Genomic DNA, 59,769 nt, shown 5'->3' on the forward strand with positions numbered 1-59,769 from the left:
ATTTTCTTTGTCATATTTATGCCTTATTAAAGAGGAGTTTTAAAAAATGATTTAACAACATCCATTACATGTAACATTATAAATATCTATTTAAATCACTGGATCAAAAATTGAAAATATGTTAATAAAATACTTCTGATGACTTGTTTCATACCATTTGTTATATCTTTGATTTGATACCGAATTTCGACTTCGCAAAGTTCTGTCTATCTTTTGAATACACAAGGTTAAGGGTGGTTGTTACCGGTCAACAGGGAATGCTTACTCCTTCTAAGCACCTGTTCCCATCTGTTATTACGAGGTGTCCGTTTATTACTAGTATGTCCTCTTTATATATTTGTATTATTCATAAATGAGATCGATCACTGCTGGTTACCTCCACTTTTTATATAAACATCAGTACTTGGTCACAGCTGTTATCTTAGTTGCAAAACATAAATAGATTTTCTTTATATCTGACTTCCTGGATGGATAACCAAACTTAAAACTACCGCACGGCTGAAAAAGGAGCTCGTCATATAACGAAACTAATATTTTGGTCCCAGATTTTATCGATGGGTTACATGTTTTAGGTTTTTCAGCTAATTTTTCAAGTTGCAAATATAGTAAAAAAAATCATTGCATTGATAGATTTATAGGTATATGAAATTATCAAAAAAGATAATAACTTAAACATACATTTAAATAAATCATTAAAAAGTTTAATTATTTATAATTGAATTGTACGATGTTGCCTTTTAAGGACAGGTAATCCAGGTGTGAAAAATGACCAACTAAGTGCCGATTATGAGTTATCGTTTATAGGAATGAATAGGCTACTTCAGCATTGGTATTGTTATGTACACAAAAGGGTTCCTTACATTGTGTTGTACACAAAAGTGTTGACCAAAAGAAGGCGAATGTCTTAACTCTACCTGAAATAACAGGGTCAAATGAAAGAGGGAACAAACTATATTCAATATTTTTAACTCTCTTTGTAGATTGTTACGAGGAAGAAAATATAATGACATGTTTATTGTGCACACTATGCGCTTCGTATATAAATATATCTATTTTTACAAGTAAATGCAACAATTAATAATCTTATTTGTGTTACCTAACACGAAGAAGAACGACCGAGTGTAAACATTTAATCAGGTTAGAACTAAGAATATAGGATGGTAGATTTCACTTTTCATTTTAATTTGAAATTTTACTTAAATCTAATTAAACGGTGTCTGCAACTATATAGTAAATAAGTGTAACATTAGTGCTAAATTTTAAAACCACTGCATTTTATTGAAAGCAAAGAAACACTTGGAAAATGCTAAAAACTGACTTGCGTATAAACAGTTATATACCTTTTGCCTACTCTAAGAAGGATATGGAGATAACGAACAGTATTCAATCTCAAAGTTCATAAAATAAGACAAATAAGAGCAGAGCAACCACGTACCTCCAAAACATCAGAGGTGGGATCAGATGCCATGGAGGAGTGAGCATTCACTGCCGACCGGTCACACCCCCCGTGTGCTCCTTGTCATGATAAGTTTCAGCAACGAGTTATCGTTCATAACAGCGAACCCTAGCGACAGTTTAAAGGCCTCATGTTTGTTGTAATGACTTGATATTTTCTTTTTCGGGTTAACGTTTCGTAACATGTAGTTTTCATTTGTAAAGCCCAGCTCTTAAACAAGAATAAGTAAATTTAAGTATAAGCTCTCTTTTAGATTTATAGATGTCTCTTGTTCTTTTCTAGACATCGTCGTTTAGAAATGCTAAACATTTAGAGATAACTTTTATTTATTGGGTAAAACAGGTCCAGCACAATACCCTGATAAAGGTATAAAGCTTGATAAAGCTATATAGGTTTATCAAGCTATTACAAATACCTTGATCAAGATATTTTATGTAATGAAAATTATAAAAATCATAAGAAATTAAATACTTAAAGTCGAGTTTTGATTTTTTGTCAGTGTATCTACTCTTGCATGAAAAGCATCCTGCTAATAAAAAGTTTTATTATTTTACAACCCCTTTAGCCACCCTTTTCTGTTGAAAATCATGAAAGTCTTTCAGAAAGATCTGGAAAGGATTTTTCACAGGACATGTTTCAAAAGAAACACACAATAACATTTTCCCGATTTACTGCGAAATTTATTTATAAAACCGGTTCTACCCTATTATCATTCAATGGGTCAATCCAAACCACGTGTCTTGAATTTAAATCACAAAACAATTTAAGGTTTATTTGGAAGCTGCGAAACACCTACGTAAGTGATCACAGGTTTGAAATTCTAAACCTGCTATCCATATGTTTATCTTTTCCCTGTTTTCATATTACATGACATATTTGTGAGAAAAAACTGGATTTTTACAAAATAAATCTGTACTCTAATTTAAAAAGTAAAAAAAATTGTTTATATTGAGTGAAACATGTTTATAAAATGCCAAACATTTACTACATGACTTTAGTTGTACTTGTCTTAAATGAAGCATTCTTTACTCCGCATGCGCAATGTCATGTAAGGAAAAATATTTTTTCCAATTGATATAATCTTTTTGAGATGATATCGCCGAGCTCCGAGAGGTTAAAATGGTTTTAGTTAGTTTTACTAATAGTATCTTCTTCTTCAAATTATCGCCCGCGTGGCTTTGTGGTTAGAGCGTTTGCTATAAATTCGCAATGTAAGGAGTCGATACTTACGTTGCGAGTTTGAATCCGTCTGTGGGACATGGAGACCGGTCTTTCAGATGAGACTATAGAAACCGATGTCCCGTGTCGCAGTGGGTGCTGGCACGAAAAAGACCCCTCACTGCTCCACAGCCCTGAGTGCAAAGTTTACGACAAAATTTGTAGCTCTCCATATCTAGACATAACATATACATAGGTTTATCTTTATTTATAAGAGCTAATGCTTTTAAAAAGTATAGGTACTATGAGCAATGAGTTAAATAATTATAAATTAATGGGTTTCAGTAGGGTCTTTGCTTAATCTGCTCAAGTTTAATTTTTTTCAGCATAAAATATTGCACAATATACAGAATGATCAGTTCATTTATAAATTCTACAATTTATAAATATATATACTAGCTAAAATTTGCAATTTTGAATATTTTCACTTTACCAGACAAGGGTTTGTCAATGTATGATGAATACTTTATTGTCCCATTTCAGGTTTAAAGCATCTTATTTTTACTTAAAAAAAAACTTCATGTTACGAAAATGAAATAATTTCTTTTTCTTGCAAGCTTGATGTCCCTCGAAATGCAATATAGAAATACTCTTTTGAAAAAAAAAATGCAATCGTCTGTTGACTATATTCACTGAACAATGGTAAGCAGTTTTTTCTCCAGAATATCATTTTCATAGACACAAAGATTAAGCCTACTTATCAACTAATATTGGCAAATGTGCTAAATACATTTCAAAAGATTTTCACTTAATGCATATCCCGAGTTTTAGAGTATTTTTCAAAAGTATTTGCAAATAGAATTTTCAATCTTTAATATAATGAACACATCCGAATAACTGTGAAATGCGATTTAACTATGCACCTTTCCTTGCAAACTTATCAAATTAGATCAAAAATATTGGAGAGGGGATCATTATTAGTAATTGTGTTGACGTTTGCTCGCACTTATACAGAATTCATTGATTTAATTGCTTGTTTTGGAGTTACTTTAAGATTTTCTATGTAAACTTTAATCAAATAATATTTTACACACAAACTACATAAATTACAAATAATTGCATATTAGATAGAAAACAAAAACACGTCATTTTATAATATAGCTATAAGTGTAAATACAATCAACAACTGGTCTATGACACTGAAGACATATAATTGAGATCTTGAAAATTTTCATTTCCTTAGTAAATTTGACAGCCGTTCACATTATATTGGTAAGCTCAGACCTAGTTAAAATAAATCATCATGTCTCAGTAAACCAAGATTCAATGTATGTAATTTTTGTTATAATTCGATTTTGCTTCAATCAAAGAATATAAAAAGGTTCTTTCATAGCAAATATGAACAACAGAAGTTTATAAATGTTCTATTTTTCTGTCATTTATATAGTTAATTATAAATTTGCAACATTTTTTCCCGATGTCAAACATGCAGCTCATATTGCTTTCAGTGTGCTCCATATGGAAAATATTGCATTTACTTCTTCCTCCCTATTGTTCGCGTGCGCAGAAAAGTTTAGATAAGTAACCAAAGTTACCATGGTCTCATGAATGTAAGTAAACCAAAAATTTAGCTGCAATCTTTTTAAAAAGTTGTAAGAACATATTTCACACCTTTGCAAGCTCCAGTTGAATGTTGATTACAAGTTTGAGTTAACAATAAGTGGCTTGACATTGACATACACTAAAACAACGAAACGGTGGATGCAATCTTTGTTTTACCGACACTTTAAAGTGCAGTTTAATTATCATATCTTTGCTATATACGCACATATACTCATATACATGTATACATGTATATCAATGACAGAAAAATTATGTTAGAACTGCGCAGCTACAGCATTTAAGAGATGATAAATGCATTGAAAATGGTGTTAGTTTGATTCACTGATAATATGGCTACCACAATTTGTTTCGCTTTTTTCTTGTCATTATCCATAATTCTTGAAAATTTGATTTTTCATATGGGTGTCTTCCTGAGGCCATATGTTTATTTCGTCCGCCATTCCTCTGTCATACAGAGTTTGAATAACATTTATATTAGAATAAATGCGACCATAATAGCATCAAGACAAGAAATTACTTAGTAATAATCATAAGAATATATTAATTACTACTTTTATTTGTTGCATCGCATCGTCTGATTAATGAAAAAACGCGATTTTAAACCCACTCCAGCAAATCGGGAAAAACTATTCTGTTTACAGCTCGAGTTTCCTCGTTAATATTATTCCGCTGAGCACGTGGTTGGCATGTGCATATATCTGCTGTCGATAGATCCGTTTATTACTATGATTATATAATAATTTTTCATGGAACAAGTCTTGATAATTTGTTGGTTTCTTTAAAACTCAAGAAAAAATGATAAAAATGTCCTAAACATATGTGTTTACGGCGGGTTTTTTTTCTGTGGCGATAGAAGTTATTTTCAAATGGGGCACTGCAAGGAGGATGCTTAGCATTTAATTTGAAAATGTTAAACAATATGCGGTGCATAAAAAACAAATTGTAATTACATGTCTTACATTCGACAAGTTGGTTCGTATGTCTTTTTTGTTTAGAAGTTAGATAGAAAAAATAGCCAGTTATAGGATTTTCTTCAGGCACCTTACATAAATAGCTAGATTGTTTGCAATGACCCACACATTGTATGGAGTAATGTTTGGACATAAAAACACATCATGTCTCATTATGTTGGCAACGTTGTAAGCTCTCGCTCATTGAACATACAAAGCTTAATAGAATATATTGAGTTGTTTTTTTAGAAATTTAGAAGCGAGCACAATGTTTACAAAGAAGGTCCATTGCATAGGCTATGTCTATCATCGCAAAAAAAGTGAGAGAGGCTCCCCCCACCCCCCCCCCCCCCACCCCGAAAATCCTGTTTGTTTTTTCAAAATAGTGCAAAAGATTTAAAAAAAATGCATTACTAAGTATGTGATGGAACATGTACTAGCCTTGTAAGACCACTTGTTATAAAAATATTTGGTTGCCCTCTCTCCCGATGTACTGCTAATAAATGGCCCAATACACAATATTTTTTTCTTTTTCTTCCGTCAACAATTACATGTGCATGTATGTTTATATTTTAAGGCTTTTTTTTCTCACCTATAAATACGGACTTGATAATTTTTCCTTGAGTTGGGAGGACACCAAACGTCATTTTAAAGATAGTATAAAATATCTAATTATGTTGATTTTTTTCTTTACTTTGTAAAATTGTAATTTTGACAAAATGGGCAAATAGAAAAAAAAAGTTTTTTTATTCATAAATCTCCTAACCCAATCTGAATGTTTTCATTCCTTTTCAAATGTTGCTCCGCTGTAATGAAAATTGTAAATACATGTTTATTTCACACAGTATACGGGGGTGATCAAAAGGTAAACGATATCTTAGTCAATTGATAGTTATATTATTGTTGAAATATTCAATTATTTTTCAAAGTGTAAATTGGAGGTCTTTGATAGCATATTGCTGAATTAAAAACACATCCCTTTTAAAACTTGCTTTCACCGGGCAACATTACAAGTATCATATTTAACCATCTGCCTTCCTTCACTAAAACAATCTATCCAATCATTGATTGAAATTATAGGAAGTCATTTGTCTTAATAAACTGTGAACAAATTCTTATACGCTACTTCAAAGGCATTCCCAAGATAAACCATAAATATTATAGTCGTTTGTTAAACGTCTAATTTCTTTGTGTTTAATTGGTGATAATTAAAATTTTGATTGATGATATAAGTTATCTGTGGATAACTTACAAACTCTAAATTTTTAACTTTGATGGTGCTCATTTTTCCTTACCTGGAATCAAAGAGTTTAAGATTATTTTATATCAATACGTACACTATTTAACAACTGTTCAATAATAATACTTAATAAATTTCTTCAAGGCACACTATAACACCTTTCCTCGGTACCTTGTTTTGAACTTGAAAGTATCATTTAAAAGTGCAAAATTTAGACATTTTCTCAACAAATGGTTGTAGAGAGAACATTAATGCACAGTTTGCATATTTTTTTGAATTTTTTAAGGCTCTGCTGAATTCTGTAGCTGCGCAGTTCTAAGGAGCATATCAAAAGCATTTTTCTGCAAAAGTATGGATTATATATTCACAACATGCATTCCGTTATGCATATTTATTGTATCTTTATCATAAGGATTTAAAATGTGATCAAAATATAATGTTTTTAGCCATTTGAAGAAATGTTGACATTTTGTTCTCACTGCACTAAAGGCGGCCGGACATCCCCCTTAAGGTATGTCACTCGTGAAAGTTGTTAAATCAAGGATTTTTTGAGAAGTTTATTTTTGAAAAGTACTCATACAGTGTATCTCAAAAGCGCAGAGAAAATAGGGGATCAGTGTGGATCTTTCTGATCTACGGTACAATTATGCTGACCTTTTTTTTGCACTTAAATTTTGACTTTTTGGATAATTACTTTAACCCTTATTATATTTATCAGATGTAACCATGTCAATAAATATAATCTTATTTTACGTAAAATGGTTTAAATAATATTTATCATTTAAAAAATCTTGCGAAATAATGTGTGTAAATTTTTGTGTGACCTTTTTGCACTAAAAAGTAACATGTTTAGGGGTATTAAAAACCAAATAAGCAATAAAATATTTTCTTATATCAAACTTTTTCTGACTTAAGTGCTGATCAGTCACAAGTATTGAGTGAGTAGTTTAAAATAATAAAAAGAAGATGAGGTCAGTGGTGTTAATTTTGAAATATTGGTCAAAATATGTGATTTTCAGGCAAAAAATTGTGTAAGTTTTACCATGACTTTTTTTCACATATCTTCATATTTTGGCAAAAATTGTTGAGGGAAGGTGTAAAACTTGTTCTAAAAATATAAATTAAGACCTATATTAAATATTCCTAGCAATATCTTCAAGAAAAATAGTCACCGAGTAAAAATATGGGAGGCTAAAGTTCCACGATGTTAAATTTATTAAATGTGCAGATTTGCTGAGTTTTCTGCTAAATATCCTTCCACCACAATAAATGGTCTGTCATAAATCTGGCTCCGGGGCCATAAAACTTAGCCAGCTCACTTTCGAGCTCAAAATGTGAGACGGTCTAGGTTTTTGGTCTCAGTCTCACTTTAGGTGTGCCATAAAAATTTGCCTTCTCGGTCTCAGTCTCACTTTCTTGGTTTGGTCTCACTTTTGAGCTAAAAAAGTTAGACCACATAAAAGGTGTCTAATTTCATAATTTTTGGTCTCACTTCCAATATGGCGTCTTCGGCAGCGAGATTGAATATTTTCAACATCATTCAAAGGCAGAGAAAAGCTCCCCGTTCGCGTGATTTCAGGGATAGAAGTAATCCATTGGAGGATTTGGAGCCGAATGAGATCTATGTTAAATACCGTTTTCGGCCTGCTACTATCATTTTCATTGTGGAATTACTGTACAATGATCTTGTAAGACCAACGAAACGAAACTCCACCCTGTCCCCTATTTTACAAGTGCTGATAGCCCTACGGTTCCTAGCCACTGGATCATTTTATATCCTTGTCGGTGAACCACTGCATTGGAATCACCAAGTCTTCGACTGGAAGAGCCGCTCGCTGTGTGTGTTCCCTTCTTGCGAATTTTACGGTTCTTCTCTTAGTGGTACCTTATCTAAATGAGTATGATAAAATCTTCATCACATTATAGAATAAACATTTATGAGATTTGCATTCATACATTATCTCTTTATGAAAATATGCATGAAATGTCATATAGGGGCAAAATGAAGAGTACCCTGCCTGGTGCTCCAGAGTCAAAGCGAGCTGTCTCTCTTTTACTTTATATAAATAGCACGGTGAATGATATAGATGTCATGATGATATAATTTATGTAGCTTGAATATTTTAATAACTTTTTTAAAGATTTATTCTCTCATATGTAAATGAAGTTGAATTTTATTTCAACATGCAATACTAGCTTTTAGTGGAAACAAAATTAACAAATATGACCTACTATGACCTAAAGAAGACGTCTTTTGATTTTGAGGTCAAAAGGTTTAATAAATGCTAAAATTGTCACTGTGTTTTGTTGAATTCCTCGCAAATTCAAGTTTTCCGATGGTTCTCGCTTAGGATGGGAGAAGCCCCATATGCAGTTTCAAATCACGCACACTGGATTTTTTTCTCTCCATTTTCCCCTAATTACTGAATGATAGTATTTAGCATATGAAATGAATTTATGACGTACATATACAAACTTCATCATTGAATCATTATTTCATTGTGATAAATATTTTTAAAATGAGTAAGTATGTCCTCTAAAAATGATTATAATAATTTCATTTATCTTTAACTTATATATCTTTTCTCAGTATTCATGTTTTCAAAAATGTATTAAAATGTTGGGGGGGGGGGGGGTTAAGAAGAATAGGTTAGAGATAAACACCTACATGTATCCGAATTTATAAAAATAAAAACAAGCAACAATGGAGAATACACATGTTATGCATTTACAGTACATTTAAAACATTTTTAACCCACCCCAAAAGTTACAACGTACACTATACATATATAATAACAGGTTAAAATAAAAAATCACAGGCCTGAACTTTTTTCATGAATAGTTCATATTTTTTTCTGTGTTCTACCCTCCCTCCCTCCCTTTTCTTCAATTCTCGTTTCGCTTACATTGATCAAGTAAATAGAATATCCCTAATTTTTAAAGATTTGCTGATTGCATATGTTACGGTTTTCCAATGGAATAAACTACTATGGTGGTAACAGATGAATTTATTTATCTCACAAACACACAACAACAGGCTCTGAAATACACACAAACATAAAATAAACATACATGCACATTAAAACACAAAACACACTTCAAAGGGAAATAACTCAATTTCAAAATTGAACACAAATGATAGTCAATTAGCTTGAAATGAAATAAATATGAATTTAAATAGAATAAAACTGAATCATTTTAGCTTTTCCCAATTATAATTTAAAATCATTATCTCAGAAAAGTGTAACTCAAACAAATGGTAACTTGAAATTAATTTTATTAAAGTGTGGCGATATTATGGGCACGGCTGTTATTTAGTTTCAAATGCAAAACAAACAATATCATATGGGCAATGGGCAGCCAAGACAAGAGCATGCCCCAATCAAATGCACAAACAACATTCAACATCAAAGCAAATCATATATCAAGGTCATTACCAAAGGTCAAAGTTCATATAGTGGTAAGTCAAAGTTCATACAACATCAAAAGTTCAAAGTTCACAACATCAAAGTTCAAAGTTCACCATATATATATATATAGAAAGCATTGACCCTGGGAGGTGCAGAGGTCAAAGCTTACAATATAATTACCAAAATGCCGCTTATACGCCAGAGGTGATATTTACGATATATTTATTACGAATTACATCCCGCTTATGTGCCTTCTTTACTTGTCGTTTATATATCAGTCACTGTTTAGGAAACATTGGCCCTGGGAGGAGCAGTGGCCAAGGTTTGCGAAAAGTTCATCTAAGTTGGTCTCCAGGTAGACTTTTTCTTGTAACAGCCGTACCATTTGATATTAAGTGATCCTTTTGTAGGACAGCTGCAATAGAAAGAAAAACACAGCGCAAAAATCCATTCGAATAAGGGTTGGGTGAGGAGGGTATTTTTCTAAATATCTAAATTTGCAAAAAATTATCCCTTAAAATTGCACCAACCTCATTCATATAGTCTGTGAATGAAAAAGGATTAACGGAAGTTGACTCAGGGGGAATAACTCTAATTGATTATAGGGATTATAGGCGGATCTATGGATTTTGTAATATGGGAAATTAACACTTTCTTCGATAAAAGCCTCCAATTCGAATAGAATTGGATGTGATATTATCTCAGAAAAGTGTAACTCAAACAAATGGTAACTTGAAATTAATTTTATTAAAGTGTGGCGATATTATGGGCACGGCTGTTATTTAGTTTCAAATGCAAAACAAACAATATCATATGGGCAATGGGCAGCCAAGACAAGAGCATGCCCCAATCAAATGCACAAACAACATTCAACATCAAAGCAAATCATATATCAAGGTCATTACCAAAGGTCAAAGTTCATATAGTGGTAAGTCAAAGTTCATACAACATCAAAAGTTCAAAGTTCACAACATCAAAGTTCAAAGTTCACCATATATATATATAGAAAGCATTGACCCTGGGAGGTGCAGAGGTCAAAGCTTACAATATAATTACCAAAATGCCGCTTATACGCCACAAGTTCCCTGAGATGAGGATCAGAATGAAACTCATCCAGGGAACTCCGCCACCATGGTGGGGGTAGAGCGGCATATACGAACAGCCGTACCCAGGACCCTTGTTAATTGGGAAAGCAGGATTGACCATGCGCAACGATAGCCTCAAGTCCCCCCTGGAGAGAGTTTAGAAAAATGTTATTCCCCAACGAGGATAAGTGTACCCCATCCTGTAAAAATAAAGCTGGATCAGGTTTAATGTCTGAATGGCGAATTATTGCGCCCCCAGATTGCAAGACAATTGCAGCTATACCAGAATTAACCCGTTTGCGTGCATTTTCCATAGCTTTTAAATTTGCTGAATAGCGCCATTGGAGACGCGGAAGTATAAATGACCATATAATCCTACTGTTTCGAAAGTGATTCCTTAGAAATAAAACCAACTGCTTTGCAACCACCCTTATTTTTCTGATCGATACATTGCCCAAGTCATTCCCCCCACAATGTATAAGGATGAAATTAGGTACAGGGCCCACCTTTCCAAGAGTTCTAATCTTTTGTTTAGTTTTACTTAACAGGAGGCCACTATAACCCTGCCACCACAGTGAGATGTGTTTTCTTTCTAATGTCAAATTTGTACCACCTGGTCTTAATACAGCTTTCAAAAAGGCGTGCTTGATTATTGATGAACCCACCAACCATATTGTCTGTATCTCTAAAATTAAATTAAAACTTTGGTATGCGAATGTAGGATTTGTAAGAATCAGATTTCCAACGACCAGATCTCTGAATGTCATGAGTTGAAAATCCTTTTAACGCGAGATCAGTACTCGCGCCGATACGAAAAGAGTGAGATTTGTATCCTGAGATACCAGGCAAATTTAGGTGCTTAACTGCCTTACAAAGTACCCCCGTAAATTGATATCGTGTGAGTGGGGATAAATCGAAGTGTCGAAATAATGGACCTGAACCCTCTGGACGGATGCTGACGTATTTAGTAATGAGCTGATATGGACATGCTACACCACCCTGCTTATCTATTTGAAGTACTGTGCCTTTACCTAACTGGTCCGTTTTCGAATACCGGATAGTCAGTAAGAGAGATTGCGTTTCGTGATTAATGGACAAATTGTCGAATTGAATTGTGTTTTGTTGATCACCTTCTCTTGTATTAACTGTTAATTCGCCAACTCTTAAAAATCCATGAAATGCCAGGGAAAATGCAGCCGAGAAAAGAGCTGTTTCAAAAGCATTGGTACATATTATGGGCAGAACTTGAATAATATTTAGCAAAATTGTTTTCGTTATTGGCAGTCTAGTATCTACTTTATGTCTCAAACGTTTCATGCCCTGCAATAACTTTGTAACCAAGAACTCTGGGGTTGGATCGTGAACACTCTGCAATTTACAATAAAATGAAATGGCAGACAAGTATGACCTCACGGTACCATATGCGAGGCCGGATGATGATGAATGCAAAACGAATTGCACGACTGAGTTTAATGTAGGGGGCCATGGCGTGCAATCAATGAGTCTACATACTTTGTAATAAGCTGCCATTCCAGCCCGATGAGATTTATGTGTGTTTTCAGATACTGAGGCGTCTAAAAGTTTAGCAAACTCAGGCTGGAGATGATGTTGCGGAAAGATAGGGGCACTGGGCAAGGGTGTTCCCTGGCATGTGGAGCTGCTTGTCGGAATCTGGCCCACTGCTTACGAGAAATTGAATCAGCAACTACATTGTCTTTACTTGGTATGTAAACTGCACGAAACAGAATATTATAATTCATAGAAGCAAGGACAAATGGTCTAAGTAGTTTCATGACCCGCTCTGATTTAGAAGTGAGTTTATTTATTATAGCGACTACAGCTTGATTGTCTATATGGAGAATGATCTTTTTATTAGCGAGTTTGTTACCCCATAAATAGACGGCCAGGACCACCGGAACTAACTCTAAAAAGGTCATGTCTTTAAGTAGGTCATTGGACGCCCAGGTCTCTGGCCAAGGGTAAAAACACCATTCCCCTTTGAAATAAGCACCACATCCCAAGTAAGACGAACCGGAACTATCTGTGTAAAAATTAATGTTGTTGTCTGACGTCCACTCAATATCTAAAAAATACACAGTCCCATTAAATGATTCAAGAAAATTAATCCACATGTACAAGTCCTGTCGCATTGATTGAGTTATCCTTATGTGATAATGTAATTCTGAAACTCCTATTGTAGCATTATAAAGCCGACGCAGAAATGCCCTACCTGGTCTTATGGCTCTTGTAAAGAAATTCAGTTTACCTAAAACAGATTGTAATTGTTGGAGTGTCATCTTGCGTTGAACAACGAGATGGTTTAAAATACCCTGTAGCTCTAAGCATTTTGAATTGGGGATCTTAACTAGCATATGATAAGTATCTATCTCAAAACCTAAAAATGTCATAACCATAGTAGGGCCTTCAGATTTGTCCTCGGCAATAGGAACACCTATATCATCGCAGACGTCTTGAAAATTCGACATAAGATCTTGACAGGAATGGGCATCCCTCCCAGCAAATATAAAATCATCTAGATAATGATCCATTGTTGATGTTTTAGAGCGCTGTATCGTAGCCCACTGCAAAATTGTAGAAAAATCCTCGAAAACCTTACACGAAATGGAGCACCCCATAGGTAAACATTTGTCTATGAAATAATTACCCTGAAATTTAAAACCCAGGAGATCAAAATCGCCGGGAAATATTGGAAGAAGTCGAAATGCGGATTTTATATCTCGCTTACCTATGAAAGCCCCCTTCCCTAATTTAGCAATCATCTGAATCACTGAATCAAAGGATGAATATTGTACAGCAGTTTCACAAGGATCTATGTATGAATTTACACTACTAAACTTCGGGAAAGAGAGGTGCGTTATTAGACGCCAGCCCAAATTATCCCCCTTCGGCACTAACCCAATTGGAGATAACCTAAGATTAGAAATTGGTATTTTCGTGAAAGGACCCTGTATCCTCCCCATTTCAATTTCTTTATCGATTTTCTCTTTAAGTTCATTAGGATGATCGTCCGCGGATTTCAAATTATTACATTGAATTGGTAATCTAGGCCCATGATAATGAAGTTTAAACCCTTGAGAGAACCCTTGGATTAGGCGATTTGCTATGATTCTGTTAGGATAGTGGACGAGACATTTTTTAAGGGCGTGTACATTAATAGGCGTTGAACCTAGACGCCATAGATTGCGGGGTGCGGAATCTTGGTCTTGAGTAGGTGGGGCGCTGGGTGTTGCTGCTGGAATACCCCCTATAATTGGTATTTGCATTGGTTGAATACCCCTTATAGTTGGTATTTGCATTGGTGGTTTGTGGACGAAAACTTGACTGTCCATAGAATTGACCACTTGAATTTTGTTGGCGAAATATTTGTGCGGACCCAGTGTTTGAGGCTTGTGTAAGGCAATGTATCTGTGGATGGTTACTACCACATCGAATACAACTGTGTTTATACATGCATGGGAATTTGTCACAAGATCCCTTGTAATTGAAATTGAAGCATTTATCATTATTGGTTTTGGGTGCATTTGTTACGTTATAAGCGGGCCCAGAATGCATATACATCAACCATAATTCCGAGTCAATTTCACCCCAAGAAGACACAGGATTTTGCTCTTTGCGCAGCCTAAACTGCGTATCATATTCTTTCCAAGATATAGCCCCCCTGCTAACACCCATTCTTACGGTCTGTATGTACTTAAGTAGGTCAAGAGTCTTGGCGGGATGTGCACTCAAGTACACACTTGCAAATATGAGCATAAGGTCAGTCCATTTCTCAATATTTTCTACCTTTTTTGGGTTGGCATCTTTATAAATTATCTCACCCATACTATTCATAACTAATTTCTTTTCATCAGACCCTGATTTTGGTGTTACCAATGTGGCCAAATCAATATACTGCCCACTAATAATACGTTGTTTGACTGTGCTAGAAACATTCATACCAATCATATGTATTGATGGGACAGGAGCAGGGGTGGTACCAACATCTGTTGGAGTTGAGATTGTTGCTCCAGAGGTGGTCGGTGCAAAGGATGGCCCTGCACTTGTCGTCAACATGGGTTGCGCTTCCGCCACAACGGAAGTTGATGGAGCCTGGGTCGGTGGTATTGGTACATGTACTGGACATCCTGCCGACGCCGTCGACGAGTACGTCTGGGAATTCACAGACACCGTAGCCTGACTACCACTTGGCTGCTGTGTGGCAGTCGCTGCTGGTTGTGCCATTCTACGCTTCTTAGCTCTCGGTGGCATCGTGTTCAGAAAAGAAAAGAAAATTCTTTATTTATATATATATATTATTTTTTATATTTGTAAGAAGAAATCTAAATTAATTATCTCCTCATTCTCACATCCTTTATTATTTCTTTTTATAAAGTTAGCCTAATTTTTTATTTATTTATTTATTATTATTATTATTATTATTTTTTTATTTTTTTTTTATCTCCCCTTGGTATGGAAATCTGAAACGTGTCGGATCAATTTATAAAACAAAGAAAATTTAATTAAGCCAAAGCAATATGATATACATGTAAATCCTAACGATCAAGATAAATGACTTAATAATCATTATATCTTATCACATACTTACATCATATAATCTGTTTTAATGAAAACTTATATAGATACAACGTGGTCGGCTAATACAAAATGGCCACAACAGACGCTAGAAAAAATTATCATTATAAAATCAAGGATCATCGGGAAATCATGAATAAATACTCCTAAATTGATTGCAGCAAACAACTACCAAATAGATAACAAAAACATCCATATGTATTATACCCATTAACTATTTTTCTAAATATCTAAATTTGCAAAAAATTATCCCTTAAAATTGCACCAACCTCATTCATATAGTCTGTGAATGAAAAAGGATTAACGGAAGTTGACTCAGGGGGAATAACTCTAATTGATTATAGGGATTATAGGCGGATCTATGGATTTTGTAATATGGGAAATTAACACTTTCTTCGATAAAAGCCTCCAATTCGAATAGAATTGGATGTGATAATATTGTATCAAATTAAACAAATAACTCAATATTTCTCAACGTCATCAGTGCAAAACAATTTGTTCACACAGAAAACACAATCAAACACCACAAACAAATTCAACGCATAAAACATTGATCTTACCAGATATATGGTATCAGAACCATTGTTCTTTATATATATATGTGACTACAGTTATGGCTAAGGAACTCCCTAAAAACCAATTATTGTTATTGTATTATATATTGATTTCATCAAAAATGTAAAATATTAAATAAATTCTATTTTTATAATTATCACACAATCAACATTCTCTCAGGTTAATAAAGATTAATAAATAATGTCTTACTTTCTGTCTAGGTCAGTCAAGTCCAAAACCTCTACCAACACATACAATGTATAGAACAGGAATTCAGGAATGAAAATCAAATACCCCAATATCACTATACCCTCTAAGACTTTTACCTTTGACACTAAAATCAACCAACCAGGAATGAAAACCAATGAACCATAAATAACATACTACACTTACCTATGGAAACCCATGAATGACTTAAACCCATAAATAACTTAGAATATGGAAACCTGTTTATGTAATCTCAATAATTTATTTTATTTAAACAAACCAATAAAATAAATATAAATCTATACTATTACACATATATAATATTAAGTAAGATTTTGTTTATTCCTAATAAAAGTTTTTATACTTTAGCATTGACAATTGCAGTTATATCTTCCCAAGCGCAATTTTTCTCTGCTTTGATCCCGTGAGGATCCGGGTTAGAATAGGTCCTCAGTACCCCCTTATGCTTGGCGTAAAAGGCGACTAAATGGGGCGGTCCTTCGGATGAGACCGTTTAAACCGAGGCCCCGTGTCACAGCAGGTGTGGCACGATAAAGATCCCTCCCTGCTCAATGGCCCTGAGTGCCGAGCATAGGCCCAAATTTGCAGCCCTTCACCGGCAATGGTGACGTCTCCATATCAGTGAAATATTCTGGAGAGGGACGTTAAACAGTATACAATCAATCAATCTCTGCTTTGCCGCACTGGGCACCTTTAAACTTTGAGTCTAAAACATCAACACGCCGACTTGCTTCCTCGTATAATATTTCTTTTTCTAGCTTACTTCAGTATGGTTCGTTAACGTTTTCTTCCTCATTATTTTTTGTTAAAAGAAATTCGATATCTTTATCTTCCATGTTTCTTTACCTGCGTCTTTGATGAACGTTGATGACGTCAGTGACGTCAATTATTAAAAATGACGTAACATTTAACATATAGTAAGCATAAAGAACAAAAACAGTCTTTATTTTGAATTTTATTTTAATACGTTTTACTATTGAGCAATACCTAGAAGGTGGGCATGTCATGTGTAAACAATATCCCACAATGCACTTGATATCCTGCTAAGTTTTGGTCTCACTTTCTGTCTCAAGCTAGAAAATTTAAAATGAGCTCAATCTCCCTTTATCGCACACAAAAAGTGAGACGGTCTAAGTTTAGCCTTGAATCCGAGATTTTAAGATTGATCTAAAAAGTGAGCTGGCTAAGTTTTATGGCCCCGGAGCCTGGCCTCTCTGTAGATTTTTGAGCAGTTTTTTCGTTGAATGTTGAAAACATTACATTGTTGAAGTTTAATATGTCATAAAAATTGATTTTTAATAAATAGTTTTGAAGTAAGCGGTTCTGCGTGAACTTTTCTAAAAAGTTGACGAGTTATTTACCTTAAAAGAAGCAGATGAATTTGACTCATTGTGTTAATTCAACATTGACTATTACTTTTCAAAAGAATGTCTATTAATTGGGACAAGACATTTTCTATTTTGATCTTTTGACCTTGACTTTCAAGTTCGACTTATTTTTATGAATTTTAACTAAGCAATATCTCATGAAAAGTAAGAACTTTCAGTCGACTTAACCCAAAATGAATTTACCTTGAATTATACGTCTTTCAATCTCGAGAGACATGTTGAAATTTAAGATACTGGAAAAAGATCACCTGTTTAAAATTCTAAACGTACCCTCTTTATAAATCTATCGTTATTCTGACATTCACGAGATACATATTACAAGATACGAATGAAATGAATATATGAAATCTTAATTCTACCTAAATTTAGCTTCAATATAGGTATTTAATGACATGCGCAGCGTTATTTTATGAAAATCTTTTACTTCTGCAGTCATTCTGTGTAAACACGTTAATAGATTCATGGCGTACGCAGTGACACGGTTAGTCTTATCACTGCTGGTAAAGTGCGAATCGAGAAAATCTTGGTTTCGGACACCAGCTACTATTGGCTTCTGTGAAATATCTAGTTAAATACATATTTTTTGATATAAAACAATAAAAATAACTTTTTAGAAAGCAAATTTATTAAAATGTTAAGCGATTGAATTGCTTTAATACCCCCAAAATGCTCAATATCGAAACATTACATGCAAGTGGCTGTTTACGGCGTGTTTTTCATGTACTCGCATTCGAATGATGCATTAAGTGCTACAGGACTAATTGGACAGTTAAGAGGGCAAATGTAACTTTAATTCAACGTTATTTTATTGCCGTGGACACACACAATGTGCTTTACATTATTTATTTTCATGGAATTAGTCAATAACTAGCAAATTCATTTTGTAGGTGCTACAATTGATTTCTGTAAAATTTTGACACAGGCGACTTTTTATTTGTGTAAATGCGACAACTGGTTTACGTCTCTGAGACTGTTGGTTTATGTTACTTAAAGTGAATATTATGAAATTATTCAAAATTGCATGAAAAGGATAATAGTTTTTGTAGTTTATTGTCATTTCTGACCATTTCTTGCAGCAATACGAAATGTTCCATCAATTCTTGTTACGCGGATATTGTTTTATATTCTTTTGTTACTTTTAAATGGAGTGATATGATATAAATAAGCAAGATAATGACACCAAATATTATAAAACTGCACCAGGTATACATATACGAATGTCGTGATCAAGCGATCAAACTTTTTAAAGCAGTAAACGAGTGTATATTGGTAATATTTTTCCTTGCAATTTATATTTGTTCAAAGCATGATGTTTGCATCCTAAGCATTGTGTTGCATGTGGTCTACATTTATCCAGTTATATCTCGAGCACGTGGTATGCCAGTCGGGGTGTACTTAATTTCCTGTAGTCTTTTGCTTTAGTTTTGATTCTTGTTTTTAATTTTTTTATGTAGACATGCCCCCCCCCCCCCACTTTTTTGTAACCATAAGGTAGCTGCATTTCTGTAACTTGCTGGTCTGAGAAAAAAATGATATAGACTACCGAAGTGCCACAGTGCCACTCTAACAAAAATCTGTTAAAAAATTGGGCCCAAAAGCTGCGATTGGTACTGGATTAATTCCTCCAAATTCTTATCTCAACTGCACAAAAGCTAAAAAAATCATGACCTCTAGAATTCTTCACGAAGCGTGTTGCAATTGAAACGATTTGTCTCTTGTCATCTGCAGAAAAAATGCGAAATTTGCTGGTCTCAATTTCATGGAGGGTTATTTACCACAGTTTTTTGTTGTGGAAATAGTAAATGGAAATTGTAAAGGAATTTATTTGAAATACCCAGTAAGAATTTTTTTTTTTAGAATGTGGCAGTTTGAATCCGAGAAGCAGCACACTTTTATGCACAATAAATACCGGTATACACGTTTTCCATCTCTCCAGTCTTTGTACAGATATAGTTCTGCAGCTAACCGTGAGGTTTGCAAACCCAGCCGTTGTCATCTTCGCTAGCCAAGGGTTTCTAATACGCTACTTTCGTCAGTTTTTGCAGAAAGTAGCATATGAGAAACCCTCCAACAGCAAAGATGGCCGTTGTGGAAAAATGAAATAGTTAGAGAAAGGTCCCCAACACACGATAAAGAAGGACTGCTCTTTCTAGCTTTAGAACGGCAGCGTTATGGTTTTGTATTTAAGTCTTTATAGTCAAAGATAAAACCATAAGTTAACACTACAGTTTTGGAGCTGTGTTCTTCCGAGATTGGACATTTTTTGGGGTTGTCAATCACCTGCGATCCTCATCCTTCCTACATATACATTGAAAATAATGTCACGGGTCTGTATGTTTGATAAATAGACCGGTGTCTTTATGTCATTCAAATATGGGAATATTTTGTTGAGATATTAAAATATTCCATAGAAGTTGGTCATCGGAAATATTTAATGCCATCTTTCCAAGTCAAAGGTTAAAACTTCTAATGGAGGGGATGTAAAAGTAAAACACTCTTACATGTATCAACGTCTATTCCCTTCAAATACACGAAGGATCATGACTCCCATTCTTATCAATGAGAGGTCAATCTTTTTTCCTTGGGTGGGGTGATGGGGTTCCAAGGTCATTTTTGTTTCTTCTTCATGCATAGAAAGTTTAGCTTTAAAGTTCTAGATAGTAAATCGAAGATGACTTGAATACAACATGAATCTAGAATTATTTAAAATTTAACTTTCGGATAGAACCTTAATGAACATAAATACTCCAGTAACATACTTTTAGTAAAACAAGTTCATGATTTTTAAGAATGTTATCCAATATAAAACTAACCAGAGTGAATTTTGCATTTTTAAATCCTTTATTTTTTCACATAATAGAACAATTTATGTTGGGGGGGGGGTATATATGCAATATATTTTAAATATTTGATAGAAGCAACCAATCCTCGAATTGGAGGTATATATTTTGGGGGTTTATTCAAGAAATTTGCACTATCTGATGTGTCAATATTAAATTTAAACGTATTTCTCGGGTACCAATAAATCTATGATACAGCAGTAAATTGTCGCACCTCATGAAACAGAACAGAAGCCAAACGTAGCGATTACACGTGTCAAGAGTCGCACATACAGCAACCATACTCGCAATGTTATCAGAAAACTCTATAATGCATAAACAGTTTTAATTTTGTGAAACATAAAAGTAACAGGAAATCATAAATGATTCATATAGTATATACTCATATCACTTTTAACACAAATAATGTAGCGTTAATCGAGTTTACCACTTTAAAAGCAAATATGAATAATCTAGTAAAATACATTAAACGAGTGTAATCTAAAGCATTTACGGGATTGCTCCTTATTTGTATTCAACCAACAAGAAATTCTACTGCATGAAACCATACTGGACATTAATAATTACGTCATTATCAAATGTTCTATAATTTCTGATAGTTAAGTTGACATAGACTGCCTCAATGATGTAAACCAATAGTAGCTGGTGTCCGAAACCAAGATTTTCTCGATTCGCACTTTACCAGCAGTGCTTATATTACATGTAACATTATCCTTGTGAAATCGTTCAGTTTTTTTTTTTTAATCTCAGTATTTAATTGTATATTTAAAAAGTGCTCATGTTCTCGCAGTGCTTGAGAAAATCAGTATTTTTCTTAACTTAAAGTAGAAATCTTCATTGGTAATCTTAAGTGGGCCTAGGCAATGTTTCCTAAGAAAAGTCTCTTTTCCATCGATATGATTTTGTTGAAATTATATCGTCGAGATCAGAGATAAATTTGGTGCACAGTACGTTTTACATATAGTATTTTCTTTGACAAATGGATCCATTATTAAAAGAGAATCTTAATTCTACATATGTTAAGGGTTAAAATGTATATTTTGTAGATTGGACAATTTCCGATTGCTTCCATAAAATTAGTTCTCATTGTAAAACATTGTGAATAGACGTATTTTGTGGCAATATTGTTTCATACATTATATGCTAACAATATGTCTGTACACTGGAAATATTATGGATCAATTATGGACATAGGAATTTTAAAAACGTTTGAGGGAAACTCGGGAATTTATGTTAAATACTCCTTTGTCATGATTCAAAAATCATGACAGGTTATATTTTAAAACTATTTAAAAAATTCAACACCATGACACAAAGTTACACCATATTTCTGAAAGAGTCATAAGTAGTTTTCCAGAGATTGTATTTGTAAATATTGTTTGGAATTTAACACCAGAGATTGTAGTGGGATATTAGGTTTTATGGAGGTCAATTTTGATTATATTAAAAATAGTAGTTTTATTTTTAATAGCAATACCGAAATTACGTGACAAAACTTGAAAACAGTACTCTGGATAAGGGGGACACTGATTTTAAGCTCACAAAATTCGAATACTTTTGTTTTAAATTTCCACAATTGATACTTATATGATCCTTTTTTATGTAAAACACATATTTTTATATTGCAGATATACTTCATATTCTTTTTTATAGTATATGACTGTGTCCCATCTAATATTCAGTTCACTTATTATACCCCCCCCGGCTTGAAAAGTGGGAGGGTATATAGTAATCGTTATGTCCGTCCGTCTGTACGCTTTGGGGTACCCCTCTCTTATCCGCAACTCCTCTCATACTTCTGAGTGAAATTTAAAGAAACTTTATTACCTATGACGTCACATATAGCGGCTTATGAATAACACTTGATACGACGAGTTGTTCCTCTATACACATTATCCTAAAACAACATATAGCAAAACATGGACATAATGGGAGGCGGGGGTTATCATTTAATGAGCTCATTGCTCACAGTATCTCTAGTTTACAAAGCGTTTTTGCCTTTTTGAAATGTTAAAAATGAATTTTCTTGTTTTGTAAAAATCAGGGGCTCGTTTCTCAGGGTGCTTTTGATTTGTTGCTAAATGGAAAAAATTGTTTAATAAAATGTAGTCTGCGTCTAGTTACGAACACCAGCGCTTCAAGGGTAAGGAAAACGAGCAGCATCTCTTATGCATTTAAATGGACAAAACTTTGTTTACGTTCGTGATCACGTGTTCGACCAGGGAATTCACCTGGCAATTGTATTCACCGATAGTACAACAAAGGAATTAATACAGAAGAAATCACTTTTGCAATATGACTTTCAGAAACCTAGACTTTCCCCGTTTATTTAATAAATGAATAGTTTGTCATTACGAGCATGAAAATAATACTTTTAAAAATGCTTTTCATTTCCCATATGATTTTCCTTTTTTTTTCCAAGCGTAAAATTCCTGTAGAATTCGTAGTAACCCATAATGCAATCACAAGATGAAACACGACCTTTAAGTTCGGTTTAATGGTGGCTTATAGGTCCTTAATGGTGGTTTAATGGTTGTCTTTAAGTCACCATTAAGTCACCATTAAGTACCTTTAAGTAACATTTACACCACCATTAAGCTAACTCAGAGTCCTTAATGGGTGCTTAAATGTAGCTTAATGGTAGCTTAATGGTGGCTTACAGGTCCTTAATGGTAACTTTTAGACCACCATTAAGTCACCATTAAGCTACCATTAAGCTAGACTTACAGGTGCTTAATGTCCAAACTCCATTAAGCTACCATTAAGCTACCATTAAGCTACCATTAAGCCACCATTAAGCCACATTACGCAGTCGATAATATTGTTTATATGGGTGAAAATTTATTTTTATAGTAATTTGTTATCAATATTATAAATGTAGAGTTCGCACATATCTTGATTTGGTAAAAATAATGAAAAAGAACGAAAATAAAAAAAAACGCCTCATTTGGGGCGCGATCCCATGACCTTAGGGTTGCAAGGCGAACGCCTTATCCATTAGGCTATCCCCGCTCTTGATCCTATAAGGAAAATATTTAACCTTTATTTTTTTTTTTAATTTGTTTGGACTTGTAAAGGTATTTAATAGTATTTTGTTGAACATTTCCAAAAGTCTTGAATTGATTTATTAATCAAAATATAAACAATTTTATTTGTGGATCTTTTTGAAAGGCTTATAACACATTAATATTTCTACAATGCGTTCGGCTTTTAGATTGATGTAATGTGATTGAGTTCTTTGCTCTGTTATTCGAAAATTTTCTAAATGTAAACATTAAATCATGATTGAAAATAAATTAATTATAGATAAAACACAAAAATCTATCATCGAAAAAGAAAGAGGAAAAAACAGATTCTACTATTATTTTATATATACTGCGAATATTAACGGTTTCTGTGTCAATAATTTAGTGACAATCCTCGCGTAAGAGTTGCCTGGTTAATTACGTTTACAAAAACTTTTTTTAGAATATCATATTCAGTTTCAATTCTTTTTGTATCATAATGGGTATCAAAATAATTGACTTTTTATGATGAATCATAATTTTTAATTTGTTATATGGTTGCGTTAAATTTAAATTTTGTAAAAATAATTGATCATTTAAATCTGTCAGTGTACGTTGTGTATGTATAGTTTCCTGTTAGTTTACCGGGGACGGGGGGACACCTAATTAAGGTCTATTGTCTGACCAGTCAGTAATCTTACCCCGTTTCTCAATGTGTATACATCTGGTCGGATGTCATGTTTAGTCTGATCGGCCGTTCCTCTGAAAATCGATTTTGAAATAACAATCATTGAAGACCGACTAGATTTTGACAGAAACTTTCCGCTGCATTATTAAAAAAAATAACAAATTAATTAGAATTATTCATGATGTAAAAACCATTAAAAAGTTTTTCATGGTAAAAGTCAATCTTTGAAAACTATCTTAACGATTTGCAACAATATATGATACTATTTAGATAATATATTACGTAATTAGGGGTCACAAGGGGCCAGAATGTCAAATCTTTGACGCTTTATATCTTGAAAAGGGAGAATATTTTGATAAGCAATTTTGAACAAAACATGGCTAGATTAATGTGCTAAACAATATGCATACTTTGAATTTTTGTAAAACGGCCCCATTGAGGACTTGTAGGAGTGGCCCCTAAATACATATATAAAGCATATCTCCTTAACGAAAAGAAATCTCTGAATAGGCGTAGAACAAAAAGTCTTTAAAATCACAAGACCTTTCGTTTGACATCAAGAAAAAGGGGCCGACTCCTCAAATTAGGGGCTCAGAGGAGCCAGAAGTCCTTCATCTTTAACTCTTTAATGATCAAAATTTAGTGATGCATTTTAGAAGCAAAATATTCATATTAACGATTTGCAACGATAAATTATAAAATTTTGATCATATGTTACGTAATTGGGGGACACAAGGGGCCAGAATGTCAAATCTATGACGCTTGATATCTCGAAACGGGGGAAAATTTTGATAGGTAATATTGAAGAAAAGATGGTCAGAATAGTGTTTAAAACAATATGCATACATTGAATTTTGGTAAACAGGCCAAATTAAGGACTTGTAAGGGTGGCCCGTAAATATTTATATAAACCATATCTAATAAACGAAAAGAAATCTCTAAACAAGTGTATAACAAAAAGTCTTTGAAATCACAAGACCTTACGTTTGATATCAAGTAAAAGGGGCCGTCTCATCAAATTAGGGGCTCAGATGGGCCAGAAGTCTATCATCTTTAACTCTTTAATGATCAATATTTTGTAAAAAGTATTCATTTTGAGAAGCAAAGATATTCATTTTAACGATATGCAACAATATGTTATAAAAGAACCACGAACGATAGTATTGTTCTCCCGCCTACTTAAAGTAAATTTTCAAAAGTTATCATATTCGAATGATTTTCAAAATTTTTATAGACATTTATATGGATTTTAATAAAACATTAATCTTTTGCGATACCAAAGAGAGGTAACTCTATAATTTTGGTAAAACTCGAGTTTTTCACTATAGAAATCAATGGAAAACGGAAAATGTTTTTAAAACATCTTCCCCCCCCCCCCCGTGAAACAAAAATTCCTTTTTACAGGTAATATGGACTTGATAGGTTTTTAAGCGTTTTTATGGCGTCACTTCCGGTCGTGAGATATGGACGATTTTCTGATTTTAAATTGCAATTTTGTCTGAACTTAGCAGCGAAAACTGCTTAAGATATGATCTGAAGATTAATTGGAGATGATAGTTCATGATTTATAGCGTTGCAGAATCGCCCTTTCGTGCGTCGTCAGTACTCCCGGTCGATACCGGAAGAGAATTTCAAAAAAGCAATTTTTCAACTTTTCTTTTTTAATATTTTTGTTTTTGATTTGAATAAAGACCCTTTTGCAGAAGCGAAATATGTAATTTGTTTGAAAATCGAAAAAGCCAATCTCAAGATATTTGCATTTGAAAACGCGAAGCGGCGATCTCAATGGCTAAATGGTTAGCGCGTTGGATTGTCACGCGGGCGACCCGGGTTCGATCCCCCATCTGACCAAAAAATTTTATCCTTTTTTCTGCTCGAATTTTCGATATTATTTAATTTTAGACCATTTGGAACAATATAGTATAAACTTTTAAGCATATCTTGCGTAATTAGGGGTCACGAAAGGCCAGAATGTCAAATCTTTGACGCTTTATATCTCGAAAAGGGGGGATATTTTGATAAGCAATATTGAACAAAAGATGACCAGAATAATGTTCTTAACAATATGCATACTTTGAATTTTTGCAAAACGGCCCCATTAAGGACTTGTAGGAGCTGGCCCCTAAATATTTCAATTCAGCATATCTCGAAAACGAAAATAGATTTCTGAATAGTTGTTGAACAAAAAATCTTCAAAATCACAAGACCTTTCATTTGATATCAAGAAAAAGGGTTTGACCCCTCAAATTAGGGGCTCTGAGGGGCCAAAAATATTTTATCTATAACTCTCTAATGATCAATATTTTGTTATATATTACTGAAGCAAAAGTATTTATCTTAACGATTTGCAGCAATATATGATACAATTTTGATCATATGTTATGTAATTAGGGGTCACAAGGGGCCAGAATGTCAAATCTTTGACGCTTTATATCTTGAAAAGGGAGAATATTTTGATAAGCAATATTGAACAAAAGATGGTCAGAATAATATTCTAAACCATATGCATACTTTGAATTTTTGTAAAACGGCCCCATTCAGGACTTGTAGGAGTGGCCCCTAAATATTTTGTACTAGCATATCTCCACAACGAATAGAAATTTCTGAATAAGTGTTGAACAAAAAATCTTCAAAATCACAAGACCTTTCATTTGATATCAAGAAAAAGGGGCTGACCCCTGAAATTAGGGGTTCAGAGGGACCAAAAGTCTTTTATCTATAACTCTCTTATGATCAATATTTTGTGATACATTACTGAAGCAAAAGTATTCATCTTTATGTTTTGCAACAATATATGATACAATTCTGATCATATGTAACGTAATTAGGGGTCACAACGCGCCGGAATGTCAAATCTTTGACGCTTTATATCTCGAAAAGGGGGAATATTTTGATAAGCAATATTGAACAAAAGATGGTCAGAATAAAGTTCTAAAAAATATGCATACTTCGAATTTTTTGTAAAACTGCCCCATTAAGGACTTGTAGGAGTGGCCCCTAAATATTTTGTATTAGCATATCTCCACAACTAATAGAAATATCTGAATAAGTGTTGAACAAAAAATCTTCAAAATCACAAGACCTTTCATTTGATATCACAAAAAAGGGGCTGACCCCTCAAATTAGGGGCTCAGAGGGGCCAATATTCTTTAATCCATAACTCTCTAATGATCAATATTTTGTGATACATTACAGAAGCAAAAGTATTTATCTTAACGATTTGCAACAATATATAATAATATATTGATAATATGTTACGTAATTAGGGGTCACAAGGGGCCAGAATGTCATACCTTTGACACTTTATATCTCAAAAAGGGGGAACATTTTGATAAGCAATATTGAACAAAAGATGGTCAGAATTAAGTTTTTTAAAAAATATGCATACTTTGAATTTTTGTAATACGGCCACATTAAGGACTTGTTGGAGTGGCCCCTAAATATTTCCATTTAGCATATCTCTACTACGAATAGAAATCTCTGAATAAGTGTTGAACAAAAAATCTTCAAAATCACAAGACCTTTCATTTGATATCAAGAAAAAGGGGCTGACCCCTCAAATTAGGGGCTCAGAGGGGCCAATATTCTTTTATCTATAACTCTTTTATGATCAATATTTTGTGATACATCACTGGTGTAAAAGTATTCATCTTAACGATTCGCAACAATATATGATAATATTTTTATCATATTTTACGTAATTAGGGGTGACAAGGGACAAAATTATATATTTTTTTATGCTTTATGTCTCGAAAAGGGGAATATTTTCATAAGCTTTATCAAACAAAAGATGTTCAGAATATCGTTATTAAAATGAGAAACTTAAACTTGAACTAGGGAAAACTCAATGTCATTCTCTTTAAACAAATATCTCAGTCAAAATCACATCTCATCTTATCGAGAAATTCAACGGAAGACCTCTCGTTGCTCGCAACGAGATCTCATCTAGTTAAGGTCTTCCGTTTCCAACGGAAGACCTTATTGTTTTCGTTCGGTTTCTTTTTCCCTATTATTATTAAGGTCTTCCGACATCTTTTGGAAGACCTTACTGTTTTTTTTATGTTTCCTATTTTTATTATTATTCCCTTTTCATAGTACACGTGATTTCTCGGAAACTACTGGACTGATTTCAAAGATTTTTTCAGAAATGATGCATTGTTATAATATCTCCAGACCATTTTTTTTTATTTTTTGTAAAATCAGTTCCGGTCTTATTTTTTGTCCGATTTTCTCTTTTTAAATTGCCATTTTGTCCAAGCAACTCCTTCTTAACCACTCAAGATTTAATCATGATATTTTCGGGGATGATAAAACATCTCTTTCAGTTATGCATGGCATCTTTTGATTTTGCATCCGTCACTTCCGGTCGACACAGGAAGTGAAATTAATTTTCAAGATTTTTTGAAAAATTTAACCGTTTTGAATAATGGCAAGTAAACTTATGTTCACATTAACAATCGTCAACAAAACGCATCCATTTGAATAACTTCCGGTGTAAATCGGAAGTAGTTGAAAAATTAAACTTTCTCTCTTGCGTCAAAAGAAATAGAACAAATGGTTTTATGTGAGTTTTTTTTCAAAGTTTTTTTGTACTTGTGACTTTGACGTCAGCCAGAAATAATGCCTAAATTGTCTAAATTCGTCAAATGATGTCACTTCCGGTCAAACCGGAAGTAGCCAAATTAGCTTATTTTGAAGGTTTTGACATAAAATTGAAAACTTTTAAATTTTAGAGACACTGAAGGCGTCTTAACTCATTCCTTTCTCTTGACGTCACTTCCGGTCAAAACTGGACGGAAGATCTACTCGTTGCTTTGCAACGAGCTTTGCTCTAGTTCTTTTTTTTTCTTTCCGATTTTGTGCACGCGAATTCTCGGAAATGGCTCGAGAGATTTTCACTAAACTTTCAGATCTGATAGATATTCATCTGAACCTTGTCGGAAATTTTAGTCGTCGATGACGTCACTTCCGGTCGGGAGATATGGACTATTTTCTGATTTTAGGGGGTCGGCTTGTCCTGGAAACTCCTCCAAAACGACTTAAGATATTGAGTCGAGATTTTTAGTGATAGTAAAGGAAGGTTTGCTGAGTTGCAGGCAGGCGTCCAAATCTTTCTAGCGTAAAAGGCGCCGAAGCTCGGTGGAGCCCAAAAAATGTCTCAGCAGCATCTCACAAAATTTGACACGTTTTGTTTCATATCTTCGTATCTATTCATAATTTGTTAACACATATGGAAGAAAAGTTGTGCAGTTTTATAAGACCTTTCATTTAAAATCAAAGAAAAGGGGCTGACCCATAAAATGAGGGGCTCAGAGGGGCTAAAAGTCTTTCATCTATAACTCTCTATTGATCAATATCTTGTTATATATTATTGAAGTAAAAGTATTCATCTTAACGATTTGCAACAACATATGATAAAATTTGGATCATATGTTACGTAATTAGGGGTCACAAATGGCCAGAATGTCCAATCTTTGACACTTTATATCTCAAAAAGGGGGAATATTTTGATAAGCAATATTGAACAAAAGATGGTCAAAATAATGTTCTAAACAATATGCATACTTTTATTTTTTGTAAAACGGCCCCATTAGGGACTTGTTGGAGTGGCCCCTAAATATTTCCATCTAGCATATCTCAACAACGAATAGAAATCTCTGAATAAGTGTAGAACAAAAAATTTTCAGAATCACAAGACCTTTCATTTGATATCAAGAGAACGGGACTGACCCCTCAAATTAGGGGCTCAGAGGGACCAACAGTCTTTAATCTATAACTCTCTAATTATCAATATTTTTTATTCATTATTGAAACAAAAGTATTTATCTTAACGATTTGCAACAATTTATGATAAAATTTAGATCATATGTAACGTAATTAATGGTCACAAGGGGCTAGAATGTCAAATCTTTGACGCTTTATATCTCATAAAGGGGGAATATTTTGATAAGCAATATTAAACAAAGGATGGTCAGAATAATGTTCTTAACAATATGCATACTTTGAACTTTTGACAAGTGACCCCATTAAGGACTTGTAGGGGTGGCCCCTAAATATTTCCATTTAGCATATCTCCTCAACGAATAGAAATCTCTGAATAAGTGCTGAACAAAAATTCTGTAAAGTCACAAGAACTTTCATTTGATATCAAGAAAATTGGGTTGACCCCTCAAATTAGGAGCTCAGAGGGCCAAAAGTATTTTATCTATAACTCTCTAATGATCAATATTTTGTTATACATAACTGAAGCAAAAATATTCATTTGAACAATTTTGCAACAATATATGATACAATTTTGATCATATGTTACGTATTTAGGGGTGACAAGGGGCCAGAATGTTACATCTTTGAAGCTTTATATCTCGAAAAGGGGGAATATTTTGATAAGCAATATTGAACAAAAGATGGTCAGAATAATATTCTAAACAATTTTTGAAAAACGGCCCCATTAAGGACTTGTAGGAGTGGCCCCTAAATATTTTCATTGAGCATATCTCCACAACGAATAAAAATTCAACGGAAGACCTACTCGTTGCTCGCAACGAGATCTCATCTAGTTATTATTAATATTCTTACCAATTTTGTGCACGCGATTTCTCGTAAACTACTGGGTCGATTCTCATGAGACTTCCACTTCTGATAGGTACTGATCTGAACATTATTGGAATTTTTTTTTTTGTTGAAGACGTCACTTCCGGTCGTGAGTTATCTACAATTTCCTGATTTTAAAATGCAATTTTGTCTGAACTATATAGCGAAAACTGCTTAAGATATGAACAGGAGACTTATTTGAGATGATAGTTCATGACTTATAGCTTTGCAGAATGACCTTTCCGTGTGTCATCAATACTTCCGGTCGCTACCGGAAGTGAATTTAAAAACCGCGTAAATATTAATATGAAGCATATCTCCAGAAGGGAAAAGAAATTTCTGAATAAGTGTTGAACAAAAAGGCTTTGAAATCACAAGACCTTTCATTTGGTATCAAGAAAAATGGGCTGACTCCTTAAGGACAGATGATACAAACAAATTTTTTCTTTGAAAAAGATTAAATATCATATCACAAGTTTAGAAAAGTGGATGGTTCTTAGATTGTGTTCTCCTAATAACAGAATTATGAAAAACACTTGGAAAATATTAGTAATATTTCAATGAAAAAACAAAAATAGACAAAACACATTCAGTAAAGGTTTACAGGTGAAAACAAATTTCAGAATATGTTATCTTGGTGCTAAAAGTGTAATATAAATTGAAGAAAAATATGCCAAGCCAGGTGAATTTTATTAGCTATAGGATAAGCTAATTTGTAAAAATCAGCATATGCAATGTTGTTAATTTTTTGTCATTTTGTTCCTCCTCTTAAAATTCACCCGGCTTAGTATATTTTTCTCAGGTTTATATTACACTTTTAGCACCAAGGTAACATATTTTGAAATTTGTTTTCACCTGTAAATCTTTACTGAATGTGATTTGTCAATATTTGTTTGTTTTTTCATATTTTCTTAGTCTATTTAATTTTGCAGTTCTTAGGAGAAAATATTCTAAGAATTATCCACTTTTCTAAACTTGTGACATGATATTAAATCTTTTTCAAAGAAAAAATTTGTTTGTATCATCTGTCCTTAAATAAGGATTTAAAAGGGGCCAAAAGTCTTGCATCTGTACCTCTTCAATGATCAATATTCTGTGATACATTACAGAAGAAAAGATATTTATCTGAACGATTTGCAACAATATATTATAAAATTTTGATCATATCTTACGTAATAAGGGTTGCAAGGGGCTAAAATGCAATATTTTCTATGCTTTATGTCTCAAAAAGGGGGAGTATTTTTACAAGCCATATTGAACAAAAGATGTTCAGAATATCGATATAAAAATCAGAATCTTTAAATTTGATAAAGGAAAACTTAATGACATTCTCCTTTAACGAATATCTCAGTCAAAATCACATCTCATCTTATCGAGAAATTCTACGGAAGACCTACTCGTTGCTCGCAACGAGATCTCATCTAGTTATTCTTAGGATTCTTTTTCACTTTTATTATTATTGTTTTTTTTTTCTAACCGATTTTGTGCACGCGATTTCTCAAAAACGGTTCGATGGATTTCCATGAAACTTTCAGGACTTATATTACATCACTTGAACCTTACGCATTTTTCTGTTTTGATGAGGTCACTTCCGGTCCGGAGTTATAAGCGTTTTAATTGTTTTTTAAGGGCGGTTTGTCCGCACGATTTCTCCTAAACGGCTTTAGATAGACACATGATACTTTCAGGTATGATAGACCTATGTCTGTAGATTTGCGGAATGTATTTCATTTTTATCGGAAGTGCCGCACGTCGGCGCTCACTATGGCCCGAATATAGACGTATCGCGAATTTCAAAATTTTTAACACCTTTTCTACGATAGCTTTTTACCTGGAAATATTTTGTTAAAACATATAGAACAAAAGAAGTGTAGAATTTTAAGATCTTTCGAATGATATCTCGTAAAAAGGGCTGGTCCCTAAAATTAAGGGCCTAGAGGGGCCAAAAGTTTTTTCTTTATATCTCAAAACGTATTGGAAATTTGTAATACGTCAAAGAAGCAAAGTTGTTCAAAATATCAAGCTTAATCTATCAGTATCGTCAAAATACGCCCGTCGTCGTCACTTCCGGTCAAACCGGAAGTAGTCGGAAAACGCGTATTTTTGCATTTCTTGACAAGATTTTGGGTAACATATGTCTCTGGGAGCATAAAAAATAATTTTTCGTCCGTCGTTGTCACTTCCGGTCAAACCCGAAGTAGCCAAAAATAGCTTTTTTTTTAATTAATTAACATGGCTTTAGAGGAGTCTAACCATTTGAAGGCGTTATTTCTCATTTTTGTTAAAAATGAAAGCTACTTCCGGTCAAACAGGACGGAAGACCTACTCGTTGCTTTGCAACGAGCTTTGCTCTAGTTATTCTTTTTTTTCTTCTTTGTTCTCCCGTACTTTTTTGTCCGCGAGTGTTCTCAGAAACTGATCACCCAACTAAGTTAAAACCTTTTTAGGGTTAATAGGTGTGTAGTGTAGGTGTGCGGAACGAAGGTCATTTGCGCGCATTCGCATGCACGTGCGTGCGCGTGAAGTTAGTGAAATGACTGATATACTTAATATGGCCATAACTTTTACATTTTTTGATGAAATGCTTTGAAACTCATTTCATAAGGATATATTAATAGCGTTAATAATATGACACTGTCAAATTAGCACGAACTCACGCGTATGCACGTGCGCCTTGCTCCGATTGGCTGAAACAAAAATCTAAATTTTTCTTTTGTTTTTATACGAAATGCTTTGAAATTTTAAACGTTGTCATGAATTAAGACATCCTCAATATAGTTTGGAAAAAATTTCATGAAATCACGCTCATGTACGTGCGCTGCAATCTGATTGGCTGAAACTTTAAATGGCTATATCTCCTTTGTTTTTTGACGAAATGCTTTGGAATTAAAACATAGTCTTGCATTAGGATATCCTGCAATATGATAGACAAAAAAATTCAACAAATCACGTGCATGCACGTGTGCTGCAACCTGATTGGCTGAAACTTTAAATGGCTATATCTCGTTTGTTTTTTGACGAAATGCTTTGAAATTTAAAACATATTCATGCATTGGGATATCCTACAATATGGTTAAAAAAATCATGAAATCACGCGCATGCACGTGTGCTGCAATCTGATTGGCCGAAACTTGAAATGGCTATAATTCCCTTGGTTTTCAACCAAACAGGATGGGATTTAGAATATAGATAGATATAAGGGCCTCCTACAAGAAGGTATGGTCATCATGCACGTGCACGCACGTGCGTGCATTTGAAACGAATGAAATAAAAATACACTTGAATGAGTGGTTTTAATACTTTTGGACGAAATGGTTTAATATGTAGTATATTTAAATATTTTGAAAATTGTAGACAAGATGATATGATCAATGCGCATGTGCATTCACATGCGCACGCCTGCAATGTTAAAATTTGAATATAATTGGTATCCCTCTTGGAAAACGTTGTTAAAGGCAGAAATACACAGATGTTGCCTCATCTAAAAGGGCCTAAATGGAATATGTATTACTGATTTTAACCTGAACTTTCATTATGAATCGTTCAAAGTAATAAGTAAAACATATTTACAAACTTTGAACATAATGTGGTGTTTACGACGTTCGATCCTGATATTTAAAGTCTTAATTTTTTTTTTTGCCAAGTATATTTTTAGTTTCTGCATACATAGCTTAATTAAAATTCAAATAAAAAATGGGGGTCAATGCGCTTCTTTTGGTGCTACAATACATTTAATATGACCTTTTTGCACTGAAATTTTTATCTTTATTAAAAATTACATTTTTGACGTTTTCCCTCCAATATTTTTATCCAATTAAAGCATAAAACAAAATGAACTCTAAGTTTGTTTGAAAAAAGACACTTAAAAATTGTTACTAAAAAAAGTTTCAAATTGCTTCGCATAATCAATTATTTGACCTTTCTGCACTAATGAAATGTGATTTTTCTGGCATTGAAAATTTAATAAGCAAAAATATTATTTCAAAGTCTTAAACTTTTTCTGATTTTAAGCAAATAGGTCAAATTTATCTTGAATATTTATAAAAGAACATCGAAAGTTGGGGTATATGATGTAAATTTTCAGATATTACTAAGAAAGTGTCAAATTTACGTTAAAAATGGCTCAATTTTCTCCCGGATTTTCAGAATATATTTACTATTTTTGTCACACTTTGTTGATAGAATTCATACGAATTAATTTAATAGATATTTTAGAACCAGTATAACACATTTCACTGCAAAAAACAGCATTGTGTGCAACCAGGATGGTAAAATAGGAATCCAAAATTAACAGTACTGTTATAGTTCAAAATGGAAAAACTGATCATTTTCGTCTAAAAAACCTTCCGCCACAAAATATAGTTCCTAGCTTAATTCTACTTGAAGGGAATTTAATCGCGGTTTTTTCATTGAATATAGTTAAATTAACACTTTAGAATTCAGATTTAATGCTAGAACTTAAAAATGATGCAGAATTTTGTAAATAAAGGACCTGACCAAAATATGTTCAAAATCTCAGGATCGAACGTCCTTAAATAAAGTAGATACGACAGAAGACCACGATTTTTTTTTTCGTATTATTACATATTTATAATATATCTTTATTTTATGGCAATTTAAACTTAAAATCATAAACCAAAAGATTCGGGAATAAATATGTCTTCAATAGGTCCCCACTTGCTTTAAGGCTATTCATTATTATAATTAATGATGCTACATAGTATATTTTAATCGACAATGAGCACGCCTAAGTCCGATAATAAAAAAAAGAAGATATTTTAGCACATTAAAATCGACTCTTCAGTCTTTGAATTAGTTTCCATGCTCCCCAAAATACTTGCTGTATGTTGGCACTTTTTGATCGGTTAGGTTTACATTCACACCTGTTCTAGAGTGAAGGTATAGCCTTGACCCCTCCAGAAATAAGGACTTCATTGAACTAAGTTCTTTCGAGATTTGAAACCATCGTACCTTGGCGTGGTGAGGTATAGCAATTTAGGAAAATTACAACTGCAATGTTAATGTTATTTTTCCGCACCATAATGATCGTCGGAATCGTGCCCAGATTATCAGGCAATTTAGATAATATCTTTGATTATTTAAAATTGTGATATAACAACACATTCTTTTCTTGATTTGATGTCCATTAAAGATTCAAATATCAAAGTTAAATATTTTGGTACATGTACCTACCTAACCATGTCTTTTTTTAAATCTGGCAGTAAAATCGCACGATTCCTGAACAAAATCTAAATAATCAAGAATTACGATTTTGACGACGTCGGTGCACTGCTGCACCTGTAGCTATTTTTATTATTTCATTTACCAAAGAGAAAAATGTTACCTACAGATGTATTTTACTGAAACTTCAATAATTTTTTTAAAGGTATTGATTTTAATGAATGCAAATTATTAACTGTATAATATTAGTGAATCAAAAAATATTGGAAAATGTTGCTTAATCTGGGACAATCCTCGTTCAAAAGAGTGAGATGTAACAAGTAAAATGTAGTTTGAGTAATATGGGAATGGGTATAATAAATAGAAAGAACATAGAGTATGTTTAGTTGAATCAATCTGAAGAAATGTACATAAATTATTGTCTTCATGGAGTTCAAAGGTTGCAAAATATTCTCTTTAATTTTCATAGAATTTTAATTATACATGTACTTTGCTAATACCAAGTTTTTTTTTTTCATAATCCCCCCCCCCCCCCCGAAAGAGAAAAATTCAATCTATTTCATTTAAAAAAAAACGTAATTGTAGAATTATAAAATGAAAATCTATAATAACATTCAAGGAACATATTTGATGCAAAATTCGCTCTTTGAAAGCTTATTTATGTGCATATATAACATTTTTGAAAATTCAGATTATCATTAAAAAATGGATTCAAGTTTTATTATCTGTTTGAATTTCAGACAAATGCAAATATGTTCACTTTTTAGCTTTTTTAAATTGATTGATAAGATATTTTCACTCTTTTTTTTTTTCAAAATATAGGATAACATTTAAGTATGAAGCATTTTAACTGTCACATATTTCCTTAAAACAGTGAACTACCCCAAAATGATGTCTATCAAAATTTACTATGTGTCTTACAGTGAATCAAACATAATCAGTGATGATTTGTTGAATTTTGGCACACAGTACATATGATGTTGTAAGTCCTTGTCGCCAAGGACGGTTGACAGCTTTGATGACGATTATATCATCTGGTTCACTGAAATCCACCTGCTCATGTGTCTATAAAACAGACATCGGTTGCTGTAAATTTCACATATTTCAATTGATATTTCTTTGGGATTCTTAACAAGTTTTTTATAAGCTTTAATGGGGCATTTATTTTAATTCTATAGTTAACTGATTCTTTACCATTCATTTTTAATGCAGTGTCTCGAGAAGCCCTTGTTTTTTAGCTTCCAACAATGAAACTATATGATTAAAAAGTGGCCATATAAACTGTTAGCAATTCATTAAACATTCAATGAGAGAAAATCAAGCTTTATGTCATATGCTTTCTATGTTGAGCTCATGTAAACATAATAAACTATTTTAAGCCAGAAAAATGCATATTAATATGATTTAATTTTCAAGCTATAGGTGTTCCTGACAAAGGGAGGTAATTCTCTCATTTTAGTAAAGAAAAAGACCAAATTTGTGTCCAACATATTTAATATTTATTTTAAACAATGAAATGTTTTCAAATCATTCCAACCTTTTGCTATCTTTTAAAAGTAGTCATAGGGAATATAAATATTGATAAAATAATAATGATAATTGATAGAAGATAAAATTTAATTCTTATCAAAAAGCACACACCCTCATACAAAAAAATGCCTTTTTTTCCTTTCACAGGGCTTATAAAATGAGCTTGGAAAATAAATTAGAAATAATTAACAAGTATTTTTTTTTCTGTATATTTGTTACTTAGATGAAGTGCTTTCAAATGGTGTAAAAAATTGTATATCAATATGAGTTACTTTTAAAGATATTTTAACTTGAATTTCCTCTGACCCATTTTTCTCAAATTTTGACCAAAGAAAATACGGATTGATTCTGTTTGCCTCTTCCATGAATTTGGGGAATTTTCTTTTTGCCTAAATGAATAAGTGTATTGAAACTCAATCTTTTTCTTTAAAAGAAAAGGGACATTTCATTTTTTTGGGGACTATTTAAGACTTAGGGGAAAGAGGGGAGGGTGGGGGGGGGGGGGTGGGGGGGGGTTAATATCTATTTTCATGCCCACTCACATTACCTGAGGATAATTCTTTAATAGTTTGACTAATCATGGCTTTGCCTGTTCTGAGTTGAGAGAATTTTACAGACATTTCAAGTATTTTTCTATGCATACTTTGCTCCACTTGTGGCCCATCCTTCCCCCAGGAATTATTGAATATAGGGTATGTAATGAAGCTAAATTTCACGTAAATGTCATCTTTTCTTCAGTGGTTCTTCAGAAGATTTTTGAATAATGCCACCAAAATTCTTAATTACCCCCCACTGCAAGAGGGCGAGACACTTCCTATGAACAAAGTTAAATCCCCTTAATTGAAATTGGGCCAGTTGGTCTTTCAAAGAAATAAAATATATCAAACTTTACACACCCCAGACAAAAGACCGATTGCCAGACAATCTTTGATCAGAAAAGCTCACTCGGGCTTCCGTGTCAGGTGAGCTAAAAACCACCACATAGTAATCATTTCACTATAAACGTTTCACAGCAAAATTCCAGTTATTGAAAATGAAGGGAATAAAAAAAAAAAAGACTAAATGAATGTTTTGAACTACTAGTTGTACCAATAACAGCTACTTTAATTTGCGTCATGCAATGTAAATCTCTCTTGATTTCATTGTATCAAACAAAATGTTCTTTATTCAAGATGAAAAATGATCAACTATTTAACTTTATTCAGATCCATGTTCCTTGTGATAGAGATCTATCAAATTGTTACCTTTACAAGTAACATACAACATTTTTATATACTGTAAACATTAGATTTTTTGTGCCTTTGACAGAAAACTGCTGTTGCTATATCAAGAACATCGCTAACTTTATGACCTGCGTATTTATAAGTACACAATAAAAATTTTGCTAGAAATCAAACCTAGCCCGATTGTTGAAAAATAGATTACTGCCAAGTATAGGTCATACACAATATTAAACATTTACAGAATGTCTTTTCATATTCATTTGTGCATGTTTCAATTTAATATGCACATAGTCTTCTTCAATAAATATCAATGAACACCTTTTAATTTTTCATGTATGCTCAAAATATGGGTAATGAAAATAAATTGTTGTCAATTTCTAAATAAGGATTTATTTTGAATGGAAAGAAAATGTTTTGTTCAACTACAAACTACCTATAACAATAAACATTGAAAAAAACAATAGTACATGGCATAATTATACCCCTGCTCTGAAGCACAGGGTTTATACTGTTTTTCTTTCTACACTTGTGTGTCTTTCTGTCAGTAACAATTTTTGTCCAATTTTTCTCAGCAATCACTCATCATGCTCAATTGCTCATCACAGATGCTTTAAGTTTTAGCACACTCTTTCTTTAGCCATGCCGTATGTTGGAATTGGTTTTAGACGAATCTGATGTCAACTTCCTGATTATCTGTGCATCTGTCTGTACCACAAATAGTAAATTTTTGTCACAGTTTTCTCCAAAACTACTCATCACATTTGGAATTGGTTTTAGACGAATCTGATGTCAACTTTCTGATTATCTGTGCATCTGTCTGTACCACAAATAGTAAATTTTTGTCACAGTTTTCTCCACAACTACTCATCACAGTTGAAATTGGTTTTAGACGAATCTGATGTCAAATTCCTGATTATCTGTGCATCTGTCTGTACCACAAATAGTAAATTTTTGTCACAGTTTTCTCCACAACTACTCATCACAGTTGGAATTGGTTTTAGACGAATCTGATGTCAACTTCCTGTTTATCTGTGCATCTGTCTGTACCACAAATAACAAATTTTTGTCACAGTTTTCTCCACAACTACTCATCACAGTTGGAATTGGTTTTAGACGAATCTGATGTCAACTTCCTGTTTATCTGTGCATCTGTCTGTACCACAAATAATAAATTTTTGTCACAGTTTTCTCCACAACTACTCATCACAGATGCTTGAAATTTTTTAGACATGAAATATGGTTGGATTCATTTTTGTACGAATCCATTGTCAATTAACTTTGTTTATTCCTGTCTGTCCATATTCACATCAGAGTGAGGGTATTACTAGTGAGCACTGGCTCAGAGAAATCAAACAAACAAACAAACAAACAACCAAACAAACAATAACATAGTTACATACAAAGAACATCATACAACTGCGTTACTGCTCAGATCTGAGAAAATCTGCAACAGAATCAATGATTTTTCTAGATTTTGTCACACGCACACTGTTATCTGTTATCTCTGTCAGCACATCCTGTACTCCCTCCCTACCATTTCTGCGATAAGCCAGTTGTAAGTGTGATAAGGAGAGTCCACTGCTGGCAATCTTATTTCCCATTCTATTCGAAATCACCTTTTGGTCCAATAAAGGCTTTAGTGTGCTCATTAGACTTTTTGTTGTGTTCTTGTGATGGAATATGGCAAAGGCAGAGTTTGAAGTGAAAGATGCAGCAAGTTTGACTTCAGGGGAAGGTCCTGTATGGTCCAACAATCTCTTCAACGCTAAGACATCCTGTAATGAGTCATGCGCACTGTATTTGTCTTGTAGAATTTCTTCGAAGAGGTGTAACTGTGACTATGATGAAAGGTTTGGATGCGAAATTTTGAAAAGAGGTAAGGTATCAATGAAACCAATGACTGCAGATGAGAATGTTTCCAAAATGTTTCATTTACTCAAAATGTTGAACAGCACAGGAAGGTCAAACACTTTGGAGTTGTGTCCAACTAGAACAGCATCTGACTCCGATTTCTTCATGAAGTCGATAAACTGGATCAGTGCATCCTTAATGCTGACTGTCTCAACTTCCTCATCATTGTGGTACATTTTATTGTTGACTACTTTTATTCCAGTAATTTCTGTAGCTTTTGAGGACATTGGTTTTTCTGGAATGATGTATTTGTTGAAAACCTCATCATTTCTAACTGCAGACAACTGCACAATATGAGAATCCCTTGCTAAAAATAAAAAACAAATAATTTAATTTTGATTGTAACGCATCATTTGATTGGATAAAAAATTAATCTAAATTGTATAATCTGGTTTGCTTACGTCACAATGACTTACATCAAATTGTATCAATCCGCTTGACGTTACGTTTAAAATATGAACTATTTGAAGGCGTTATAAAGAGAAAATTTGTCTTGTTTTATATTCTTGATGATTGAAAATTAAATCATAAGGAGTGAATTAAATGGCAACCCAAATTATACTGCTACAACCTGGGTTGGAGCAGTTTACGCTTTTTTATAAACCGCTTTGAGGTTTAGAAAGCGTAAACTGCCCCAACCCAGGTAATACAGTATAATTTGGGTTGCTATTTAATTCATTCCTTAAGTAAATTCAAGTTTTTAAAATTAAAAGCATTAAAAAAAATACATACAAAAATTGATATATTGTAAATGTATTATATTAAGCATGTATGATATTTGGCAGGAATTGAGTTTTGAATAAGTAAGCGTAGATTTGATTTAGCGCATTTCTTCATTTTCTTCTTTATGTGTATATGTGCAAGACATTTGGCGTTGTACTTGATTTAGCAGTTGTTGCGTTTCGCCAAATCCGCTATTAGAATACACAGCCAAATGTAGTCCGTTTACAGTATGCATGATTTAAAAAATTTTGAAACATTATAATAATAGTAACCCTCTTCCCCAAGACTTAACTCCTTCAAAGATGCTTGAATTCTTTCAGAATATGCAATTTCTTTTTAATCCGTGTCCTCAGAAGGAAGGGTAAAGTTTTGAAAGATATAAAACATGCTCAACTACTTGTACCAATACCGGAATTATGCAAGAGTCTCCATTTCTATTCGTTTTCTATGATAACTCTAGTATTATTCCTTCAAAATGCATACAAAAGAAATACCGGAAGAGGGCCATAACCATCAGCATTGACTTAACATTTAAATCTAGGTTCTTACCGAGTCCAGTAGTTTCCAAATCAAAATAGATCTCTTCAGCATTTAACAGCTGACTTGAAGGGAGATGATCATACTTTGGAATTGTTTTTGGAGCTGGAATTTCAACGATGTCGACGTCAGAGGCCTGCTGGAGATCACATCCTGTTAAATAACTGATGCCTTCCCTTGTTTCTTTTGTAGAAATACTTTGAATTCTGTAAAGAAGATGTATACTGTAAAACAAATTTGTTAATGATTCTAAACTGAGGTCTTACAAAAGGCCTAGCAAAATAAACAATCACCTAATGTACAGCTAATAAATTAGGAGTGGTAAATAAATGAAAATCCTGAGCACATCGGCAAGGAAAGAGCACAAAGCAGACCAGAATAGAAAAGTTATGGTACATGTAATTTACTGAAGGGGGGGGGGGGCTTAAATTTTATCACTACTTAAGAATGCCTCCATATCAATACAGCATATAACTTTTTTAACATTTTGTTCGTATATATTACTTAGTAATAATTTGGATTTGATTCCCCACTGTTTTCCTCCCTACCACAAAGGATCAGGATTTAAACAAATTTAAATCTTCAATACATGAGGATGTTTACATTTCCATATGACTAAACATAGCTTCTCTTTTTTTTCGGGGGGGGGGGGATTTTTTCCCTTTATTTTCCTATGTAAAACTTTGATCCACCGTGTATGATTTGAAAAAATAAAATTAATTCTACTTTACCTGAGGATGCTTCCATATTAATATCACCGATCATAGCTTTGCTATTCTTGAGAATTTTTAAAAAAATATATTGTACTGTAAAATGCAATTGTGGCCCCACCCTATCCCTGGGGGTCATGATTTAAACAATCTAGAATCTACACTACCTGAGGATGATTTCATATCAATATCACTTATCATGGCTTTGCAGTCCTTGAGAAGATTTTTAAAGATTTCAAATTCTCTATATATTCCTGTGTAAAACTTTGATTGGCTATGTGGTCCCACCCTATCCCCCAGGGTCAAGATTTGAACAAACTTGAATGTACACTACCTGAAGATGATTCCATATGAGTTTCATCTTACCTGGCCCAGTGGATACTAACTTTGTAGCAAGTTTGGTTGAAATTGGCCTTGTTGTTCTTGAGAGGAAGATGGAAATGTGAAAAGTTAATGACAACAGATACATTTTTATCAGTAAAGCTCACTTGAGCTTTCCGCTAAGGTGAGCTAAAAAACTGGTTATGTAGGTAGGTAAAATTTTTATTTTAAGATTGCAGCAAAGCAATATGCCCTCCCTTCTTTGAAAAAAATATTTATCAAACCATGCTATTTATAACAAGCATACCGTAAATCTTTGGTGATTCAGAAAACAAATCTTAGTAACATGCAAGATATTAATTCCCACTTAAATTCATACTTATCATCATTCACTTGTTCTTGGTTTATTTTCATTTTTGAGGTTGACAAAAGGTTTTTTACACCTGACAAATGACAATCAAAGTATACTAGTACGTACTTCCTGGCTTTCAATTCTCTCCTTCTCCTTTTAAATTTCTGTGTCACTGAAATGGCCTTCTGTCGCTTTCTTTGCAAATCCCTCAGAATGCACTGTCGTCGATCGCGAGTATAGTAGCCAGGAGAGAGGCCCAATTTCTTGTTAACCTTTAATAAGGATAAAAGAATCTATTATGTACAACTACAATGTACATACATATACAATACAATCTGCTTTTGATTAAAATTTGCAGAATTTTCAAATGTAAGAGATAACTTGAGTGGTTCAACTCAGATATGACACAATAAGCATGAAAAAATAAAAATTTACAAACCTTTACAAATTATCTGTGTCCAACATTTTTCTGGGCTACACATGCAGCAACTCTATATCTGAGGCTTGAAGAAGAGCTGTAATGATGGGTCTTTTGCAGACACCGTCACACCATTCTTTGAAAACTCTCATTCGACTGTGTGCTTCCTAAGCATGAAAGACGATCAGAATGACTTGCATATGAACTGAAGACTTCTTTCAGATCATCCTGAAGGAACCTATCTTTCAGGGGTTTTCCATGTGGAAGTGACTTGTACCTCAGGTTAGGGTTGTTAATGAAGTTGCACCACCTTGAGGAGCAGTGTTGGTGATCTCCAAATATGTGTAATGGAATTGATGAAAGGTCTTCTTTGATTTGAGAAGCATTTCCTTTTCCCTGTGCTATGGAGTAACTGAAGCATTTCTGAATGTACTTTATCACAGACAAAGTTAGAGATGAATGTTTTTTCTTCAAGGTAAACAAAGAGTTTGTAAACAGTTTCTTTAGATGATTTTTATCAGACAACTTCTTAATATCAGCATTGACATAAGCTTTCAGTCTTGCAATAGTGGTAGAGTCCTCATCTCCAATGATTCCATCAATGGTTATTCCTTTACTTTTCTGTAGATCTTGGACCATCTCAATAACCATATCTGCCTCCATGGCCTTTGAACTACCCTCCCAATTCTTTGAGCACTCATGGGCTGCTGGATTCTTGTTGGTTGATTCAGCTACACTGCATACTCTGCAATTCTTAGACCTCAGAGAGTATGACAATACTTTGTCGGAGAGAGGACCAACCATGGAACAATGACCTGAAAAATTACAAATTAGAAAAACTGTATAACTTATAGATGTATTCGTTGTTTTTATTAAAGCATTTTTCATGCATTTCTTAACTTAATAAAATGTATGTCTTAATACTTTGGCAAGGAAAATCAAACTCGATCACTGATGTTACATGTATGCATTGGTAATAACCTTTAACCCCTTTAGTCAGCAATGAACCTGTGCGTCCAGTGCACTATAGCATAATTAGGTCAAATATTTATTTTTCATGAGGGGTGCTGTATAATTAATTAATGCAAATCGTTCAACTTTAAAAAAGTAAACAGTTGCTATAAAACATGTTTGCAGGATGCAATAGGGACCAAATTCCTACTTCTTTGAAGTTAGTGTTCTAAGTATTGACAATGCTTTGGTAAATAATGTTTCTAATAAGTGTCGTTAAAAATTGGTTGCGTGCCATAGAGCGATTAGCGAATACGCTAACTGTGTAAAATCACCTAATATTTTAATATTTTGATTTGACTCATTACGACTCCTAATGATTTTTCTCCTATATATATTCCCGTGTAAACATTATATCCTTTTTTGGCTCCATTATCCCCCTTGGGTCCATATTTCGAACAAAACTGAATATGCTTTACCTGCATGAGCAACATAACTATTCATGGCTGTTCTTTAGAAGAATATTTTACAATTTATATGGACAGTTGAACTTTGAGATATGTGTCTTTCTAAATTTATTGCATCTGTTTCGTGGGCACAAAATTTTGTTGTTTTGACATCAAAAATAATCTCGTCGTTGTTTTAAAACTAACCCTAGGTCTAAAAAAAATATGTTTGTTTCCTGTAACCCGACCGACCAATTCAAATTACCCCCAGGTTAATTTTTTTTTCTGACAAATGGCAAAACTTCGTTTGATCAATCAGCTGATTCCATTTATTAAAAAAAGAAAATTAGCTTGTAGCTTAACTTGAGACATAAAATATGTCAACCTAGTTTACATTTAAGTTTGATTAGTTATAAAGAGTAATCATTATTATAACAACAATTTCCCCCTACAACTTTCTGAAGATCGTTTTCTGCCGCTAGGCAGCCATTTTGGATGCCATGTTGGGTGTCCACTGTATTGTAAATATGACACCTGGTATATTGAGTCCAGGGATGTTTGACAATTCATAAGAAAAAAAAAATCCCGACCTACCGACCCTTAATTTTTTTGGAATGTTACAGGAAACAAACATATTTTTTTTAAAGCCCTATTCAATATATAGTCATATAAAATTTCGTGTGGGATTTAATTTTGTTGAATTTTGTTAACGGAATAAACAAAATTTAATCCCCCCGAATATTTGTGCTTTTACAGTATTTTTACCTGATAAACTATCATATGTCTTTCCGCTACCCCGTTTTTGCCATCCAGCATCTACAGCAACAACTAGTCCATTTTCGTTCATCTCTCTGAAAAATAGTTAAATAACAGACATCAGTTATTAACTGTGAACCTGTCTCCTTTAGAACACCCCCTAATGTGCATAATATTCTGCATATTTATCAACACAAATTATACTGTACATGACTAAACCTTATATTTATCAGTATATCAGATTCTATTAACTTGATCACTATCAATTATTATTAGGTATTCCCTATGATTTTCATTTGGGGATCAAAACTAAAACACGAGGCTCTTGGGGCTTGGGCCACAATACTCTAGGAAGTCACTGTCTCTGTCCAATCTAATTAAAATTATTTGTTAGATCCACTTGCATACTCGCTACACAAACATCTAACAACATCTCATTGAGGGTCACGTCAGAGGTCAAATTCTAATCAACCAATCAAATTGTCTCTTGCAAAATCATTGTTTATTTGTTGACGTAATTGAAGAAAATAAGTCTAGGGTTGTTCCGAATTTGAACTCTGAGTGACCCTCTATAGGATGTTGTTAGATGCTAGTGTAGCAATTTTGCGAGCAGATCTAACATCTAATTTTGATTAGACTGTGTCTCTGTCACTCTTCAATTTTTTTTTCTTCAATCAAATTTTCCTTTTTTAATTCATTCTAGGAATGAATTTAATAGCTACCCAAGTTATACTGTATTTCCTGGGTTGTGCCAGTTTTGGCTTTCTATACAGCGAGGCTTTCATTTCAAAGCAGGTTACACTATTAGAACTTGGATAACTATGAAGTTAATTCCTTATAATTTAATTCTCCATCAATAAGTAAAGAAAATAAGACAATTTTTCCTTCAAAAATGCATGCAATTAGTACATACATGTATCTTATATGTAAAATTAAATGGGTTGTTATGTTTGTGACATACATGTTAGTAATTGTGACTTAACCAACACAGGTTATACCATATGACCACTACACATGTATGCTCGACACCCATTGATCTGATCAGAAAAGCTCTATTGCGCCTTTGGCTCATTTGAGCTAAATAGTGAGATTTAAACTGAATTTATATTGTTTACACACTCATTCATCATTTCCAGTTCCTTCTGCAAAGCATCAGACATAGACTCTGCAGCAATATCTTCAACAGCTCTGCCTATCTCTTTCTGTCTTTTGTCCAGCATGGCATGGCTTACAGGTGGTATATTCAGCTCAGAAAGGAGACTGTTGACTTGCATTGCACCAATACCAACATGTACAATTGCTGTAAATACAAATTCATAAATGTAAAAAAGAAATCAATCTAATCACTTTAAACAAGAAGCTTGTGAAATACAACACTCACCTTAGTCTCATTTATTTTCTCTCTTTATTACCAGAAATTAAAAATAGAACCCATACTTTTAACAAACTAAACCCCTAGGGGTAATGGCAACAAAACTTGAATTGATCTACATTAGGATGATTCAATATCAATATGATTAATAAAGTAATAAGGCTTTGCTGTTATACAGAGAATTTTTTTCCATCTGAATAGTCAAGTGGTTTAGAGAACAAATCAAAAAAAGTCCCATTCTAACTTGTTATACCCTTTCTATGATGTGAATATAGGATCTTTTGTGAATATACAGGCAGACACATGGATAAATAAAAAGCAGACATTGGATTTCTATAAAAGTGAATTCCATCATATGGCATATTGCCAAAACAAGGTGTGACTGTGTGGTAAAACACAAGAGTAAAACAGTATACCAGTACCCACTTCCCTCTCCTTTAAAGCATATTTTGAAAAGTTGACAGACAGATAAATGGAAAAAGATCAGAAAGCTGAAATGAGCCTCTGGCTTCAATAAGTTAAAAATAGCTTGCTTCTCATCAAGTTTTTATTCTGAATTAAACATTATCAGGGGCGGATCCAGGAATTGAAGTTAGACGGGCAGGGTTCGACATTAACGTTAGTCCGTTAGTCTCAGACTAATAAGTCTCAGACTAATACATTTTCATTTGGACTAATAAAAGTTGTGGCGTATTAGTCCGAATGGACTAATAAAGTTTTCTGGGGAAAAATATTACCGAAGTTCTCGACAACTTTTACTGGAAAACCCGTATGTATTTTTAGCTTTCTTGCATCTTGGCGGAAAGTTATGTAATTCTGAGTCAATTCGGCACTTAATTTTAGGACTCATTGGAATGAAATTAAACATTTTAGGGATTATGATTTATTATGACTCATAAAGAAAGATGTCGGGCATTTGGATGTCGTAATCATTTATAGAGAATAATGAGATTGGGAACACGATCCTAGTTCCTGATCAGGCAATTTCAACAAATATTGGTATAAAAAATTTCATGAAAACGCATGCTTTGTTTATTACAAAAAAAGTATAAAAAGTACCTTGAAATGTAAATTCTATTGTTTAATTATATTTTTGACGGACTCATAAAATTGCCTGTGGACTAATAAAATTAAAGATGCACTAGTCCGGCTAGACCAACGCCGAAAAATGTTAGTGTCGAACCCTGGCGGGTTGGGCGCCAGATTCAGGCAGGGGGTCTGGGGGCCGCCTTGAGGCAAAGCCCTGGTGGGGGCCAAGGGGGCGAAGCCCCCCGAAGCTCTTGGATTCTAGAGGTTTTGTAGGGTAAAAATGAGGTCTACCAAGTAGACATCAGAAACATTTCCTCGACAAAACTATGTTTTATGCTAACTTTGACAATTTCAGGGGGGGGTGCGCGCCGGGTGTGCCCCCCCTTAAATCCGCCACTGATTATATCAATTTATAGATACATATACCTATTTACTGGCTATGAGGACAAAAGCAAGTTTATTGTCCCCCAAGACAGCAACAATTTCTCAAGGTGCGTCCAAGTTGCTGTTGATGGGGACAACAAACTTGCTTATATTGGAATAGACAGGTAAAACTCAATCAGGCTCTTGTGACTTGACAATAATAAATATACATGTAACTGATGTAGGGGATGTGTACGCTAAACTTCTTACCTGCTGATAGCTTTGTATTTACATCCCACACTCTTGCATGTTTTTTCCCTGTTTTTACATGGTTAATATGATTACACTTTGTATTGCTGCAACATACCTGAAATGTTAATGTAAAATCAATGAATCCCTAATTACAGGTCACTGTTCTAAATTCATTCACCATTAATGAAATCAAATGCTTGGGGAAAAAGAATTTAAATATGCATTACTTCAAATTACTTCAAAGAAAAAAATGTAACATCTTTCAAAACTAAAAATATGGATATATGGAATACTGCCTGTTTTATATGGAGAACAAGAGGCCCACGGGCCTTATAGGTCACCTGAGTATCATGTAACAACTTTCCAGCGATTGTATTTGGTTCGTGTTTTAAACCAAAAGCCATGAAATTCACAATTTTTGAAAGAGGCACCATTGCTTATCAAAGGGCAGATTTCAAAGCATTAATTTATTTTTAGTCAAAGTACCCCCCTGGTACCAATGACCCAGCAGCCCTGAAATTATCTATTTTGAATGAGACCCCTTTCTTCATTATAAGGCCAGCATTTTTTTTATGTTTAGGTTTAGTTATGAACATGAGAATAAAAAAGTCCCGAAGGAGAAGGAAATAAAAAAAAAATTTGATAAATCAATTATTAACATTTGTACATTCTTTTTTTATGCTATTCTAATAGGCTCCATACCACTGGACACATAATGCTTACAAATAGGAAAGTAGAACATTTAATTGCTTATTTCATCATCTGCCATTTTTGGCCAGTTATATAAATTTTGTGATGTTGGTCAAAATATATTTCAAAAAATCAATTCTTTAAAAGTCTTTCAATATATCTTCATTTTTTTAATATGTGTTAGGTGAATGTGTAGACATTGTTCTAAAATTTACTTGATGCCTAAAATTATAATTCCTATCATAAAACAGACAGGGAGTATTGGGGAGTAGGGTAAACATTTTTTCAATTAAGTGTAAAATAATTTTTCTGGCTGATACAAATGATACTACATGCTGTATATATTTGTATATTCTTGCCTTTTAATAGTTGAATTTTTTTTTATTTCTTCAGGTTATTGTTTATTTCTTCCTTAAATGGACTTAACTTCTCCCATAGTTTTATTCATTACATCTGATGCATAAGCAACCCTTTTCTGAAGAATGATGCTTAGACTGTAAGCTATAACAGGGACCTAAACAATGTCGCTGGCAATATGCAATAGCTACCACGGGCAGTTTAAAACCTGGGGGAGGAAAATAATTAACAGACATATACTTTTGAAACGAATACATAATTATCTCACCAGCATGTCATTGTGCAACAAAGTCGTCAGCATTTTATTTGTCCTTTGAACGGGTGAAACGTTTTAAATGTCACTCGTATCGATGAATTTTACACTAAACCAAGCTATCTTCGATCTAGCTTTATTTACCCGCCGTTTCATCTTATAACCGGAAGTGAGAGTTCGTAAATTTGAAATCTCGATCCCGACTCAAATTTGACTTCGGACAGAAAAAAATTGTTTTATTTTTTCTGAAAATTCAAAACCTTGAGCGGAGGGTTTGTAAAACCGAAAATAAAATAAATCCTGGACTTAAATATGTAATTAGATCATTAGCATATTAACCAGGAGCAAAGGATAAGATGTTCAAAGAATTCATGCATTTCACTATATAATCATTAGAGCCCCACCCTAAAACAAGAACCCCTGACCCTGGGGCCATAAAATTCACAATTTTGGTAGAGGCACTCTTGCTCATCATAACTATGCACTTAGTTGGTTTATTTAATACCCAGGAGCAGAGAAGAAGATTTTCAAAGAATTCAAGTATTTTCACTATATAATCAATAGAGCCCCGCCCTAACACCAGAACCCCTGACCCTGGGGCCATAAAATTCACAATTTTCGTAGAGGCGCTCTTGCTCATCATAACTATGCACTTAGTTGGTTTATTTAATACCCAGGAGCAGAGAAGAAGATTTTCAAAGAAATAATGTATTTTCACTACCTACTTATTTAGCCCCGCCCTAGCACTAGAACCCCTGACCCCAGGGCCATGAATTTCACAATTTTGGTAGAAAACTCATTGCTGATTACAATCATGCAAACAGTTTGACTGCTTGATGTCCAGGAGTAAAGAAGAAGATTTTTAAAGATTGCATTAATTTTAGTGGTTTTTGCCCCACCCCTCAGGCCCCAGGGGGGCAGGGATCATGAAATTCACAATTTTTGTTCCCCTTTACCCATAGATGCATTGTGCCAAATTTGGTTGAAATTGGTTCAGTGGTTGCAGAGAAGAAGCTGAAAATGTTCAAATGTTAACACACGACGCACGACGCACGACGGACGACGCACGACGACGGACGAAAACAGATAGCAATAGGTCACCTGAGTTTACTCAGGTGACCTAAAAATTCAAGGAAAAACCTTTCAAGGTTGTTTTTATACAAACTGTGCAAAAATTGGTGAGTTCATACCTTTAACAAAGAAGCTAAACCATATGTCAACACAGAAATAGTGTGTGAAAGTTGTAATGGTAAGCCACATTTACAACATCCCTGCAAGCCCTCAGCTAACACTCCAAGTTCTACTACTCTCCTCCCCTCCTTCCAATCCTCAGATGTAGTCACTTCTTCCCCATCCACCACCTCCTCTCTTTCCAGTATATTCAAATTTGGCAATTCTATGAATAATGAATAAAAATTATCACCATTACACATTCTTTATTATCTACTGTAACACATCCTGACTAGTTGACTGTTTAGATACACTTACTAAATTCCAAGAACCAGTTTTCAAAATAATTCATAGTGCCGATATACAACATATTTTTCCATATACCGATATTTCTCAAGATATTCTGAAATCAATCTAAAATATGATCTACTTTCTTTTACTCGACATTTGCTTGGGCCCCTGGTCATTCACATGTAAACAGAGGGTGTATGAGGTGCAGCGAAGAGTTGCATAGCATTTGCAAGATCTTTCAACATTTTAAAGTTGATTTCTTACTCCAGATTGTAAGGTTAAGTAGTCTGTATTAATAAGTTAAAATCTGCATCAACAACTACACCGCCATTTTGATTATGAATGTAAAAGAAGCTATATGGTTGAACAATTTTTTCCCGTAATGCATTATCATGATTATATACCTTTCTATTTTCAAAACAATTAGACCGCTAACATTTTGTTTGTGACTTAGTAAGATCATATGATCCAATTAAAGAAAAATCATGTAAATCTCAAATTCAAATGAGCAAATATTCATTGAGTTTAGAATAGACTTTGGAGAAAATTTGTCCTGTCGTTCCCGCTTAACAATTAGTGTTGGGCCCATTGGCAAGCTGATGTCAATTAAAAAAATTTAGGTCAATTTCGGAATTGATTTCATAATATCTTAAGAAGTATAAGGAATTACGGAATGAAATTTGAAGGAATGAAGATTGTTTATATATGGATAGATATGGATAAAAAGTAAATTTGTAAAGCATTCAATTTAAAAGAATTTTATTGGTGAAAGTAGGTACCCTATGAAAAGAGTTCCATACCTTTATTTTTTTTTAACACCTCAATTTTTTTTCTAAGTAATCTAAAGGCCTGTGGGTCAAATGAGTATATCTTTCATCACGTGCAGTGTATTAAAATAAAATACAGTAATTATCTTTGATAAGTATTGTCATGTAAGGTAAGACATCAGCAAATGTAATTTTTTTTTGTAACAGCTAGGCCTAGTATATATATATTTTATTGAAATCCACATATAACATCATGTATAGTTAAATTTATTATTATCAAATATGATTCAAATTTCCATGTTGCACTTTGATTACAATAGGCCATGTGGTTTTCAATAAAATACCCCCCCCCCCCCCAAAAAAAAAAATTATATTTTTAAAACTTTGTTGTCAATCAGATGAAAACTTGTTTTTATCAAAATATATCTTTGAAAATTCAATTATATACTTGATAAAAACAAGTTTTCAATGTCTTAGTTATGTCATGTTGTTTTTCAATGAAATATTGAGAAAAATTCAATATCTTCTCTTTTGGTGCACATCTTTAACTATCATAATTTTTTTTTTAAATAGCTACACGTAGTCATAGTTCAAAAAGTCTTTAGAATGGACCTGGTATATAAAATGAACATCAACAAATTCATGTACCTCCCTTTAATATTTCTAATATTTCTAATAGACCTCTGTGTAATCATGGTAATTTAGATGCAGATATGAAAACGAGTCTTTTGGATTACGTATTTTACATGTACAAACCGTGATCGTGATCAACGCTGACAGGGGTTGCACTGGCGGAGTAATTGTGGTCTGTAAGGATAGCTCCCCTAATCCATCGAGTCAATTGCCCTGCAGATACTTTATCATATCTCTCCTTCTGCTTTTTCGAGACGAACCCATGGCGTCTGTACTTTGGTTTCACCATCTCAACCAAAGTTACCGCGCAGACCTTGACTTCTCGTCTGCTTTTTGTTTACATTATCGTAATCCGGTTCACATATCTACTTATCGTTACTTATCGTTACTTATCGTTACTTATCGTTGGTTTCCAATTCAGGCTCCCTAAGGATCCTCTTCATTGGACTCCCTATATCCTACTTCAGTTTTAGTATAACTCACTACGTGACTTCCGGATATTGTAGCCTTATAGTCATATAAAATGTCTTGATTTTCCCAGTGTTTATCCAAACGTTGCTTGAAAGAATTAGTAGTCTTCGCACTTATAACATCCTCTGGTAGACTGTTCCAGATCTTAGCAGCTCTCAGGGTGAAGTTATATTTTCTGATATCTAATCTGGCTCTCTGGATTAATAGTTGCTTGGAATTCCCCCTTGCAGTTTCTCTCCCTACATGATCTCTCCTATATTTCACAAAGTTGGCTGCTTTTGTGTCATATTTTCCACTCGTAATTTTATATATCTCTATCATATCTCCTCTGTGTCTTCTATAGCTGAGTGTTGGTAGTTTGAGTTTCTTCAGTCTCTCAGAATAGGTAAGATCTGACATTCCAGGTATCTGCTTTGTTGCCCTTCTTTGCACTCCCTCCACCATCTCAATATATTTAGTTTTATATGGGAACCAGACTGAGCTTGCATAGTCCAAGTGTGTTCGAACCAGAGATTTATAGAGCGGAATGAATGTATTTTCATCTAAATGTTGAAATATCCTTCTAATCATGGCAAATGTCGAGTTGGCTTTCTTTACTTTCTCGCATATGTGTTTCTCAAAGGTTAAATTTTCATCGATGATTACTCCTATGTCCTTTTCTTCCTGAACACGCTCTAAAGATTCTCCTAATAACTTGTATGACACCTCTTGTGAAGACTTTTTCCCTATATGCATATATTTACACTTTTCAGGATGGAATTTCAACAACCAAGTGTTGCTCCACTGAGTGAGTTTTTCAAGATCTCTTTGCAGTGCTTCCTGATCTCCATTTTCTTTCACAATGTTAAAAATCTTTGTATCATCTGCGAAAAGGTATACCATTGACTCGACGATCTCTGGTAGGTCGTTTATGAATATTACAAACAATATCGGTCCTAAGACGGAGCCTTGTGGGATGCCGGATGTTACATCATGCCACTCGGAACTTCTCCCATTCACTGTAACCTGTTGTTTTCTATCCCTTAGGTAGTCTTGGATCCACTGAATTGTTTCAAGTCCTATTCCATATGCTTTCAGCTTGTTGATAAGACGTCTATGAGGAACTGTATCAAATGCTTTCTGATAGTCCATATATATACAATCTATGGTGTGTCCCTGATCTAATGCCTCCGTCCATTCATCTAAGACTCTGAGTAGTTGTAGTGCGGTTGACCTCCCTCCCATGAAACCATACTGCCTTGTTGTAAATAGATCGTTCCTTGTGAAGTGTTCAGTGATCTGATCCCGCATTACCTTTTCCATTGTTTCACACACGACTGATGTGAGGCTCACAGGTCTATAATTTCCTGCTAAGGACTTGTTCCCTTTCTTGTAAATAGCACTTATTCTGGCTTTTTTCCACTCCATTGGGACCCTTCTTTCCTCCAATGATCTATTGAATATCATAGTTAGTGGTACCGACAGCTCCTAATGTAGTTCCATCAAAAACCTTGGATGAAAATTGTCTAATCCTGGAGATTTGTCCACCTTAAGTTCTCTGAGTATTTTCTTAACAGTTTCTTCCTTTATGTAACGTTGTTCCCATTGAATTTGGATGTTTCTGGCTTTAAGTTGTGGTACTTCACCATCTGGTTCTTTGGTAAAAACACTACTAAAGAAGTACGCTAAAATGTTAGCTTTTGTTTCATCATCATCCGTTTTTTCTGATTTCGGATCTCTAGGGTCGGTGCATAAATCTGCAATCCCTTGTCTGCTTTTACTCTTTGAGTTGATATACTGCCATATTCTCTTTGAATTACTCTTTGCTTCCTTTGCTAGATTTTTTTCGTATTTCTTCCTAGCCTTCCTTACTAGTTTCCCTGCTTTGTTTCGAGTACGATTGTAGTTTCTTCTAACATCTGGATCTTTGTGTACCAGGTACTTGCGTGCCAAGGCATTCTTCTCTTTAATGACATTTAGAGTTTCTTTATCCAAGGGAATTTGCTGGTTTTTCTTCCTTCCAATTTCATAAGTAGGTACAAACTTATTCTCTAGATCCTCCATCTTTCCACGAAATTTTGTCCATATTTCATTTATGTTTTCAGAGCCATCCCCCAAAATATGCCTCCAATTTGTCTGCTTAATTTCATCCTTTAGTCCTACATAGTCAGCTTTGCTGTAACTTTTTCTCTTCTTCTTTGTTTTCTTGACATCCACTCTGCACACATAGCTGAATATGATGACACAGTGGTCACTTTTTCCGAGAGGACTTTGTAGTTCCATATCTACTACTGTGTCCGGGTCCTTGGTTATTATCAGGTCTAGCACACTTGGTGTATTAGTTCCCCTCCATCTCGTTGGTTTATTTACCATTTGGAATAAAAAGTTATCCTGTAAGCACTCAAGGAACTTCTGCTCTTCTGAATGAATGTTTGATGATGTCATCATATCCCAATTAATTCCAGGGTAGTTAAAATCTCCCATCAGTAAATGGTGGGTAAAGTTTAGCTTTGATACTTCACTGATCAAGTTCCTTAAAGTTCTACCGGTTTCTTCCGAACTATCTGATGGTGATCTGTATATCACTCCAATAAGCATGGTCTCATTTCTACTAGTACGCAATTTCACGAACAGGTGCTCACAAAATCTGCTATCAACTTTTATTTCCTCCGCCTTGAGTGATTCATGCACATAGAGTATAATTCCTCTACCAATATCCCCTTCTAGGTTTGTGTAGAACATATTGTATTCCTGTGACCATTCCATGTTGAATTCGGAGGGATTTAGTAGATAAGAAGCATTCTTCGCCTTTACTTCGGTAATCCCTATTACCATCGGTTTTACATCTCGGATTCTGATTTGAAATTCATTGAATTTGTTTCTGAACTGATCGGCGTTTGTATAAAAGCAAGTTAGTCTATTCACAAACTTAAAACTATTTACACTATCTTCACTGTTCTTCTTTATATCTACTCTCCTTCTACCCGAACTTTTACCACTCTGCGCGCCCAGGGTGGTCCTCGTACTCGGAAGGTGAATTCCCCCGAATGTGTCCCTTGTAGTTCTTTAGCCCTTTCATACAGTTTCTTCTCATTTTCCCTTTCAGCTCTTGTCAAGTCATTTGCAATTCTCACCTTGGCAAACTCCAAGTGATCCTTCAAGAATTTTGCACCTTTAAAAAGTTCCACCTTCTTTTTTGTTGTTGTAAGGGTAACAAGCATTGGGCGACTTGCCTTATCCTTTTTGAATTTCCCTAAACGTACCACTTTACTGATGTCGGAATTGTCAATATTTGTTTGGCATCCCTTTCCTATAGCCTGCAACTTCTCGTAGTCAAAGTTCCGTCGTGTCTCACTAGATTCTGACTCACACTCCTCAATTCCATATACCACCATGTTATTCTCCCGACTTTTCCTCTCATTTATTTCCTGCAGGACTGCTGTAACATTTTCTTTAGGCTGTACCTCATCATTATTCGATGTGATTTCAGAATTTCCAGACGCTACTTTATTATTTAGTTCATCCTTGACGATTGCACGGACATCATTTTCACTGCACTTGTTTTGCACTTCCTTTTCAAGTTTATCAATCCTTGACTCAAATATTTTCATTATTTCCTTACACCTATCCTCTATCTCTCTATCCACCACTATGTTCTTTTCGACTTTTTCTCTGCATGTACCACAAAACCACATGACATCACTTTTTGACATAATGTTATATTCCTCAACTGATTTTTTCAGACATTTTATGCAGAAATGATTGTTACATCGTTGACACTCAAGGAGCTTGTCTTCGTCCGACATGAATTCGTTTTTACATAAGTTACAGCACCAAACTACTTCATTGTCTAATGCTAGTACACAATGAGATTTCTTGGGCGAATTGTTCCTAGAGTTATCCCTAGAGGAAGGGCATGAAGTTGTTTTAATCGGTCTCCCCCTTCTTTTACTTTTTGTTTCCCCGCTCTGATCGCCGACGCCATCTGGGATATTTTTTGTTGTAGCCATCTAACCATGAATCAACAAAAACCTCGGTCTGGTATTACTAATATCACACAATACTTATTCACTTGCCTACCCGTCACACCAATTAATACTCTTACACACTACAAGAGCGATAAAAGCTCGAATATATGCTCGAAATGTCAATATCTTCTTCCTGGAATTTACAGGTTGCCGTCCACCGGAAGTCACGTTCACATCCGCGAAATGTAAAATGCTTATTATATGTCTGTTTTCTGTCATAAAAAATCGTTATTATGTTACTTTCTATGGATGATGATTATAATTATTTGTAGAAACTATTAATTCTCTGCCTATTGAATTCTTTATTATAACGACATTCAGACCAATTTCCGGCAGTTCGAGTTGCGCGGTGAATTCAATTTCGTCAGAAGCGAAACACCTTAAATAGTTTTTCGTGAAATTCCACAACCCAAATAATCCCAACAATGTTTAAAATCGTAAAATCGAAACATCTTTTTGTCATTTCTAGCAATATATCTTTAATTATGTGTCAACTATAACAATAAACTTATGTTTGTTTTTTCTTTTGTTTTGAACATATTTATTGTATAATTTATTCACATATTTTATTGCATAATTTATACAAGGGGATGGGTTACATGTTATTGCAACTTAGAAAAACCTTTCTCTGTTATATATAAAATAATTATAATTAATGATTGCCAAAAGAATTATTTACAATTGTAGGTGTAAAACAAGATGTGTTTGTGAAACACTATGCGCCCGACGGCGGCAACAAAGTTAAAAAAACATATTTTTAGCATATAGGTCACAGTGAAGGTCACAAGGTCATTGATTTTGGTGTCATTTAAAAGAACTTAATTAGTGAAGTATGCATACCAATTATAGAGTCTCTATCTTTAATTGTTTAAAAGTTATGGAGAATGTTAAAAAAAGGTATTTGTAGCATATAGGACACAGTCAAGGTCACAAAGTCATTGACTTTGGTGTCATTTGAAAGAACTTAATTAGTGGAGTATGCATACCAAATATGACGTCTTTATCTTTTATTGTTCAAAAGTTATAGCGAAGATTAAAGTTTGCAGAAGAAAAACTATTTTTAGCATATAGGTCACAGTCAAGGTCACAAGGTCATTGTCCTTGGTGTCATTTGAAAGAGCTTACGTGGTGGAGTATGCATACAAAATATGAAGTCTCAACGTTTCATGGTTCAAAAATTATAGCGAAGGTTAAAGTTTGCAGACAGACAGACAGACAGACTGACAGACAGGACGAAAACAATATACGCCTCGGATCTTTCGATCCGGGCGCATATTTATACATATATATGAAGTATCATAAATTATAATACGAAATATTTCAAAGACACTTACTTAAGATCCAGAGTTCTTACAATGTGTAAATCTATAATGCTAAATGTAAATGATTAAAATGACAACAATGCTTGCGTGGTTAAGGAAAATATAAAAATAATGATAATTAATAATAAACATGATCACAAGAAAAATTCGCACGTCATGACCAATCAAAGTCGTACATATACATGATCAAATAACAGAGAAACATAAGAATTATTTAAAGTAGATCAAAATCTACCTGAAACACGAATGAACTTTTTTACATAGTGAAATATTTTTTAATTCACATCAACACACAAGGAATTATTCCAAATAATAAGTGATGGGAGCTGACTATTGTCAAGTGATTGTATTGTAACAAATTGTTTACGATGCAATTTCTTGGCCGCTCATATTTTTAAATGCTAAAAAGAAATGGTATACATCTCCAATTTGGCAACAAGAATAATTAATTAGGAGAGTCAATAATATTTCTTCGATAAAGATCATTATTAAGTAAATTACTGTGCCTTAATTTTGTGTGATTTATATTTAAATAACATTTCCCATATAAAAGTACGAGGACGACTTTGAAGGGTGTGAGCGTATTCTAAACTTATTAGCTTACAGATGTCACTCATCTCAGAACGAGTAGGGAGAAATCTCTGGTTATAAAAAGGTCATGAATCCACATCCTTGATCATTATCAAAAGTACAAACAGCGGGCGGTGAAGGTGAAGAGTTTGCTCTTTATTTACTCGTGTAATTATTCTGAAAGGTAGTACAGAAAATGATTTTGATGAAATCGGTGTGTCACATTTTGTTTGGCTAAAATTTCAAAATTGTTATTGCCGGTAAAGGTTCTAAATTGTAGCCCTTCAACGATAAGAGGTGGTGTCTGAATATGAGTTAACATTTTTCTGAGGGATGTTAAACAAAAAGAAAAC

At 33.8% G+C, this 59,769-nt stretch overlaps 3 protein-coding genes across 3 annotated transcripts; all 3 read right to left on the reverse strand.

The window, feature by feature from the left end:
- Positions 1-11,791: 11,791 nt before the first annotated feature.
- On the reverse strand, positions 11,792-15,191 carry LOC134241062 (uncharacterized). Its single transcript, XM_062723154.1, has one exon. The coding sequence runs from the start codon at positions 15,189-15,191 to the stop codon at positions 14,094-14,096; it is 1,098 nt and encodes a 365-aa protein (XP_062579138.1). The 3' UTR covers positions 11,792-14,093.
- A 24,974-nt stretch (positions 15,192-40,165) lies between these two features.
- LOC134241063 (uncharacterized) lies at positions 40,166-53,387 on the reverse strand. Its single transcript, XM_062723155.1, has 9 exons — positions 53,170-53,387; positions 51,450-51,581; positions 46,989-47,169; positions 45,879-45,964; positions 43,849-44,531; positions 43,425-43,570; positions 41,928-42,121; positions 40,681-40,962; positions 40,166-40,482 (listed from the first exon to the last, which is right to left on the reverse strand). The coding sequence occupies exons 1-9, from the start codon at positions 53,333-53,335 to the stop codon at positions 40,166-40,168; spliced, it is 2,187 nt and encodes a 728-aa protein (XP_062579139.1). The 5' UTR covers positions 53,336-53,387.
- A 1,597-nt stretch (positions 53,388-54,984) lies between these two features.
- On the reverse strand, positions 54,985-56,262 carry LOC134241065 (uncharacterized). The gene has a single exon (XM_062723156.1). It carries the CDS (start codon positions 56,260-56,262, stop codon positions 54,985-54,987), a length of 1,278 nt encoding a protein of 425 aa, XP_062579140.1.
- Positions 56,263-59,769: the final 3,507 nt, after the last annotated feature.

Source organism: Saccostrea cucullata, unplaced genomic scaffold, assembly GCF_032062105.1.
Source record: "Saccostrea cucullata isolate Sc308-1 unplaced genomic scaffold, CSIRO_AGI_Scuc_v1 ctg3034, whole genome shotgun sequence".
Classification (NCBI taxonomy): domain Eukaryota; kingdom Metazoa; phylum Mollusca; class Bivalvia; order Ostreida; family Ostreidae; genus Saccostrea; species Saccostrea cuccullata.

Excerpts from the sequence above, each read along its gene's own strand:
- LOC134241062 (XM_062723154.1), bottom strand. The coding sequence starts at position 15,191 with ATGCCACCGAGAGCTAAGAAGCGTAGAATGGCACAACCAGCAGCGACT.
- LOC134241063 (XM_062723155.1), bottom strand. The coding sequence starts at position 53,335 with ATGGTGAAACCAAAGTACAGACGCCATGGGTTCGTCTCGAAAAAGCAG. Across the intron at positions 51,582-53,169 it reads CAGCGTTGATCACGATCACG|AATTGCCAAATTTGAATATA; the intron begins GTTTGTACATGT and ends CATTATTCATAG. Across the intron at positions 42,122-43,424 it reads AGAGAATTGAAAGCCAGGAA|AATTCAAAGTATTTCTACAA; the intron begins GTACGTACTAGT and ends TCTTCTTTACAG.
- LOC134241065 (XM_062723156.1), bottom strand. The coding sequence starts at position 56,262 with ATGGAATGGTCACAGGAATACAATATGTTCTACACAAACCTAGAAGGG.